The sequence below is a fragment of the Hyla sarda genome, chromosome 7, assembly GCF_029499605.1.
Source record: "Hyla sarda isolate aHylSar1 chromosome 7, aHylSar1.hap1, whole genome shotgun sequence".
NCBI lineage: Eukaryota > Metazoa > Chordata > Amphibia > Anura > Hylidae > Hyla > Hyla sarda.
In genome coordinates, this window is record NC_079195.1 from 1,424,457 (window position 1) to 1,496,545 (window position 72,089).

A 72,089-nucleotide genomic window follows, 5' to 3' on the forward strand; every position below is an offset into this window, starting at 1 on the left:
CACAAGGGGGCATGGCCGTGATCTCACGACCCCTGCCGCCCACTCCAAGTGTTCGGAATAAAATGTTCCGAATGCTGGGGAAGCGGAGTACCCTCTTAAGGCTTTTTTAGAGTTTTTTTTTTTTTTTTTTTTTACTTTAATGTCAAATTGAGTTTAATTTGTGAGGCCACAGGAGCCCAACGTCCCCCACCAGGACCGGCCCATCACACACCAGATCAATGTATCAATGGCCAATGGTACTTAACCTGTTGCGTATGCCGGGAGTACATGTACGCCCTGGTCCCCTTACCGGCTTTTAAAAGACACTCTTGGGCTGAGCGTGCATTAAACCTGGAGGGTCCCGACTGCTATCAGCCGTCCAATCAGTGCTCTAATGCTCCAGCCAGGCTCTGCTGCTCATGGAGTGCTGATAACACTGATCAATGCTATGCTATAGCACAGCATTGATCAGTATATGCAATCAAAAGATCACATGGTATAGCTCCCTATGGGGGCTAAAAAAAAAGTATAAATATAATAAATGTGAATAAGCCCCTCCCCTAATAAAAGTTTGAATCACCTACCATTTTTTAAATAAAATAATGTAATAAAAAAAAAAATAATGTGGTACCGCCCTGTGCGTAAATGTCCGAACTATTAAATTAGAATTATGGCGTACACGTTAAAAAATATCAAAATTGTGCATATCCAATAAAAAAAATTAATAAAAAGCGATTAAAAAGTCCCATTAAAATAAGAATGGTACCGATAAAAACTACAGACTATGGCGCATTGAGACTTGCATTGAGGGGCGGGGCATGACATAAGGAGGGGGCGGGACTATGATGTCAGGAGCTCCAGCGTTCTGAACTCTTTGTTCGATATGCTGAGCAGCGGAGTACCACTTTAAGGTGTAAAAAATTTGAAATCATCAACAACCAAAAATCCTCCGTGTTCCTCTGTTCTAGTTTTCGGCTTTTCTGACCTCTGACCTCTCGTGGACTCAGATGTCACCAATAAAATAAATATTCTCCTTGGTGAAGTCTGGATCAGTGTTGCGTGTTGCGGGGGGGGGGGGGGGGGGGGATCTGGAAGACATTTTCTTTTTATAAATCATCTGGTGTCAGAAAGTTCTACAGATTAGTAAATTACTTCTATATAAAATTCTTAATCCTTCCAGTACTTATCAGCTGCTGTACACTCCACAGGAAGTTGTGTAGTTCTTTCCAGTCTGACCGCAGTGCTCTCTGCTGACACCTCTGTCCATGCCAGGAACTGTCCAGAGGAGGAGCAAATCCCCATAGCAAACCTCTCCTGCTCTGGACAGTTCCTGACATGGATAGCGGTGTCAGCAGAGAGCACTGTGGTCAGACTGGAAAGAACTACACAACTTCCTGTGGAACATACAGCAGCTGATAAGTACTGGAAGGGTTAAGATTTTACGCTTGGAGCGGGCGGCAGGGTCGTGATTTCACGCCCACGCCCCCTTGTGATGTCTGCCACACCCCCTCCCATAGACCTGCATTGAGGGGGTGTGGTGTGACATCACAAGGGGCGTGGCCATAATGTCACGACCCCTGCCGCCCACACCCAGCATTGTAAGTGAACGGTGGGTGCTACACAGAGATTGCGGGGGCCCCAGTGGCAGGACCCCCAGGATCAGACGTCTTATCCTTTGTATAGTGGTGATCAGCTGCTTCTATTGTCGTCCCTCATCTCCTAATACTGAAAAGTGTTTCTCGCGAATATTCGTTTTTTGTTTTATTTTTTTGTTTTCACAGTGATCATCGCTTATGTGGTGTAAAGAAATCTCTGATACTACTGTGTGAGACTGGCTTGCGAATATTCTCATATGCGAAAATTAACATATGCTAATTTTCGCATGTATGTAATTATGTCATTTTTTATATATGCAAATTTGCGCATAAGTTAATTTTCGCATACGCGAATTTTCGCATATGCGAAAATAAAACGAGAATATTACGAATATGGCCTATGCCGCTCAACACTAATACAGTAGTACTGTGAGAGTGTCTGTCCTGGTGAATATAGTGAGTGGTGATGTATAGAGTATGCTGTGAGAGTGCCTGTCCTGGAGAATATAGTGAGTGGTGATGTATACAGTAGTGCTGTGAGAGTGCCTGTCCTGGTGAATATAGTGAGTGGTGATATATACAGTAGTGCTGTGAGAGTGCCTGTCCTGGTGAATATAGTGAGTGATGATGTATACAGTAGTGCTGTGAGAGTGCCTGTCCTGGAGAATATAGTGAGTGGTGATGTATACAGTAGTGCTGTGAGAGTGCCTGTCCTGGAGAATATAGTGAGTGGTGATGTATACAGTAGTGCTGTGAGAGTGCCTGTCCTGGTGAATATAGTGAGTGGTGATGTATACAGTAGTGCTGTGAGAGTGCCTGTCCTGGAGAATATAGTGAGTGGTGATGTATACAGTAGTGCTGTGAGAGTGCCTGTCCTGGTGAATATAGTGAGTGGTGATGTATACAGTAGTGCTGTGAGAGTGTCTGTCCTGGTGAATATAGTGAGTGGTGATGTATACAGTAGTGCTGTGAGAGTGCCTGTCCTGGAGAATATAGTGAGTGGTGATGTATACAGTAGTGCTGTGAGAGTGCCTGTCCTGGAGAATATAGTGAGTGGTGATATATACAGTAGTGCTGTGAGAGTGCCTGTCCTGGTGAATATAGTGAGTGGTGATGTATACAGTAGTGCTGTGAGAGTGCCTGTTCTGGTGAATATAGTGAGTGGTGATGTATACAGTAGTGCTGTGAGAGTGCCTGTCCTGGTGAATATAGTGAGTGGTGATGTATACAGTAGTGCTGTGAGAGTGCCTGTCCTGGTGAATATAGTGAGTGGGGATGTATACAGTAGTGCTGTGAGAGTGCCTGTCCTGGTGAATATAGTGAGTGGTGATGTATACAGTAGTGCTGTGAGAGTGCCTGTCCTGGTGAATATAGTGAGTGGTGATGTATACAGTAGTGCTGTGAGAGTGTCTGTCCTCGTGAATATAGTGAGTGGGGATGTATACAGTAGTGCTGTGAGAGTGCCTGTCCTGGTGAATATAGTAAGTGGTGATGTATACAGTAGTGCTGTGAGAGTGCCTGTCCTGGTGAATATAGTGAGTGGTGATGTATAGAGTATGCTGTGAGAGTGCCTGTCCTGGAGAATATAGTGAGTGGTGATGTATACAGTAGTGCTGTGAGAGTGCCTGTCCTGGTGAATATAGTGAGTGGTGATGTATACAGTAGTGCTGTGAGAGTGTCTGTCCTGGTGAATATAGTGAGTGGTGATGTATACAGTAGTGCTGTGAGAGTGCCTGTCCTGGAGAATATAGTGAGTGGTGATGTATACAGTAGTGCTGTGAGAGTGCCTGTCCTGGTGAATATAGTGAGTGGTGAAGTATACAGTAGTGCTGTGAGAGTGCCTGTTCTGGTGAATATAGTGAGTGGTGATGTATACAGTAGTGCTGTGAGAGTGCCTGTCCTGGTGAATATAGTGAGTGGTGATGTATACAGTAGTGCTGTGAGAGTGCCTGTCCTGGTGAATATAGTGAGTGGGGATGTATACAGTAGTGCTGTGAGAGTGCCTGTCCTGGTGAATATAGTGAGTGGTGATGTATACAGTAGTGCTGTGAGAGTGCCTGTCCTGGTGAATATAGTGAGTGGTGATGTATACAGTAGTGCTGTGAGAGTGTCTGTCCTCGTGAATATAGTGAGTGGGGATGTATACAGTAGTGCTGTGAGAGTGCCTGTCCTGGTGAATTTAGTGAGTGGTGATGTATACAGTAGTGCTGTGAGAGTGCCTGTCCTGGTGAATATAGTGAGTGGTGATGTATACAGTAGTGCAGTGAGAGTGCCTGTCCTGGTGAATATAGTGAGTGGGGATGTATACAGTAGTGCTGTGAGAGTGCCTGTCCTGGTGAATATAGTGAGTGGTGATGTATACAGTAGTGCTGTGAGAGTGCCTGTCCTGGTGAATACAGTGAGTGGTGATGTATACAGTAGTGCTGTGAGAGTGCCTGTCCTGGTGAATATTATGAGTGGTGATGTATACAGTAGTGCAGTGAGAGTGCCTGTCCTGGTGAATATAGTGAGTGGTGATGTATACAGTAGTGCTGTGAGAGTGCCTGTCCTGGTGAATACAGTGAGTGGTGATGTATACAGTAGTGCTGTGAGAGTGCCTGTCCTGGTGAATATTATGAGTGGTGATGTATACAGTAGTGCAGTGAGAGTGCCTGTCCTGGTGAATATAGTGAGTGGTGATGTATACAGTAGTGCTGTGAGAGTGCCTGTCCTGGTGAATATTATGAGTGGTGATGTATACAGTAGTGCAGTGAGAGTGCCTGTCCTGGTGAATATAGTGAGTGGGGATGTATACAGTAGTGCTGTGAGAGTGTCTGTCCTGGTGAATATAGTGAGTGGTGATGTATACAGTAGTGCTGTGAGAGTGCCTGTCTTGGTGAATATAGTGAGTGGTGATGTATACAGTAGTGCTGTGAGAGTGTCTGTCCTGGTGAATATAGTGAGTGGTGATGTATACAGTAGTGCTGTGAGAGTGCCTGTCTTGGTGAATATAGTGAGTGGTGATGTATACAGTAGTGCTGTGAGAGTGTCTGTCCTGGTGAATATAGTGAGTGATGATGTATACAGTAGTGCTGTGAGAGTGCCTGTCTTGGTGAATATAGTGAGTGGTGATGTATACAGTAGTGCTGTGAGAGTGTCTGTCCTGGTGAATATAGTGAGTGGTGATGTATACAGTAGTGCTGTGAGAGTGCCTGTCTTGGTGAATATAGTGAGTGGTGATGTATACAGTAGTGCTGTGAGAGTGCCTGTCCTGGTGAATATAGTGAGTGGGGATGTATACAGTAGTGCTGTGAGAGTGTCTGTCCTGGTGAATATAGTGAGTGGTGATGTATACAGTAGTGCTGTGAGAGTGTCTGTCCTGGTGAATATAGTGAGTGGTGATGTATACAGTAGTGCTGTGAGAGTGCCTGTCCTGGTGAATATAGTGAGTGGTGATATATACAGTAGTGCTGTGAGAGTGCCTGTCCTGGTGAATATAGTGAGTGGTGATGTATACAGTAGTACTGTGAGAGTGCCTGTCCTGGTGAATATAGTGAGTGGTGATATATACAGTAGGGCTGTGAGAGTGCCTGTCCTGGTGAATGTAGTGAGTGGTGATGTATACAGTAGTGCTGTGAGAGTGCCTGTCTTGGTGAATATAGTGAGTGGTGATGTATACAGTAGTACTGTGAGAGTGCCTGTCCTGGTGAATATAGTGAGTGGTGATATATACAGTAGTACTGTGAGAGTGCCTGTCCTGGTGAATATAGTGAGTGGTGATGTATACAGTAATGCTGTGAGAGTGTCTGTCCTGGAGAATATAGTGAGTGGTGATGTATACAGTAGTGCTGTGAGAGTGCCTGTCCTGGTGAATATAGTGAGTGGTGATGTATACAGTAGTGCTGTGAGAGTGCCTGTCCTGGTGAATGTAGTGAGTGGTGATGTATACAGTAGTGCTGTGAGAGTGTCTGTCCTGGTGAATATAGTGAGTGGTGATGTATACAGTAATGCTGTGAGAGTGTCTGTCCTGGAGAATATAGTGAGTGGTGATGTATACAGTAGTGCTGTGAGAGTGCCTGTCCTGGTGAATATAGTGAGTGGGGATGTATACAGTAGTGCTGTGAGAGTGTCTGTCCTGGTGAATATAGTGAGTGGTGATGTATACAGTAGTGCTGTGAGAGTGCCTGTCTTGGTGAATATAGTGAGTGGTGATGTATACAGTAGTACTGTGAGAGTGCCTGTCCTGGTGAATATAGTGAGTGGTGATATATACAGTAGTACTGTGAGAGTGCCTGTCCTGGTGAATATAGTGAGTGGTTGTCACGATTCGGCTTCCAGGTAGTGGATCCTCTGTGCCAGAGAGGGATTGGCGTGGACCGTGCTAGTGGACCGGTTCTAAGCCACTACTGGTTTTCACCAGAGCCCGCCGCAAAGCGGGATGGTCTTGCTGCGGCGGTAGTGACCAGGTCGTATCCACTAGCAACGGCTCACCTCTCTGGCTGCTGAAGATGGGCGCGGTACAAGGGAGTAGGCAGAAGCAAGGTCAGACGTAGCAGAAGGTCGGGGGCAGGCGGCAAGGTTCGTAGTCAGGATGGATAGCAGAAGTTCAGGTACACAGGCTTTGGACACACTAAACGCTTTCACTGGCACAAGGCAACAAGATCCGGCAAGGGAGTGCATGGGAGGAGGTCAGATAAAGGCAGGGAGCAGATGGGAGCCAATTAAGCTAATTGGGCCAGGCACCAATCATTGGTGCGCTGGCCCTTTAAGTCGCAGAGAGCTGGCGCGCGCGCGCCCTAGAGAGCGGAGCCGCGCGCGCCAGCAGATGACAGCAGGGGACCGGGACGGGTAAGTGACCTGGGATGCGATTCGCGAGCGGGCGCGTCCCGCTGTGCGAACCGCATCCCCGACGGCCATGACAGTGCAGCGCTCCCGGTCAGCGGGACTGACCGGGGCGCTGCGGGGAGAGAGACGCCGTGAGCGCTCCGGGGAGGAGCGGGGACCCGGAGCGCTAGGCGTAACAGTACCCCCCCCCTTAGGTCTCCCCTTTTCTTTGACCGGCAACTGCCTCCCCTGGGATGAGGACACCGGGAAAAAATGGAGGGTTTCCTCAACGGCAGGCAGTACAGCAGGAGTGGGAATGGGGAGGGAGGGCAGAGGGCGAAGCCTGGCACGGGGCAGTGTGACACCAGGACGGGGGCCATGAGGAGGCACAGAGGTTTGCCTGACGGGACTGGGAGGGGGGGAGAGGCACTTCCTATGGCAGGCAGAGTCCCAGTTCTTTATCTCCCCGGTGGTCCAATCAAGGGTGGGGGAATGAAGCCGGAGCCATGGCAGACCGAGGAGGACCTCAGAGGTACAACTGGGGAGGATGAAGAACTCAATCCTTTCGTGGTGGGGTCCGATAGACATCAGGAGGGGTTCTGTGCGGTAACGCACGGTGCAGTCCAATCTGGCTCCGTTGACCGCGGAAATGTAGAGCGGTTTGGCGAGACGGGTCACCGGGATGCTGAATTTATTAACAAAGGACTCCAACATAAAATTCCCGGAGGCACCAGAGTCCAAGCAGGCCACGGCTGAGATGGAGGAGTTGGCTGTAGGGGAAATCCGCACGGGCACCGTGAGACGTGGAGAAGAAGACTTAGAAGCAAAAGATGCCACACCCACGTGAGCTGGGTGCGTGCGTGCGTTTCCCAGGCGTGGAGGACGGATAGGGCAATCCACCAAGAAATGCTCAGTACTGGCACAGTACAGACAGAGATTTTCTTCTCTACGGCGATTCCTCTCTTCCTGGGTCAGGCGAGACCGATCCACTTGCATGGCCTCCTCGGCGGGAGGCCCAGGCGAAGACTGCAAAGGATGCTGTGGGAGAGGTGCCCAGAGATCTAAGTCTTTTTCCTGGCGGAGCTCTTGGTGTCGCTCAGAAAAACGCATGTCAATGCGGGTAGCCAAATGGATGAGTTCTTGGAGGTTGGCAGGAATCTCTCGTGCGGCCAGCACATCCTTGATGCGACTGGATAGGCCTTTTTTAAAGGTCGCGCAGAGAGCCTCATTATTCCAGGATAGTTCAGAAGCAAAAGTACGGAATTGTATGGCGTACTCGCCAACGGAAGAATTACCCTGGACCAGGTTCAGCAAGGCAGTCTCAGCAGAAGAGGCTCGGGCAGGTTCCTCAAAGACACTTCGGACTTCAGCAAAGAAGGACTGGACTGTGGCTGTGGCAGGATCATTGCGGTCCCAGAGCGGTGTGGCCCAAGACAAGGCCTTTCCTGAAAGAAGACTTACTACGAACGCCACCTTAGACCGTTCTGTAGGAAACAAGTCTGACAACATCTCCATATGCAGGGAACACTGAGACAAAAATCCACGGCAGAGTCTGGAGTCCCCATCAAATTTGTCCGGCAGGGACAAGCGGAGGTTAGGAGCGGCCACTCGCTGCGGAGGAGGTGCAGGAGCTGGCGGAGGAGATGGTTGCTGCTGTAGCAGAGGCAGAATTTGCTGTAACATGGCGGTCAACTGCGACAGCTGCTGTCCTTGTTGGGCAATCTGCTGCGATTGCTGAGCGACCACCGTGGGAAGATCAGCGAGACTTGGCAGCGGCACCTCAGCGGGATCCATGGCCGGATCTACTGTCACGATTCGGCTTCCAGGTAGTGGATCCTCTGTGCCAGAGAGGGATTGGCGTGGACCGTGCTAGTGGACCGGTTCTAAGCCACTACTGGTTTTCACCAGAGCCCGCCGCAAAGCGGGATGGTCTTGCTGCGGCGGTAGTGACCAGGTCGTATCCACTAGCAACGGCTCACCTCTCTGGCTGCTGAAGATGGGCGCGGTACAAGGGAGTAGGCAGAAGCAAGGTCAGACGTAGCAGAAGGTCGGGGGCAGGCGGCAAGGTTCGTAGTCAGGATGGGTAGCAGAAGTTCAGGTACACAGGCTTTGGACACACTAAACGCTTTCACTGGCACAAGGCAACAAGATCCGGCAAGGGAGTGCATGGGAGGAGGTCAGATAAAGGCAGGGAGCAGATGGGAGCCAATTAAGCTAATTGGGCCAGGCACCAATCATTGGTGCGCTGGCCCTTTAAGTCGCAGAGAGCTGGCGCGCGCGCGCCCTAGAGAGCGGAGCCGCGCGCGCCAGCAGATGACAGCAGGGGACCGGGACGGGTAAGTGACCTGGGATGCGATTCGCGAGCGGGCGCGTCCCGCTGTGCGAACCGCATCCCCGACGGCCATGACAGTGCAGCGCTCCCGGTCAGCGGGACTGACCGGGGCGCTGCGGGGAGAGAGACGCCGTGAGCGCTCCGGGGAGGAGCGGGGACCCGGAGCGCTAGGCGTAACAGTGGTGATATATACAGTAGTGCTGTGAGAGTGCCTGTCCTGGTGAATATAGTGAGTGGTGATGTATACAGTAGTGCTGTGAGAGTGTCTGTCCTGGAGAATATAGTGAGTGGTGATGTATACAGTAGTGCTGTGAGAGTGCCTGTCCTGGTGAATATAGTGAGTAGGGATGTATACAGTAGTGCTGTGAGAGTGCCTGTCCTGGTGAATATAGTGAGTGGTGATATATACAGTAGTGCTGTGAGAGTGCCTGTCCTGGTGAATATAGTGAGTGGTGATGTATACAGTAGTGCTGTGAGAGTGCCTGTCCTGGTGAATGTAGTGAGTGGTGATGTATACAGTAGTGCTGTGAGAGTGTCTGTCCTGGTGAATATAGTGAGTGGTGATATATACAGTAGTGCTGTGAGAGTGCCTGTCCTGGTGAATATAGTGAGTGGTGATGTATACAGTAGTGCTGTGAGAGTGTCTGTCCTGGTGAATATAGTGAGTGGTGATGTATACAGTAGTGCTGTGAGAGTGCCTGTCCTGGTGAATATAGTGAGTGGTGATGTATACAGTAGGGCTGTGAGAGTGCCTGTCCTGGTGAATGTAGTGAGTGGTGATGTATACAGTAGTGCTGTGAGAGTGTCTGTCCGGGTGAATATAGTGAGTGGTGATGTATACAGTAGTGCTGTGAGAGTGCCTGTCCTGGTGAATATAGTGAGTGGTGATGTATACAGTAGTGCTGTGAGAGTGTCTGTCCTGGTGAATATAGTGAGTGGTGATGTATACAGTAGTGCTGTGAGAGTGCCTGTCCTGGTGAATGTAGTGAGTGGTGATGTATACAGTAGTGCTGTGAGAGTGCCTGTCCTGGTGAATATAGTGAGTGGTGATGTATACAGTAGTGCTGTGAGAGTGCCTGTCCTGGTGAATATAGTGAGTGGTGATGTATACAGTAGTGCTGTGAGAGTGTCTGTCCTGGTGAATATAGTGAGTGGTGATGTATACAGTAGTGCTGTGAGAGTGCCTGTCCTGGTGAATATAGTGAGTGGTGATGTATACAGTAGTGCTGTGAGAGTGCCTGTCCTGGTGAATGTAGTGAGTGGTGATGTATACAGTAGTGCTGTGAGAGTGCCTGTCCTGGTGAATACAGTGAGTGGTGATGTATACAGTAGTGCTGTGAGAGTGCCTGTCCTGGTGAATATAGTGAGTGGTGATGTATACAGTAGTGCTGTGAGAGTGTCTGTCCTGGTGAATATAGTGAGTGGTGATGTATACAGTAGTGCTGTGAGAGTGCCTGTCCTGGTGAATGTAGTGAGTGGTGATGTATACAGTAGTGCTGTGAGAGTGCCTGTCCTGGTGAATATAGTGAGTGGTGATATATACAGTAGTGCTGTGAGAGTGCCTGTCCTGGTGAATATAGCGAGTGGTGATGTATACAGTAGGGCTGTGAGAGTGCCTGTCCTGGTGAATATAGTGAGTGGTGATGTATACAGTAGTGCTGTGAGAGTGCCTGTCCTGGTGAATATAGTGAGTGGTGATATATACAGTAGTGCTGTGAGAGTGCCTGTCCTGGTGAATATAGTGAGTGGTGATGTATACAGTAGTGCTGTGAGAGTGCCTGTCCTGGTGAATATAGTGAGTGGTGATGTATACAGTATGCTGTGAGAGTGCCTGTCCTGGTGAATATAGTGAGTGGTGATGTATACAGTAGTGCTGTGAGAGTGCCTGTCCTGGTGAATATAGTGAGTGGTGATGTATACAGTAGTACTGTGAGAGTGCCTGTCCTGGTGAATATAGTGAGTGGTGATATATACAGTAGTGCTGTGAGAGTGTCTGTCCTGGTGAATATAGTGAGTGGTGATGTATACAGTAGTGCAGTGAGAGTGTCTGTCCTGGTGAATATAGTGAGTGGTGATGTATACAGTAGTGCTGTGAGAGTGTCTGTCCTGGTGAATATAGTGAGTGGTGATGTATACAGTAGTGCTGTGAGAGTGTCTGTCCTGGTGAATACAGTGAGTGGTGATGTATACAGTAGTGCTGTGAGAGTGCCTGTCCTGGTGAATATAGTGAGTGGTGATGTATACAGTAGTGCTGTGAGAGTGTCTGTCCTGGTGAATATAGTGAGTGGTGATGTATACAGTAGTGCTGTGAGAGTGTCTGTCCTGGTGAATATAGTGAGTGGTGATGTATACAGTAGTGCTGTGAGAGTGCCTGTCCTGGAGAATATAGTGAGTGGTGATGTATACAGTAGTGCTGTGAGAGTGCCTGTCCTGGTGAATATAGTGAGTGGTGATGTATACAATAGTGCTGTGAGAGTGCCTGTCCTGGTGAATATAGTGAGTGGTGATGTATACAGTAGTGCTGTGAGAGTGCCTGTCCTGGTGAATATAGTGAGTGGTGATGTATACAGTAGTGCTGTGAGAGTGTCTGTCCTGGTGAATATAGTGAGTGGTGATGTATACAGTAGTGCTGTGAGAGTGTCTGTCCTGGTGAATATAGTGAGTGGTGATGTATACAGTAGTGCTGTGAGAGTGTCTGTCCTGGTGAATATAGTGAGTGGTGATGTATACAGTAGTGCTGTGAGAGTGCCTGTCCTGGTGAATATAGTGAGTGGTGATGTATACAATAGTGCTGTGAGAGTGCCTGTCCTGGTGAATATAGTGAGTGGTGATGTATACAGTAGTGCTGTGAGAGTGCCTGTCCTGGTGAATATAGTGAGTGGTGATGTATACAGTAGTGCTGTGAGAGTGTCTGTCCTGGTGAATATAGTGAGTGGTGATGTATACAGTAGTGCTGTGAGAGTGCCTGTCCTGGTGAATATAGTGAGTGGTGATGTATACAGTAGTGCTGTGAGAGTGCCTGTCCTGGAGAATATAGTGAGTGGTGATGTATACAGTAGTGCTGTGAGAGTGCCTGTCCTGGTGAATATAGTGAGTGGTGATGTATACAATAGTGCTGTGAGAGTGCCTGTCCTGGTGAATATAGTGAGTGATGATGTATACAGTAGTACTGTGAGAGTGCCTGTCCTGGTGAATATAGTGAGTGGTGATATATACAGTAGTGCTGTGAGAGTGCCTGTCCTGGTGAATATAGTGAGTGATGATGTATACAGCAGTGCTGTGAGAGTGCCTGTCCTGGTGAATATAGTGAGTGGTGATGTATACAGTAGTGCTGTGAGAGTGCCTGTCCTGGTGAATATAGTGAGTGATGATGTATACAGTAGTACTGTGAGAGTGCCTGTCCTGGTGAATATAGTGAGTGGTGATATATACAGTAGTGCTGTGAGAGTGCTTGTCCTGGTGAATGTAGTGAGTGGTGATGTATACAGTAGTGCTGTGAGAGTGCCTGTCCTGGTGAATATAGTGAGTGGTGATGTATACAGTAGTGCTGTGAGAGTGTCTGTCCTGGTGAATATAGTGAGTGGTGATGTATACAGTAGTGCTGTGAGAGTGCCTGTCCTGGTGAATATAGTGAGTGGTGATGTATACAGTAGTGCTGTGAGAGTGCCTGTCCTGGTGAATATAGTGAGTGGTGATATATACAGTCGTACTGTGAGAGTGTCTGTCCTGGTGAATATAGTGAGTGGTGATGTATACAGTAGTGCTGTGAGAGTGCCTGTCCTGGTGAATATAGTGAGTGATGATGTATACAGTAGTACTGTGAGAGTGCCTGTCCTGGTGAATATAGTGAGTGGTGATATATACAGTAGTGCTGTGAGAGTGCCTGTCCTGGTGAATATAGTGAGTGATGATGTATACAGTAGTGCTGTGAGAGTGCCTGTCCTGGTGAATATAGTGAGTGGTGATATATACAGTAGTGCTGTGAGAGTGCCTGTCCTGGTGAATATAGTGAGTGGTGATATATACAGTAGTGCTGTGAGAGTGTCTGTCCTGGTGAATATAGTGAGTGGTGATGTATACAGTAGTGCTGTGAGAGTGCCTGTCCTGGTGAATATAGTGAGTGGTGATGTATACAGTAGTGCTGTGAGAGTGCCTGTCCTGGTGAATATAGTGAGTGATGATGTATACAGTAGTACTGTGAGAGTGCCTGTCCTGGTGAATATAGTGAGTGGTGATATATACAGTAGTGCTGTGAGAGTGCCTGTCCTGGTGAATGTAGTGAGTGGTGATGTATACAGTAGTGCTGTGAGAGTGTCTGTCCTGGTGAATATAGAGAGTGGTGATGTATACAGTAGTGCTGTGAGAGTGTCTGTCCTGGTGAATATAGTGAGTGGTGATGTATACAGTAGTGCTGTGAGAGTGCCTGTCCTGGTGAATATAGTGAGTGGTGATATATACAGTAGTGCAGTGAGAGTGCCTGTCCTGGTGAATATAGTGAGTGGTGATGTATACAGTAGTGCTGTGAGAGTGCCTGTCCTGGTGAATATAGTGAGTGGTGATATATACAGTAGTGCTGTGAGAGTGCCTGTCCTGGTGAATGTAGTGAGTGGTGATGTATACAGTAGTGCTGTGAGAGTGTCTGTCCTGGTGAATATAGTGAGTGGTGATATATACAGTAGTGCTGTGAGAGTGCCTGTCCTGGTGAATACAGTGAGTGGTGATGTATACAGTAGTGCTGTGAGAGTGCCTGTCCTGGTGAATATAGTGAGTGGTGATGTATAGAGTAGTACTGGGAGAGTGTCTGTCCTGGTGAATATATTGAGTGGTGATGTATACAGTAGTGCTGTGAGAGTGCCTGTCCTGGTGAATATAGTGAGTGGAGATATATACAGTAGTGCTGTGAGAGTGCCTGTCCTGGTGAATATAGTGTGTGGTGATGTATAGAGTAGTACTGTGAGAGTGCCTGTCCTGGTGAATATAGTGAGTGGTGATATATACAGTAGTGCTGTGAGGGTGCCTGTCCTGGTGAATATAGTGAGTGGTGATGTATACAGTAGTACTGTGAGAGTGCCTGTCCTGGTGAATATAGTGAGTGGTGATATATACAGTAGTGCTGTGAGAGTGCCTGTCCTGGTGAATGTAGTGAGTGGTGATGTATACAGTAGTGCTGTGAGAGTGTCTGTCCTGGTGAATATAGTGAGTGGTGATGTATACAGTAGTGCTGTGAGAGTGTCTGTCCTGGTGAATATAGTGAGTGGTGATGTATACAGTAGTGCTGTGAGAGTGCCTGTCCTGGTGAATATAGTGAGTGGTGATATATACAGTAGTGCAGTGAGAGTGCCTGTCCTGGTGAATATAGTGAGTGGTGATGTATACAGTAGTGCTGTGAGAGTGCCTGTCCTGGTGAATATAGTGAGTGGTGATATATACAGTAGTGCTGTGAGAGTGCCTGTCCTGGTGAATATAGTGAGTGGTGATGTATACAGTAGTACTGTGAGAGTGCCTGTCCTGGTGAATATAGTGAGTGGTGATATATACAGTAGTGCTGTGAGGGTGCCTGTCCTGGTGAATATAGTGAGTGGTGATGTATACAGTAGTGCTGTGAGAGTGCCTGTCCTGGTGAATACAGTGAGTGGTGATGTATACAGTAGTGCTGTGAGAGTGCCTGTCCTGGTGAATACAGTGAGTGGTGATGTATACAGTAGTGCAGTGAGAGTGCCTGTCCTCGTGAATATAGTGAGTGGTGATGTATACAGTTGTACTGGGAGAGTGTCTGTCCTGGTGAATATAGTGAGTGGTGATGTATACAGTAGTGCTGTGAGAGTGCCTGTCCTGGTGAATATAGTGAGTGGTGATGTATACAGTAGTGCTGTGAGAGTGCCTGTCCTGGTGAATATAGTGAGTGGTGATGTATACAGTAGTGCTGTGAGAGTGCCTGTCCTGGTGAATATAGTGAGTGGTGATATATACAGTAGTGCTGTGAGGGTGCCTGTCCTGGTGAATATAGTGAGTGGTGATGTATACAGTAGTGCTGTGAGAGTGCCTGTCCTGGTGAATACAGTGAGTGGTGATGTATACAGAAGTGCTGTGAGAGTGCCTGTCCTGGTGAATGTAGTGAGTGGTGATGTATACAGTAGTGCTGTGATAGTGTCTGTCCTGGTGAATATAGTGAGTGGTGATGTATACAGTAGTGCTGTGAGAGTGTCTGTCCTGGTGAATATAGTGAGTGGTGATGTATACAGTAGTGCTGTGAGAGTGCCTGTCCTGGTGAATATAGTGAGTGGTGATATATACAGTAGTGCAGTGAGAGTGCCTGTCCTGGTGAATATAGTGAGTGGTGATGTATACAGTAGTACTGTGAGAGTGCCTGTCCTGGTGAATATAGTGAGTGGTGATGTATACAGTAGTGCTGTGAGAGTGCCTGTCCTGGTGAATACAGTGAGTGGTGATGTATACAGTAGTGCTGTGAGAGTGCCTGTCCTGGTGAATACAGTGAGTGGTGATGTATACAGTAGTGCTGTGAGAGTGCCTGTCCTGGTGAATATAGTGAGTGTTGATGTATACAGTAGTGCTGTGAGAGTGCCTGTCCTGGTGAATATAGTGAGTGGTGATGTATACAGTAGTACTGTGAGAGTGCCTGTCCTGGTGAATGTAGTAAGTGGTGATGTATACAGTAGTGCAGTGAGAGTGCCTGTCCTGGTGAATATAGTGAGTGGTGATGTATACCGTAGTGCTGTGAGAGTGCCTGTCCTGGTGAATATAGTGAGTGGTGATGTATACCGTAGTGCTGTGAGAGTGCCTGTCCTGGTGAATATAGTGAGTGGTGATGTATACAGTAGTGCTGTGAGAGTGTCTGTCCTGGTGAATATAGTGAGTGGTGATGTATACAGTAGTGCTGTGAGAGTGCCTGTCCTGGTGAATATAGTGAGTGGTGATGTATACAGTAGTGCTGTGAGAGTGCCTGTCCTGGTGAATATAGTGAGTGGTGATATATACAGTAGTGCAGTGAGAGTGTCTGTCCTGGTGAATATAGTGAGTGGTGATGTATACAGTAGTGCTGTGAGAGTGCCTGTCCTGGTGAATATAGTGAGTGGTGATGTATACAGTAGTGCTGTGAGAGTGCCTGTCCTGGTGAATATAGTGAGAGGTGATGTATACAGTAGTGCTGTGAGAGTGTCTGTCCTGGTGAATATAGTAAGTGGTGATGTATACAGTAGTGCTGTGAGAGTGCCTGTCCTGGTGAATACAGTGAGTGGTGATGTATACAGTAGGGCTGTGAGAGTGCCTGTCCTGGTGAATATAGTGAGTGGTGATGTATACAGTAGTACTGTGAGAGTGTCTGTCCTGGTGAATATAGTGAGTGGTGATGTATACAGTAGTGCTGTGAGAGTGCCTGTCCTGGTGAATATAGTGAGTGGTGATGTATACAGTAGTGCTGTGAGAGTGCCTGTCCTGGTGAATATAGTGAGTGGTGATGTATACAGTAGTGCTGTGAGAGTGTCTGTCCTGGTGAATATAGCGAGTGGTGATGTATACAGTAGTGCTGTGAGAGTGCCTGTCCTGGTGAATACAGTGAGTGGTGATATATACAGTAGTGCTGTGAGAGTGCCTGTCCTGGTGAATACAGTGAGTGGTGATATATACAGTAGTGCTGTGAGAGTGCCTATCCTGGTGAATATAGTGAGTGGTGATGTATACAGTAGTGCAGTGAGAGTGCCTGTCCTGGTGAATGTAGTGAGTGGTGATGTATACAGTAGTGCTGTGAGAGTGCCTGTCCTGGCGAATATAGTGAGTGGTGATGTATACAGTAGTGCTGTGAGAGTGCCTGTCCTGGAGAATATAGTGAGTGGTGATGTATACAGTAGTGCTGTGAGAGTGCCTGTCCTGGTGAATATAGTGAGTGGTGATGTATACAGTAGTGCTGTGAGAGTGCCTGTCCTGGTGAATATAGTGAGTGGTGATGTATACAGTAGTGCTGTGAGAGTGTCTGTCCTGGTGAATGTAGTGAGTGGTGATATATACAGTAGTGCTGTGAGAGTGCCTGTCCTGGAGAATATAGTGAGTGGTGATGTATACAGTAGTGCTGTGAGAGTGCCTGTCCTGGTGAATATAGTGAGTGGTGATGTATACAGTAGTGCTGTGAGAGTGCCTGTCCTGGTGAATATAGTGAGTGGTGATGTATACAGTAGTGCTGTGAGAGTGTCTGTCCTGGTGAATATAGTGAGTGGTGATGTATACAGTAGTGCTGTGAGAGTGTCTGTCCTGGTGAATATAGTGAGTGGTGATGTATATAGTAGTGCTGTGAGAGTGCCTGTCCTGGTGAATGTAGTGAGTGGTGATGTATACAGTTGTACTGTGAGAGTGCCTGTCCTGGTGAATATAGTGAGTGGTGATGTATACAGTAGTGCTGTGAGAGTGCCTGTCCTGGTGAATATAGTGAGTGGTGATGTATACAGTATGCTGTGAGAGTGCCTGTCCTGGTGAATATAGTGAGTGGTGATGTATACAGTAGTGCTGTGAGAGTGCCTGTCCTAGTGAATGTAGTGAGTGGTGATGTATACAGTAGTGCTGTGAGAGTGTCTGTCCTGGTGAATATATTGAGTGGTGATGTATACAGTAGTGCTGTGAGAGTGCCTGTCCTGGTGAATACAGTGAGTGGTGATGTATACAGTAGTACTGTGAGAGTGTCTGTCCTGGTGAATATAGTGAGTGGTTATGTATACAGTAGTGCTGTGAGAGTGCCTGTCCTAGTGAATGTAGTGAGTGGTGATGTATACAGTAGTACTGTGAGAGTGTCTGTCCTGGTGAATATAGTGAGTGGTGATGTATACAGTAGTGCTGTGAGAGTGCCTGTCCTGGTGAATATAGTGAGTGGTGATGTATACAGTAGTGCTGTGAGAGTGTCTGTCCTGGTGAATATATTGAGTGGTGATGTATACAGTAGTGCTGTGAGAGTGCCTGTCCTGGTGAATGTAGTGAGTGGTGATATATACAGTAGGGCTGTGAGAGTGCCTGTCCTGGTGAATATAGTGAGTGGTGATGTCTACAGTAGGGCTGTGAGAGTGCCTGTCCTGGTGAATATAGTGAGTGGTGATGTATACAGTAGTACTGTGAGAGTGTCTGTCCTGGTGAATATAGTGAGGGGTGATGTATACAGTAGTGCTGTGAGAGTGCCTGTCCTGGTGAATACAGTGAGTGGTGATATATACAGTAGTACTGTGAGAGTGCCTGTCCTGGTGAATATAGTGAGTGGTGATGTATACAGTAGTACTGTGAGAGTGCCTGTCCTGGTGAATATAGTGAGTGGTGATGTATACCGTAGTGCTGTGAGAGTGCCTGTCCTGGTGAATAAAGTGAGTGGGGATGTATACATTAGTGCTGTGAGAGTGCCTGTCCTGGTGAATATAGTGAGTGGTAATGTATACAGTAGGGCTATGAGAGTGCCTGTCCTAGTGAATGTAGTGAGTGGTGATGTATACAGTAGTGCTGTGAGAGTGCCTGTCCTGGTGAATATAGTAAGTGGTGATGTATACAGTAGTGCTGTGAGAGTGCCTGTCCTGGTGAATATAGTGAGTGGTGATGTATACAGTAGTGCTGTGAGAGTGTCTGTCCTGGTGAATATAGTGAGTGGTGATGTATACCGTAGTGCTGTGAGAGTGCCTGTCCTGGTGAATATAGTGAGTGGTGATGTGTACCGTAGTGCTGTGAGAGTGCCTGTCCTGGTGAATGTAGTGAGTGGTGATGTATACAGTAGTGCTGTGAGAGTGCCTGTCCTGGTGAATACAGTGAGTGGTGATGTATACAGTAGTGCTGTGAGAGTGTCTGTCCTGGTGAATATAGTGAGTGGTGATGTATACAGTAGTGCTGTGAGAGTGCCTGTCCTGGTGAATATAGTGAGTGGTGATGTATACAGTAGTGCTGTGAGAGTGCCTGTCCTGGTGAATATAGTGAGAGGTGATGTATACAGTAGTGCTGTGAGAGTGTCTGTCCTGGTGAATATAGTGAGTGGTGATATATACAGTAGTGCTGTGAGAGTGCCTGTCCTGGTGAATATAGTGAGTGGTGATGTATACAGTAGTGCTGTGAGAGTGCCTGTCCTGGTGAATACAGTGAGTGGTGATGTATACAGTAGTGCTGTGAGAGTGTCTGTCCTGGTGAATATAGTTAGTGGGGATGTATACAGTAGTGCTGTGAGAGTGCCTGTCCTGGTGAATATAGTGAGTGGTGATGTATACAGTCGTACTGTGAGAGTGTCTGTCCTGGTGAATATAGTGAGTGGTGATGTATACAGTAGTGCTGTGAGAGTGTCTGTCCTGGTGAATATAGTTAGTGGGGATGTATACAGTAGTGCTGTGAGAGTGCCTGTCCTGGTGAATATAGTGAGTGGTGATGTATACAGTAGTGCTGTGAGAGTGCCTGTCCTGGTGAATATAGTGAGTGGTGATGTATACAGTAGTGCTGTGAGAGTGTCTGTCCTGGTGAATATAGTGAGTGGTGATGTATACAGTAGTGCTGTGAGAGTGCCTGTCCTGGTGAATATAGTGAGTGGTGATGTATACAGTATGCTGTGAGAGTGCCTGTCCTGGTGAATATAGTGAGTGGTGATATATACAGTAGTGCTGTGAGAGTGCCTGTCCTGGTGAATATAGTGAGTGGTGATGTATAGAGTATGCTGTGAGAGTGCCTGTCCTGGTGAATATAGTGAGTGTTGATGTATACAGTAGTGCTGTGAGAGTGCCTGTCCTGGTGAATATAGTGAGTGGTGATATATACAGTAGTGCTGTGAGAGTGCCTGTCCTGGTGAATATAGTGAGTGGTGATGTATAGAGTATGCTGTGAGAGTGCCTGTCCTGGTGAATATAGTGAGTGGTGATGTATACAGTAGTGCTGTGAGAGTGTCTGTCCTGGTGAATATAGTGAGTGGTGATGTATACAGTAGTGCTGTGAGAGTGTCTGTCCTGGTGAATATAGTAAGTGGTGATGTATACAGTAGTGCTGTCAGAGTGCCTGTCCTGGTGAATATAGTAAGTGGTGATGTATACAGTAGTGCTGTGAGAGTGTCTGTCCTGGTGAATATAGTGAGTGGTGATGTATACAGTATGCTGTGAGAGTGCCTGTCCTGGTGAATATAGTGAGTGGTGATGTATACAGTAGTGCTGTGAGAGTGTCTGTCCTGGTGAATATAGTGAGTGATGATGTATACAGTAGTGCTGTGAGAGTGTCTGTCCTGGTGAATATAGTGAGTGGTGATGTATAGAGTATGCTGTGAGAGTGCCTGTCCTGGTGAATATAGTGAGTGGTGATGTATACAGTAGGGCTGTGAGAGTGCCTGTCCTGGTGAATATAGTGAGTGGTGATGTATAGAGTATGCTGTGAGAGTGCCTGTCCTGGTGAATATAGTGAGTGGTGATGTATACAGTAGGGCTGTGAGAGTGCCTGTCCTGGTGAATATAGTGAGTGGTGATGTATACAGTAGTGCAGTGAGAGTGCCTGTCCTGGTGAATATAGTGAGTGGTGATGTATACAGTAGGGCTGTGAGAGTGCCTGTCCTGGTGAATACAGTGAGTGGTGATGTATACAGTAGTGCTGTGAGAGTGCCTGTCCTGGTGAATATAGTGAGTGGTGATGTATACAGTAGTGCAGTGAGAGTGCCTGTCCTGGTGAATATAGTGAGTGGTGATATATACAGTAGTGCTGTGAGAGTGCCTGTCCTGGTGAATATAGTGAGTGGTGATGTATACAGTAGTGCTGTGAGAGTGCCTGTCCTGGTGAATATAGTGAGTGGTGATGTATACAGTAGTACTGTGAGAGTGCCTGTCCTGGTGAATATAGTGAGTGGTGATGTATACAGTAGTGCTGTGAGAGTGCCTGTCCTAGTGAATATAGTGAGTGGTGATGTATACAGTAGTGCTGTGAGAGTGCCTGTCCTGGTGAATATAGTGAGTGATGATGTATACAGTAGTACTGTGAGAGTGCCTGTCCTGGTGAATATAGTGAGTGGTGATATATACAGTAGTGCTGTGAGAGTGCCTGTCCTGGTGAATATAGCTAGTGGTGATGTATACAGTAGTGCTGTGAGAGTGCCTGTCCTGGTGAATATAGTGAGTGGTGATGTATACAGTAGTGCTGTGAGAGTGCCTGTCCTGGTGAATATAGTGAGTGGTGATGTATACAGTAGTACTGTGAGAGTGCCTGTCCTGGTGAATATAGTGAGTGGTGATGTATACCGTAGTGCTGTGAGAGTGCCTGTCCTGGTGAATGTAGTGAGTGGTGATGTATACAGTAGTGCTGTGAGAGTGCCTGTCCTGGTGAATATAGTGAGTGGTGATATATACAGTAGGGCTGTGAGAGTGTCTGTCCTGGTGAATATAGTGAGTGGTGATGTATACAGTAGTGCTGTGAGAGTGTCTGTCCTGGTGAATATAGTGAGTGGTGATGTATACAGTAGTGCTGTGAGAGTGCCTGTCCTGGTGAATATAGTGAGTGGTGATGTATACAGTAGTGCTGTGAGAGTGCCTGTCCTGGTGAATATAGTGAGTGGTGATGTATACAGTAGTGCTGTGAGAGTGTCTGTCCTGGTGAATATAGTGAGTGGTGATGTATACAGTAGTGCTGTGAGAGTGTCTGTCCTGGTGAATATAGTGAGTGGTGATGTATACAGTAGTGCTGTGAGAGTGTCTGTCCTGGTGAATATAGTGAGTGGTGATGTATACAGTAGTGCTGTGAGAGTGCCTGTCCTGGTGAATATAGTGAGTGGTGATGTATACAGTAGTGCTGTGAGAGTGCCTGTCCTGGTGAATATAGTGAGTGGTGATGTATACAGTAGTGCTGTGAGAGTGCCTGTCCTGGTGAATATAGTGAGTGGTGATGTATACAGTAGGGCTGTGAGAGTGCCTGTCCTGGTGAATATAGTGAGTGGTGATGTATACAGTAGTGCTGTGAGAGTGCCTGTCCTGGTGAATATAGTGAGTGGTGATGTATACGGTAGTGCTGTGAGAGTGTCTGTCCTGGTGAATATAGTGAGTGGTGATGTATACAGTAGTGCTGTGAGAGTGCCTGTCCTGGTGAATATAGTGAGTGGTGATGTATACAGTAGTGCTGTGAGAGTGCCTGTCCTGGTGAATATAGTGAGTGGTGATGTATACAGTAGTGCTGTGAGAGTGTCTGTCCTGGTGAATATAGTGATTGGTGATGTATACAGTAGTGCTGTGAGAGTGCCATTCCTGGTGAATATAGTGAGTGGTGATGTATACAGTAGTGCTGTGAGAGTGCCTGTCCTGGTGAATATAGTGAGTGGTGATATATACAGTAGTGCTGTGAGAGTGCCTGTCCTAGTGAATATAGTGAGTGGTGATGTATAGAGTAGTGCTGTGAGAGTGCCTGTCCTGGTGAATATAGTGAGTGGTGATGTATACAGTAGTGCTGTGAGAGTGCCTGTCCTGGTGAATATAGTGAGTGGTGATGTATACAGTAGTGCTGTGAGAGTGCCTGTCCTGGTGAATATAGTGAGTGGTGATGTATACAGTAGTGCTGTGAGAGTGCCTGTCCTGGTGAATATAGTGAGTGGTGATGTATACAGTAGTACTGTGAGAGTGCCTGTCCTGGTGAATATAGTGAGTGGTGATGTATACAGTAGTGCTGTGAGAGTGCCTGTCCTAGTGAATATAGTGAGTGGTGATGTATACAGTAGTGCTGTGAGAGTGCCTGTCCTGGTGAATATAGTGAGTGATGATGTATACAGTAGTACTGTGAGAGTGCCTGTCCTGGTGAATATAGTGAGTGGTGATATATACAGTAGTGCTGTGAGAGTGCCTGTCCTGGTGAATATAGCTAGTGGTGATGTATACAGTAGTGCTGTGAGAGTGCCTGTCCTGGTGAATATAGTGAGTGGTGATGTATACAGTAGTGCTGTGAGAGTGCCTGTCCTGGTGAATATAGTGAGTGGTGATGTATACAGTAGTACTGTGAGAGTGCCTGTCCTGGTGAATATAGTGAGTGGTGATGTATACCGTAGTGCTGTGAGAGTGCCTGTCCTGGTGAATGTAGTGAGTGGTGATGTATACAGTAGTGCTGTGAGAGTGCCTGTCCTGGTGAATATAGTGAGTGGTGATATATACAGTAGGGCTGTGAGAGTGTCTGTCCTGGTGAATATAGTGAGTGGTGATGTATACAGTAGTGCTGTGAGAGTGTCTGTCCTGGTGAATATAGTGAGTGGTGATGTATACAGTAGTGCTGTGAGAGTGCCTGTCCTGGTGAATATAGTGAGTGGTGATGTATACAGTAGTGCTGTGAGAGTGCCTGTCCTGGTGAATATAGTGAGTGGTGATGTATACAGTAGTGCTGTGAGAGTGTCTGTCCTGGTGAATATAGTGAGTGGTGATGTATACAGTAGTGCTGTGAGAGTGTCTGTCCTGGTGAATATAGTGAGTGGTGATGTATACAGTAGTGCTGTGAGAGTGTCTGTCCTGGTGAATATAGTGAGTGGTGATGTATACAGTAGTGCTGTGAGAGTGCCTGTCCTGGTGAATATAGTGAGTGGTGATGTATACAGTAGTGCTGTGAGAGTGCCTGTCCTGGTGAATATAGTGAGTGGTGATGTATACAGTAGTGCTGTGAGAGTGCCTGTCCTGGTGAATATAGTGAGTGGTGATGTATACAGTAGGGCTGTGAGAGTGCCTGTCCTGGTGAATATAGTGAGTGGTGATGTATACAGTAGTGCTGTGAGAGTGCCTGTCCTGGTGAATATAGTGAGTGGTGATGTATACAGTAGTGCTGTGAGAGTGTCTGTCCTGGTGAATATAGTGAGTGGTGATGTATACAGTAGTGCTGTGAGAGTGCCTGTCCTGGTGAATATAGTGAGTGGTGATGTATACAGTAGTGCTGTGAGAGTGCCTGTCCTGGTGAATATAGTGAGTGGTGATGTATACAGTAGTGCTGTGAGAGTGTCTGTCCTGGTGAATATAGTGATTGGTGATGTATACAGTAGTGCTGTGAGAGTGCCATTCCTGGTGAATATAGTGAGTGGTGATGTATACAGTAGTGCTGTGAGAGTGCCTGTCCTGGTGAATATAGTGAGTGGTGATATATACAGTAGTGCTGTGAGAGTGCCTGTCCTAGTGAATATAGTGAGTGGTGATGTATAGAGTAGTGCTGTGAGAGTGCCTGTCCTGGTGAATATAGTGAGTGGTGATGTATACAGTAGTGCTGTGAGAGTGCCTGTCCTGGTGAATATAGTGAGTGGTGATGTATACAGTAGTGCTGTGAGAGTGTCTGTCCTGGTGAATATAGTGAGTGGTGATGTATACAGTAGTGCTGTGAGAGTGCCTGTCCTGGTGAATATAGTGAGTGATGATGTATACAGTATGCTGTGAGAGTGCCTGTCCTCGTGAATATAGTGAGTGGTGATGTATACAGTAGTGCTGTGAGAGTGCCTGTCCTGGTGAATATAGTGAGTGGTGATATATACAGTAGTGCTGTGAGAGTGCCTGTCCTGGTGAATATAGTGAGTGGTGATGTATACCGTAGTGCTGTGAGAGTGCCTGTCCTGGTGAATGTAGTGAGTGGTGATGTATACAGTAGTGCTGTGAGAGTGCCTGTCCTGGTGAATATAGTGAGTGGTGATGTATACAGTAGTGCTGTGAGAGTGTCTGTCCTGGTGAATATAGTGAGTGGTGATGTATACAGTAGTGCTGTGAGAGTGCCTGTCCTGGTGAATATAGTGAGTGGTGATGTATACAGTAGTGCTGTGAGAGTGTCTGTCCTGGTGAATATAGTGAGTGGTGATGTATACAGTAGTGCTGTGAGAGTGTCTGTCCTGGTAAATATAGTGAGTGGTGATGTATACAGTAGTGCTGTGAGAGTGCCTGTCCTGGTGAATATAGTGAGTGGTGATGTATACAGTATGCTGTGAGAGTGCCTGTCCTGGTGAATATAGTGAGTGGTGATGTATAGAGTATGCTGTGAGAGTGCCTGTCCTGGTGAATATAGTGAGTGGTGATGTATACAGTAGTGCTGTGAGAGTGCCTGTCCTGGTGAATATAGTGAGTGGTGATGTATACAGTAATGCTGTGAGAGTGCCTGTCCTGGTGAATATAGTGAGTGGTGATGTATACAGTAGTGCTGTGAGAGTGCCTGTCCTGGTGAATATAGTGAGGGGTGATATATACAGTAGTGCTGTGAGAGTGCCTGTCCTGGTGAATATAGTGAGGGGTGATATATACAGTAGTACTGTGAGAGTGTCTGTCCTGGTGAATATATTGAGTGGTGATGTATACAGTAGTGCTGTGAGAGTGTCTGTCCTGGTGAATATATTGAGTGGTGATGTATACAGTAGTGCTGTGAGAGTGCCTGTCCTGGTGAATACAGTGAGTGGTGATGTGTACAGTAGTACTGTGAGAGTGTCTGTCCTGGTGAATATAGTGAGTGGTTATGTATACAGTAGTGCTGTGAGAGTGCCTGTCCTAGTGAATGTAGTGAGTGGTGATGTATACAGTAGTACTGTGAGAGTGTCTGTCCTGGTGAATATAGTGAGTGGTTATGTATACAGTAGTGCTGTGAGAGTGCCTGTCCTAGTGAATGTAGTGAGTGGTGATGTATACAGTAGTGCTGTGAGAGTGTCTGTCCTGGTGAATATATTGAGTGGTGATGTATACAGTAGTGCTGTGAGAGTGCCTGTCCTGGTGAATGTAGGGAGTGGTGATATATACAGTAGGGCTGTGAGAGTGCCTGTCCTGGTGAATATAGTGAGTGGTGATGTATACAGTAGGGCTGTGAGAGTGCCTGTCCTGGTGAATATAGTGAGTGGTGATGTATACAGTAGTACTGTGAGAGTGTCTGTCCTGGTGAATATAGTGAGTGGTGATGTATACAGTAGTGCTGTGAAAGTGCCTGTCCTGGTGAATAAAGTGAGTGGGGATGTATACATTAGTGCTGTGAGAGTGCCTGTCCTGGTGAATATAGTGAGTGGTAATGTATACAGTAGGGCTATGAGAGTGCCTGTCCTAGTGAATGTAGTGAGTGGGGATGTATACAGTAGTGCTGTGAGAGTGCCTGTCCTGGTGAATATAGTGAGTGGTGATGTATACAGTAGTGCTGTGAGAGTGCCTGTCCTGGTGAATACAGTGAGTGGTGATGTATACAGTATGCTGTGAGAGTGCCTGTCCTGGTGAATATAGTGAGTGGTGATGTATACAGTAGTGCTGTGAGAGTGCCTGTCCTGGTGAATATAGTGAGTGGTGATGTATACAGTAGTGCAGTGAGAGTGCCTGTCCTGGTGAATAAAGTGAGTGGGGATGTATACATTAGTGCTGTGAGAGTGCCTGTCCTGGTGAATATAGTGAGTGGTAATGTATACAGTAGGGCTATGAGAGTGCCTGTCCTAGTGAATGTAGTGAGTGGTGATGTATACAGTAGTGCTGTGAGAGTGCCTGTCCTGGTGAATATAGTGAGTGGTGATGTATACAGTAGTGCTGTGAGAGTGCCTGTCCTGGTGAATACAGTGAGTGGTGATGTATACAGTATGCTGTGAGAGTGCCTGTCCTGGTGAATATAGTGAGTGTTGATGTATACAGTAGTGCTGTGAGAGTGCCTGTCCTGGTGAATATAGTGAGTGGTGATGTATACAGTAGTGCAGTGAGAGTGCCTGTCCTGGTGAATATAGTAAGTGGTGATGTATACAGTAGTGCTGTGAGAGTGCCTGTCCTGGTGAATATAGTGAGTGGTGATGTATACAGTAGTGCTGTGAGAGTGTCTGTCCTGGTGAATATAGTGAGTGGTGATGTATACCGTAGTGCTGTGAGAGTGCCTGTCCTGGTGAATATAGTGAGTGGTGATGTATACCGTAGTGCTGTGAGAGTGCCTGTCCTGGTGAATGTAGTGAGTGGTGATGTATACAGTAGTGCTGTGAGAGTGTCTGTCCTGGTGAATATAGTGAGTGGTGATATATACAGTAGTGCAGTGAGAGTGCCTGTCCTGGTGAACATAGTGAGTGGTGATGTATACAGTAGTGCTGTGAGAGTGCCTGTCCTGGTGAATACAGTGAGTGGTGATGTATACAGTAGTGCTGTGAGAGTGTCTGTCCTGGTGAATATAGTGAGTGGTGATGTATACAGTAGTGCTGTGAGAGTGCCTGTCCTGGTGAATATAGTGAGTGGTGATGTATACAGTAGTGCTGTGAGAGTGTCTGTCCTGGTGAATATAGTGAGTGGTGATATATACAGTAGTGCTGTGAGAGTGCCTGTCCTGGTGAATTTAGTGAGTGGTGATGTATACAGTAGTGCTGTGAGAGTGTCTGTCCTGGTGAATATAGTGAGTGGTGATGTATACAGTAGTGCTGTGAGAGTGCCTGTCCTGGTGAATATAGTGAGTGGTGATATATACAGTCGTACTGTGAGAGTGCCTGTCCTGGTGAATATAGTGAGTGGTGATGTATACAGTCGTACTGTGAGAGTGCCTGTCCTGGTGAATATAGTGAGTGGTGATGTATACAGTCGTACTGTGAGAGTGCCTGTCCTCGTGAATATAATGAGTGGTGATGTATACAGTAGTGCTGTGAGAGTGCCTGTCCTCGTGAATATAGTGAGTGGTGATATATACAGTAGTGCTGTGAGAGTGCCTGTCCTGGTGAATATAGTGAGTGGTGATGTATACAGTAGTGCTGTGAGAGTGTCTGTCCTGGTGAATATAGTGAGTGGTGATGTATACAGTAGTACTGTGAGAGTGCCTGTCCTGGTGAATATAGTGAGTGGTGATGTATACAGTAGTGCTGTGAGAATGCCTGTCCTGGTGAATATAGTGAGTGGTGATGTATACAGTAGTGCTGTAAGAGTGTCTGTCCTGGTGAATATAGTGAGTGGTGATGTATACAGTAGTACTGTGAGAGTGCCTGTCCTGGTGAATATAGTGAGTGGTGATGTATACAGTAGTGCTGTGAGAGTGCCTGTCCTGGTGAATATAGTGAGTGGTGATGTATACAGTAGTGCTGTGAGAGTGCCTGTCCTGGTGAATATAGTGAGTGGTGATGTATACAGTAGTGCTGTGAGAGTGCCTGTCCTGGTGAATATAGTGAGTGGTGATATATACAGTAGTGCAGTGAGAGTGCCTGTCCTGGTGAATATAGTGAGTGGTGATGTATACAGTAGTGCTGTGAGAGTGCCTGTCCTGGTGAATATAGTGAGTGGTGATGTATAGAGTAGTGCTGTGAGAGTGCCTGTCCTGGTGAATATAGTGAGTGGTGATATATACAGTAGTGCTGTGAGAGTGCCTGTCCTGGTGAATATAGTGAGTGGTGATGTATACAGTAGTACTGTGAGAGTGCCTGTCCTGGTGAATATAGTGAGTGGTGATATATACAGTAGTACTGTGAGAGTGCCTGTCCTGGTGAATATAGTGAGTGGTGATATATACAGTAGTGCTGTGAGAGTGCCTGTCCTGGTGAATATAGTGAGCGGTGATATATACAGTAGTGCTGTGAGAGTGCCTGTCCTGGTGAATATAGTGAGTGGTGATGTATACAGTAGGGCTGTGAGAGTGCCTGTCCTGGTGAATATAGTGAGTGGTGATGTATACAGTCGTACTGTGAGAGTGCCTGTCCTGGTGAATATAGTGAGTGGGTATATATACAGTAGTGCTGTGAGAGTGCCTGTCCTGGTGAATATAGTGAGTGGTGATGTATACAGTAGTGCTGTGAGAGTGTCTGTCCTGGTGAATATAGTGAGTGGTGATGTATACAGTAGTACTGTGAGAGTGCCTGTCCTGGTGAATATAGTGAGTGGTGATGTATACAGTAGTGCTGTGAGAATGCCTGTCCTGGTGAATATAGTGAGTGGTGATGTATACAGTAGTGCTGTAAGAGTGTCTGTCCTGGTGAATATAGTGAGTGGTGATGTATACAGTAGTACTGTGAGAGTGCCTGTCCTGGTGAATATAGTGAGTGGTGATGTATACAGTAGTGCTGTGAGAGTGCCTGTCCTGGTGAATATAGTGAGTGGTGATGTATACAGTAGTGCTGTGAGAGTGCCTGTCCTGGTGAATATAGTGAGTGGTGATGTATACAGTAGTGCTGTGAGAGTGCCTGTCCTGGTGAATATAGTGAGTGGTGATATATACAGTAGTGCAGTGAGAGTGCCTGTCCTGGTGAATATAGTGAGTGGTGATGTATACAGTAGTGCTGTGAGAGTGCCTGTCCTGGTGAATATAGTGAGTGGTGATGTATAGAGTAGTGCTGTGAGAGTGCCTGTCCTGGTGAATATAGTGAGTGGTGATATATACAGTAGTGCTGTGAGAGTGCCTGTCCTGGTGAATATAGTGAGTGGTGATGTATACAGTAGTACTGTGAGAGTGCCTGTCCTGGTGAATATAGTGAGTGGTGATATATACAGTAGTACTGTGAGAGTGCCTGTCCTGGTGAATATAGTGAGTGGTGATATATACAGTAGTGCTGTGAGAGTGCCTGTCCTGGTGAATATAGTGAGTGGTGATATATACAGTAGTGCTGTGAGAGTGCCTGTCCTGGTGAATATAGTGAGTGGTGATGTATACAGTAGGGCTGTGAGAGTGCCTGTCCTGGTGAATATAGTGAGTGGTGATGTATACAGTCGTACTGTGAGAGTGCCTGTCCTGGTGAATATAGTGAGTGGTGATATATACAGTAGTGCTGTGAGAGTGCCTGTCCTGGTGAATATAGTGAGTGGTGATGTATACAGTAGTGCTGTGAGAGTGTCTGTCCTGGTGAATATAGTGAGTGGTGATGTATACAGTAGTACTGTGAGAGTGCCTGTCCTGGTGAATATAGTGAGTGGTGATGTATACAGTAGTGCTGTGAGAATGCCTGTCCTGGTGAATATAGTGAGTGGTGATGTATACAGTAGGGCTGTGAGAGTGTCTGTCCTGGTGAATATAGTGAGTGGTGATGTATACAGTAGTGCTGTAAGAGTGTCTGTCCTGGTGAATATAGTGAGTGGTGATGTATACAGTAGTACTGTGAGAGTGCCTGTCCTGGTGAATATAGTGAGTGGTGATGTATACAGTAGTGCTGTGAGAGTGCCTGTCCTGGTGAATATAGTGAGTGGTGATGTATACAGTAGTGCTGTGAGAGTGCCTGTCCTGGTGAATATAGTGAGTGGTGATGTATACAGTAGTGCTGTGAGAGTGCCTGTCCTGGTGAATATAGTGAGTGGTGATATATACAGTAGTGCAGTGAGAGTGCCTGTCCTGGTGAATATAGTGAGTGGTGATGTATACAGTAGTGCTGTGAGAGTGCCTGTCCTGGTGAATATAGTGAGTGGTGATGTATAGAGTAGTGCTGTGAGAGTGCCTGTCCTGGTGAATATAGTGAGTGGTGATGTATACAGTCGTACTGTGAGAGTGCCTGTCCTGGTGAATATAGTGAGTGGTGATGTATAGAGTAGTACTGTGAGAGTGCCTGTCCTGGTGAATATAGTGAGTGGTGATATATACAGTAGTGCTGTGAGAGTGCCTGTCCTGGTGAATATAGTGAGTGGTGATGTATACAGTAGTACTGTGAGAGTGCCTGTCCTGGTGAATATAGTGAGTGGTGATATATACAGTAGTACTGTGAGAGTGCCTGTCCTGGTGAATATAGTGAGTGGTGATATATACAGTAGTGCTGTGAGAGTGCCTGTCCTGGTGAATATAGTGAGTGGTGATATATACAGTAGTGCTGTGAGAGTGCCTGTCCTGGTGAATATAGTGAGTGGTGATGTATACAGTAGGGCTGTGAGAGTGCCTGTCCTGGTGAATATAGTGAGTGGTGATGTATACAGTCGTACTGTGAGAGTGCCTGTCCTGGTGAATATAGTGAGTGGTGATATATACAGTAGTGCAGTGAGAGTGTCTGTCCTAGTGAATATAGTGAGTGGTGATGTATACAGTTGTACTGTGAGAGTGCCTGTCCTAGTGAATGTAGTGAGTGGTGATGTATACAGTAGTGCTGTGAGAGTGCCTGTCCTGGTGAATATAGTGAGTGGGGATGTATACATTAGTACTGTGAGAGTGCCTGTCCTGGTGAATATAGTGAGTGGTGATGTATACAGTAGTGCTGTGAGAGTGTCTGTCCTGGTGAATATAGTGAGTGGTGATGTATACAGTAGTGCTGTGAGAGTGTCTGTCCTGGTGAATATAGTGAGTGGTGATGTATACAGTAGTACTGTGAGAGTGTCTGTCCTGGTGAATATAGTGAGTGGTGATGTATACAGTAATGCTGTGAGAGTGCCTGTCCTGGTGAATATAGTGAGTGGTGATGTATACAGTAGTGCTGTGAGAGTGCCTGTCCTGGTGAATATAGTGAGGGGTGATGTATACAGTAGTGCTGTGAGAGTGCCTGTCCTGGTGAATATAGTGAGTGGTGATATAAACAGTAGTGCTGTGAGAGTGCCTGTCCTGGTGAATATAGTGAGTGGTGATGTATACAGTAGTACTGTGAGAGTGCCTGTCCTGGTGAATATAGTGAGTGGTGATATATACAGTAGTGCTGTGAGAGTGTCTGTCCTGGTGAATATAGTGAGTGGTGATGTATACAGTAGTGCTGTGAGAGTGTCTGTCCTGGTGAATACAGTGAGTGGTGATGTATACAGTAGTACTGTGAGAGTGCCTGTCCTGGTGAATATAGTGAGTGGTGATATATACAGTAGTGCAGTGAGAGTGCCTGTCCTGGTGAATATAGTGAGTGGTGATGTATACAATAGTGCTGTGAGAGTGCCTGTCCTGGTGAATATAGTGAGTGGTGATGTATACAGTAGTGCTGTGAGAGTGCCTGTCCTGGTGAATATAGTGAGTGGTGATGTATACAGTAGTGCTGTGAGAGTGCCTGTCCTGGTGAATATAGTGAGTGGTGATGTATACAGTAGTGCTGTGAGAGTGCCTGTCCTGGTGAATATAGTGAGTGGTGATATATACAGTAGTGCAGTGAGAGTGCCTGTCCTGGTGAATATAGTGAGTGGTGATGTATACAGTAGTGCTGTGAGAGTGCCTGTCCTGGTGAATATAGTGAGTGGTGATGTATAGAGTAGTGCTGTGAGAGTGCCTGTCCTGGTGAATATAGTGAGTGGTGATATATACAGTAGTGCTGTGAGAGTGCCTGTCCTGGTGAATATAGTGAGTGGTGATGTATACAGTAGTACTGTGAGAGTGCCTGTCCTGGTGAATATAGTGAGTGGTGATATATACAGTAGTACTGTGAGAGTGCCTGTCCTGGTGAATATAGTGAGTGGTGATATATACAGTAGTGCTGTGAGAGTGCCTGTCCTGGTGAATATAGTGAGTGGTGATATATACAGTAGTGCTGTGAGAGTGCCTGTCCTGGTGAATATAGTGAGTGGTGATGTATACAGTAGGGCTGTGAGAGTGCCTGTCCTGGTGAATATAGTGAGTGGTGATGTATACAGTCGTACTGTGAGAGTGCCTGTCCTGGTGAATATAGTGAGTGGTGATATATACAGTAGTGCTGTGAGAGTGCCTGTCCTGGTGAATATAGTGAGTGGTGATGTATACAGTAGTGCTGTGAGAGTGTCTGTCCTGGTGAATATAGTGAGTGGTGATGTATACAGTAGTACTGTGAGAGTGCCTGTCCTGGTGAATATAGTGAGTGGTGATGTATACAGTAGTGCTGTGAGAATGCCTGTCCTGGTGAATATAGTGAGTGGTGATGTATACAGTAGTGCTGTAAGAGTGTCTGTCCTGGTGAATATAGTGAGTGGTTATGTATACAGTAGTACTGTGAGAGTGCCTGTCCTGGTGAATATAGTGAGTGGTGATGTATACAGTAGTGCTGTGAGAGTGCCTGTCCTGGTGAATATAGTGAGTGGTGATGTATACAGTAGTGCTGTGAGAGTGCCTGTCCTGGTGAATATAGTGAGTGGTGATGTATACAGTAGTGCTGTGAGAGTGCCTGTCCTGGTGAATATAGTGAGTGGTGATATATACAGTAGTGCAGTGAGAGTGCCTGTCCTGGTGAATATAGTGAGTGGTGATGTATACAGTAGTGCTGTGAGAGTGCCTGTCCTGGTGAATATAGTGAGTGGTGATGTATAGAGTAGTGCTGTGAGAGTGCCTGTCCTGGTGAATATAGTGAGTGGTGATGTATACAGTCGTACTGTGAGAGTGCCTGTCCTGGTGAATATAGTGAGTGGTGATGTATAGAGTAGTACTGTGAGAGTGCCTGTCCTGGTGAATATAGTGAGTGGTGATATATACAGTAGTGCTGTGAGAGTGCCTGTCCTGGTGAATATAGTGAGTGGTGATGTATACAGTAGTACTGTGAGAGTGCCTGTCCTGGTGAATATAGTGAGTGGTGATATATACAGTAGTACTGTGAGAGTGCCTGTCCTGGTGAATATAGTGAGTGGTGATATATACAGTAGTGCTGTGAGAGTGCCTGTCCTGGTGAATATAGTGAGTGGTGATATATACAGTAGTGCTGTGAGAGTGCCTGTCCTGGTGAATATAGTGAGTGGTGATGTATACAGTAGGGCTGTGAGAGTGCCTGTCCTGGTGAATATAGTGAGTGGTGATGTATACAGTCGTACTGTGAGAGTGCCTGTCCTGGTGAATATAGTGAGTGGTGATATATACAGTAGTGCAGTGAGAGTGTCTGTCCTAGTGAATATAGTGAGTGGTGATGTATACAGTTGTACTGTTAGAGTGCCTGTCCTAGTGAATGTAGTGAGTGGTGATGTATACAGTAGTGCTGTGAGAGTGCCTGTCCTGGTGAATATAGTGAGTGGGGATGTATACATTAGTACTGTGAGAGTGCCTGTCCTGGTGAATATAGTGAGTGGTGATGTATACAGTAGTGCTGTGAGAGTGTCTGTCCTGGTGAATATAGTGAGTGGGGATGTATACATTAGTACTGTGAGAGTGCCTGTCCTGGTGAATATAGTGAGTGGTGATGTATACAGTAGTGCTGTGAGAGTGTCTGTCCTGGTGAATATAGTGAGTGGTGATGTATACAGTAGTGCTGTGAGAGTGTCTGTCCTGGTGAATATAGTGAGTGGTGATGTATACAGTAGTACTGTGAGAGTGTCTGTCCTGGTGAATATAGTGAGTGGTGATGTATACAGTAATGCTGTGAGAGTGCCTGTCCTGGTGAATATAGTGAGTGGTGATGTATACAGTAGTGCTGTGAGAGTGCCTGTCCTGGTGAATATAGTGAGGGGTGATGTATACAGTAGTGCTGTGAGAGTGCCTGTCCTGATGAATATAGTGAGTGGTGATGTATACAGTAGTGCTGTGAGAGTGCCTGTCCTGGTGAATATAGTAAGTGGTGATATAAACAGTAGTGCTGTGAGAGTGCCTGTCCTGGTGAATATAGTGAGTGGTGATGTATACAGTAGTACTGTGAGAGTGCCTGTCCTGGTGAATATAGTGAGTGGTGATATATACAGTAGTGCTGTGAGAGTGTCTGTCCTGGTGAATATAGTGAGTGGTGATGTATACAGTAGTGCTGTGAGAGTGTCTGTCCTGGTGAATACAGTGAGTGGTGATGTATACAGTAGTACTGTGAGAGTGCCTGTCCTGGTGAATATAGTGAGTGGTGATATATACAGTAGTGCAGTGAGAGTGCCTGTCCTGGTGAATATAGTGAGTGGTGATGTATACAATAGTGCTGTGAGAGTGCCTGTCCTGGTGAATATAGTGAGTGGTGATATATACAGTAGTGCTGTGAGAGTGCCTGTCCTGGTGAATATAGTGAGTGGTGATGTATACAGTAGTGCTGTGAGAGTGCCTGTCCTAGTGAATATAGTGAGTGGTGATGTATACAGTAGTGCTGTGAGAGTGCCTGTCCTGGTGAATGTAGTGAGTGGTGATGTATACAGTAGTGCTGTGAGAGTGCCTGTCCTGGAGAATATAGTGGGTGGTGATGTATACAGTAGTGCTGTGAGAGTGTCTGTCCTGGTGAATATAGTGAGTGGTGATATATACAGTAGTGCTGTGAGAGTGTCTGTCCTGGTGAATATAGTGAGTGGTGATATATACAATAGTGCTGTGAGAGTGCCTGTCCTGGTGAATATAGTGAGTGGTGATATATACAGTAGTGCTGTGAGAGTGCCTGTCCTGGTGAATATAGTGAGTGGTGATGTATACAGTATGCTGTGAGAGTGCCTGTCCTGGTGAATGTAGTGAGTGGTGATGTATACAGTAGTGCTGTGAGAGTCCCTGTCCTGGTGAATATAGTGAGTGGTGATATATACAGTAGTGCTGTGAGAGTCCCTGTCCTGGTGAATATAGTGAGTGGTGATGTATACAGTAGTGCTGTGAGAGTGCCTGTCCTGGTGAATATAGTGAGGGGTGATGTATACAGTAGTACTGTGAGAGTGCCTGTCCTGGAGAATATAGTGAGTGATGATGTATACAGTAGTGCTGTGAGAGTGCCTGTCCTGGTTAATATAGTAAGTGGTGATGTATACAGTAGTACTGTGAGAGTGCCTGTCCTGGTGAATACAGTGAGTGGTGATGTATACAGTAGTGCTGTGAGAGTGTCTGTCCTGGTGAATATAGTGAGTGGTGATGTATACAGTAGTGCTGTGAGAGTGCCTGTCCTGGTGAATACAGTGAGTGGTGATGTATACAGTAGTGCTGTGAGAGTGCCTGTCCTGGTGAATATAGTGAGTGGTGATGTATACAGTAGTGCTGTGAGAGTGCCTGTCCTGGTGAATATAGTGAGTGGTGATGTATACAGTAGTGCTGTGAGAGTGTCTGTCCTGGTGAATATAGTGAGTGGTGATATATACAGTAGTGATGTGAGAGTGTCTGTCCTGGTGAATACAGTGAGTGGTGATGTATACAGTAGTACTGTGAGAGTGCCTGTCCTGGTGAATATAGTGAGTGGTGATATATACAGTAGTGTTGTGAGAGTGCCTGTCCTGGTGAATATAGTGAGTGGTGATATATACAGTAGTGCAGTGAGAGTGCCTGTCCTGGTGAATATAGTGAGTGGTGATGTATACAGTAGTGCTGTGAGAGTGCCTGTCCTGGTGAATATAGTGAGTGGTGATATATACAGTAGTGCAGTGAGAGTGCCTGTCCTGGTGAATATAGTGAGTGGTGATGTATACAGTAGTGCTGTGAGAGTGCCTGTCCTGGTGAATATAGTGAGTGGTGATATATACAGTAGTGCAGTGAGAGTGCCTGTCCTGGTGAATATAGTGAGTGGTGATGTATACAGTAGTGCTGTGAGAGTGCCTGTCCTGGTGAATATAGTGAGTGGTGATATATACAGTAGTGCTGTGAGAGTGCCTGTCCTGGTGAATATAGTGAGTGGTGATGTATACAGTAGTGCTGTGAGAGTGTCTGTCCTGGTGAATATAGTGAGTGGTGATGTATACAGTAGTGCTGTGAGAGTGTCTGTCCTGGTGAATACAGTGAGTGGTGATGTATACAGTAGGGTTGTGAGAGTGTCTGTCCTGGTGAATATAGTGAGTGGTGATGTATACAGTAGTGCTGTGAGAGTGCCTGTCCTCGTGAATATAGTGAGTGGTGATGTATACAGTAGTGCTGTGAGAGTGTCTGTCCTGGTGAATATAGTGAGTGGTGATGTATACAGTAGTGCTGTGAGAGTGCCTGTCCTGGTGAATATAGTGAGTGGTGATATATACAGTAGTGCAGTGAGAGTGCCTGTCCTGGTGAATATAGTGAGTGGTGATGTATACAGTAGTGCTGTGAGAGTGCCTGTCCTGGTGAATATAGTGAGTAGTGATATATACAGTAGTGCAGTGAGAGTGCCTGTCCTGGTGAATATAGTGAGTGGTGATGTATACAGTAGTGCTGTGAGAGTGCCTGTCCTGGTGAATATAGTGAGTGGTGATATATACAGTAGTGCTGTGAGAGTGTCTGTCCTGGTGAATATAGTGAGTGGTGATGTATACAGTAGTGCAGTGAGAGTGTCTGTCCTGGTGAATATAGTGAGTGGTGATGTATACAGTCGTACTGTGAGAGTGTCTGTCCTGGTGAATATAGTGAGTGGTGATGTATACAGTAGTGCTGTGAGAGTGTCTGTCCTGGTGAATACAGTGAGTGGTGATGTATACAGTAGTGCTGTGAGAGTGTCTGTCCTGGTGAATATAGTGAGTGGTGATGTATACAGTAGGGTTGTGAGAGTGTCTGTCCTGGTGAATATAGTGAGTGGTGATGTATACAGTAGTGCTGTGAGAGTGTCTGTCCTGGTGAATATAGTGAGTGGTGATGTATACAGTAGGGTTGTGAGAGTGTCTGTCCTGGTGAATATAGTGAGTGGTGATATATACAGTAGTGCAGTGAGAGTGCCTGTCCTGGTGAATATAGTGAGTGGTGATGTATACAGTAGTGCTGTGAGAGTGTCTGTCCTGGTGAATATAGTGAGTGATGATGTATACAGTAGTGCTGTGAGAGTGCCTGTCCTCGTGAATATAGTGAGTGGTGATGTATACAGTAGTGCTGTGAGAGTGTCTGTCCTGGTGAATATAGTGAGTGGTGATGTATACAGTAGTGCTGTGAGAGTGCCTGTCCTGGTGAATATAGTGAGTGGTGATGTATACAGTAGTGCTGTGAGAGTGTCTGTCCTGGTGAATATAGTGAGTGGTGATGTATACAGTAGTGCTGTGAGAGTGCCTGTCCTGGTGAATATAGTGAGTGGTGATATATACAGTCGTACTGTGAGAGTGCCTGTCCTGGTGAATATAGTGAGTGGTGATATATACAGTAGTGCTGTGAGAGTGCCTGTCCTGGTGAATATAGTGAGTGGTGATATATACAGTAGTGCTGTGAGAGTGCCTGTCCTGGTGAATATAGTGAGTGGTGATATATACAGTAGTGCTGTGAGAGTGCCTGTCCTGGTGAATATAGTGAGTGGTTATGTATACAGTAGTGCTGTGAGAGTGCCTGTCCTGGTGAATATAGTGAGTGGTGATGTATACAGTAGTGCTGTGAGAGTGCCTGTCCTGGTGAATATAGTGAGTGGTGATGTATACAGTAGTGCTGTGAGAGTGCCTGTCCTGGTGAATATAGTTAGTGGTGATGTATACAGTATGTTGTGAGAGTGCCTGTCCTGGTGAATATAGTGAGTGGTGATGTATACAGTATGCTGTGAGAGTGCCTGTCCTGGTGAATATAGTGAGTGGTGATGTATACAGTAGTGCTGTGAGAGTGTCTGTCCTGGTGAATATAGTGAGTGTTGATGTATACAGTAGTGCTGTGAGAGTGCCTGTCCTGGTGAATATAGTGAGTGGTGATGTATACAGTAGTGCTGTGAGAGTGCCTGTCCTGGTGAATATAGTGAGTGGTGATGTAAACAGTAGTGCTGTGAGAGTGCCTGTCCTGGTGAATATAGTGAGTGGTGATGTATACAGTAGTACTGTGAGAGTGCCTGTCCTGGTGAATATAGTGAGTGGTGATGTACACAGTAGTGCTGTGAGAGTGCCTGTCCTGGTGAATATAGTGAGTGGTGATGTATACAGTAGGGCTGTGAGAGTGCCTGTCCTGGTGAATATAGTGAGTGGTGATGTATACAGTAGGGCTGTGAGAGTGCCTGTCCTGGTGAATATAGTGAGTGGTGATATATACAGTATGCTGTGAGAGTGTCTGTCCTGGTGAATATAGTGAGTGGTGATGTATACAGTAGTGCTGTGAGAGTGCCTGTCCTGGTGAATATAGTGAGTGGTGATATATACAGTAGTGCTGTGAGAGTGCCTGTCCTGGTGAATATAGTGAGTGGTGATGTATACAGTAGTGCTGTGAGAGTGCCTGTCCTGGTGAATGTAGTGAGTGGTGATGTATACAGTCGTACTGTGAGAGTGCCTGTCCTGGTGAATATAGTGAGTGGTGATGTATACAGTAGTGCTGTGAGAGTGCCTGTCCTGGTGAATATAGTGAGTGGTGATGTATACAGTAGGGCTGTGAGAGTGCCTGTCCTGGTGAATATAGTGAGTGGTGATGTATACAGTATGCTGTGAGAGTGCCTGTCCTGGTGAATTATAGTGAGTGGTGATGTATACAGTAGTGCTGTGAGAGTGCCTGTCCTGGTGAATATAGTGAGTGGTGATGTATACAGTAGTGCTGTGAGAGTGTCTGTCCTGGTGAATATAGTGAGTGGTGATGTATACAGTAGTGCTGTGAGAGTGCCTGTCCTGGTGAATATAGTGAGTGGTGATGTATACAGTAGTGCTGTGAGAGTGCCTGTCCTGGTGAATATAGTGAGTGGTGATGTATACAGTAGTGCTGTGAGAGTGTCTGTCCTGGTGAATATAGTGAGTGGTGATGTATACAGTAGTGCTGTGAGAGTGCCTGTCCTGGTGAATATAGTGAGTGGTGATGTATACAGTAGGGCTGTGAGAGTGCCTGTCCTGGTGAATATTGTGAGTGGTGATGTATACAGTATGCTGTGAGAGTGCCTGTCCTGGTGAATATAGTGAGTGGTGATGTATACAGTAGTGCTGTGAGAGTGCCTGTCCTGGTGAATATAGTGAGGGGTGATGTATACAGTAGTGCTGTGAGAGTGCCTGTCCTGGTGAATATAGTGAGTGGTGATGTATACAGTAGTGCTGTGAGAGTGCCTGTCCTGGTGAATATAGTGAGTGGTGATGTATACAGTAGTGCTGTGAGAGTGCCTGTCCTGGTGAATATAGTGAGTGGTGATGTATACAGTAGTACTGTGAGAGTGCCTGTCCTGGTGAATTTAGTGAGGGGTGATATATACAGTAGTACTGTGAGAGTGCCTGTCCTAGTGAATGTAGTGAGTGGTGATGTATACAGTAGTGCTGTGAGAGTGTCTGTCCTGGTGAATATATTGAGTGGTGATGTATACAGTAGTGCTGTGAGAGTGCCTGTCCTGGTGAATACAGTGAGTGGTGATGTGTACAGTAGTACTGTGAGAGTGTCTGTCCTGGTGAATATAGTGAGTGGTTATGTATACAGTAGTGCTGTGAGAGTGCCTGTCCTAGTGAATGTAGTGAGTGGTGATGTATACAGTAGTACTGTGAGAGTGTCTGTCCTGGTGAATATAGTGAGTGGTTATGTATACAGTAGTGCTGTGAGAGTGCCTGTCCTAGTGAATGTAGTGAGTGGTGATGTATACAGTAGTGCTGTGAGAGTGTCTGTCCTGGTGAATATATTGAGTGGTGATGTATACAGTAGTGCTGTGAGAGTGCCTGTCCTGGTGAATGTAGGGAGTGGTGATATATACAGTAGGGCTGTGAGAGTGCCTGTCCTGGTGAATATAGTGAGTGGTGATGTATACAGTAGGGCTGTGAGAGTGCCTGTCCTGGTGAATATAGTGAGTGGTGATGTATACAGTAGTACTGTGAGAGTGTCTGTCCTGGTGAATATAGTGAGTGGTGATGTATACAGTAGTGCTGTGAAAGTGCCTGTCCTGGTGAATAAAGTGAGTGGGGATGTATACATTAGTGCTGTGAGAGTGCCTGTCCTGGTGAATATAGTGAGTGGTAATGTATACAGTAGGGCTATGAGAGTGCCTGTCCTAGTGAATGTAGTGAGTGGGGATGTATACAGTAGTGCTGTGAGAGTGCCTGTCCTGGTGAATATAGTGAGTGGTGATGTATACAGTAGTGCTGTGAGAGTGCCTGTCCTGGTGAATACAGTGAGTGGTGATGTATACAGTATGCTGTGAGAGTGCCTGTCCTGGTGAATATAGTGAGTGGTGATGTATACAGTAGTGCTGTGAGAGTGCCTGTCCTGGTGAATATAGTGAGTGGTGATGTATACAGTAGTGCAGTGAGAGTGCCTGTCCTGGTGAATAAAGTGAGTGGGGATGTATACATTAGTGCTGTGAGAGTGCCTGTCCTGGTGAATATAGTGAGTGGTAATGTATACAGTAGGGCTATGAGAGTGCCTGTCCTAGTGAATGTAGTGAGTGGTGATGTATACAGTAGTGCTGTGAGAGTGCCTGTCCTGGTGAATATAGTGAGTGGTGATGTATACAGTAGTGCTGTGAGAGTGCCTGTCCTGGTGAATACAGTGAGTGGTGATGTATACAGTATGCTGTGAGAGTGCCTGTCCTGGTGAATATAGTGAGTGTTGATGTATACAGTAGTGCTGTGAGAGTGCCTGTCCTGGTGAATATAGTGAGTGGTGATGTATACAGTAGTGCAGTGAGAGTGCCTGTCCTGGTGAATATAGTAAGTGGTGATGTATACAGTAGTGCTGTGAGAGTGCCTGTCCTGGTGAATATAGTGAGTGGTGATGTATACAGTAGTGCTGTGAGAGTGTCTGTCCTGGTGAATATAGTGAGTGGTGATGTATACCGTAGTGCTGTGAGAGTGCCTGTCCTGGTGAATATAGTGAGTGGTGATGTATACCGTAGTGCTGTGAGAGTGCCTGTCCTGGTGAATGTAGTGAGTGGTGATGTATACAGTAGTGCTGTGAGAGTGTCTGTCCTGGTGAATATAGTGAGTGGTGATATATACAGTAGTGCAGTGAGAGTGCCTGTCCTGGTGAATATAGTGAGTGGTGATGTATACAGTAGTGCTGTGAGAGTGCCTGTCCTGGTGAATACAGTGAGTGGTGATGTATACAGTAGTGCTGTGAGAGTGTCTGTCCTGGTGAATATAGTGAGTGGTGATGTATACAGTAGTGCTGTGAGAGTGCCTGTCCTGGTGAATATAGTGAGTGGTGATGTATACAGTAGTGCTGTGAGAGTGTCTGTCCTGGTGAATATAGTGAGTGGTGATATATACAGTAGTGCTGTGAGAGTGCCTGTCCTGGTGAATTTAGTGAGTGGTGATGTATACAGTAGTGCTGTGAGAGTGTCTGTCCTGGTGAATATAGTGAGTGGTGATGTATACAGTAGTGCTGTGAGAGTGCCTGTCCTGGTGAATATAGTGAGTGGTGATATATACAGTCGTACTGTGAGAGTGCCTGTCCTGGTGAATATAGTGAGTGGTGATGTATACAGTCGTACTGTGAGAGTGCCTGTCCTGGTGAATATAGTGAGTGGTGATGTATACAGTCGTACTGTGAGAGTGCCTGTCCTCGTGAATATAATGAGTGGTGATGTATACAGTAGTGCTGTGAGAGTGCCTGTCCTCGTGAATATAGTGAGTGGTGATATATACAGTAGTGCTGTGAGAGTGCCTGTCCTGGTGAATATAGTGAGTGGTGATGTATACAGTAGTGCTGTGAGAGTGTCTGTCCTGGTGAATATAGTGAGTGGTGATGTATACAGTAGTACTGTGAGAGTGCCTGTCCTGGTGAATATAGTGAGTGGTGATGTATACAGTAGTGCTGTGAGAATGCCTGTCCTGGTGAATATAGTGAGTGGTGATGTATACAGTAGTGCTGTAAGAGTGTCTGTCCTGGTGAATATAGTGAGTGGTGATGTATACAGTAGTACTGTGAGAGTGCCTGTCCTGGTGAATATAGTGAGTGGTGATGTATACAGTAGTGCTGTGAGAGTGCCTGTCCTGGTGAATATAGTGAGTGGTGATGTATACAGTAGTGCTGTGAGAGTGCCTGTCCTGGTGAATATAGTGAGTGGTGATGTATACAGTAGTGCTGTGAGAGTGCCTGTCCTGGTGAATATAGTGAGTGGTGATATATACAGTAGTGCAGTGAGAGTGCCTGTCCTGGTGAATATAGTGAGTGGTGATGTATACAGTAGTGCTGTGAGAGTGCCTGTCCTGGTGAATATAGTGAGTGGTGATGTATAGAGTAGTGCTGTGAGAGTGCCTGTCCTGGTGAATATAGTGAGTGGTGATATATACAGTAGTGCTGTGAGAGTGCCTGTCCTGGTGAATATAGTGAGTGGTGATGTATACAGTAGTACTGTGAGAGTGCCTGTCCTGGTGAATATAGTGAGTGGTGATATATACAGTAGTACTGTGAGAGTGCCTGTCCTGGTGAATATAGTGAGTGGTGATATATACAGTAGTGCTGTGAGAGTGCCTGTCCTGGTGAATATAGTGAGTGGTGATATATACAGTAGTGCTGTGAGAGTGCCTGTCCTGGTGAATATAGTGAGTGGTGATGTATACAGTAGGGCTGTGAGAGTGCCTGTCCTGGTGAATATAGTGAGTGGTGATGTATACAGTCGTACTGTGAGAGTGCCTGTCCTGGTGAATATAGTGAGTGGTTATATATACAGTAGTGCTGTGAGAGTGCCTGTCCTGGTGAATATAGTGAGTGGTGATGTATACAGTAGTGCTGTGAGAGTGTCTGTCCTGGTGAATATAGTGAGTGGTGATGTATACAGTAGTACTGTGAGAGTGCCTGTCCTGGTGAATATAGTGAGTGGTGATGTATACAGTAGTGCTGTGAGAATGCCTGTCCTGGTGAATATAGTGAGTGGTGATGTATACAGTAGTGCTGTAAGAGTGTCTGTCCTGGTGAATATAGTGAGTGGTGATGTATACAGTAGTACTGTGAGAGTGCCTGTCCTGGTGAATATAGTGAGTGGTGATGTATACAGTAGTGCTGTGAGAGTGCCTGTCCTGGTGAATATAGTGAGTGGTGATGTATACAGTAGTGCTGTGAGAGTGCCTGTCCTGGTGAATATAGTGAGTGGTGATGTATACAGTAGTGCTGTGAGAGTGCCTGTCCTGGTGAATATAGTGAGTGGTGATATATACAGTAGTGCAGTGAGAGTGCCTGTCCTGGTGAATATAGTGAGTGGTGATGTATACAGTAGTGCTGTGAGAGTGCCTGTCCTGGTGAATATAGTGAGTGGTGATGTATAGAGTAGTGCTGTGAGAGTGCCTGTCCTGGTGAATATAGTGAGTGGTGATATATACAGTAGTGCTGTGAGAGTGCCTGTCCTGGTGAATATAGTGAGTGGTGATGTATACAGTAGTACTGTGAGAGTGCCTGTCCTGGTGAATATAGTGAGTGGTGATATATACAGTAGTACTGTGAGAGTGCCTGTCCTGGTGAATATAGTGAGTGGTGATATATACAGTAGTGCTGTGAGAGTGCCTGTCCTGGTGAATATAGTGAGTGGTGATATATACAGTAGTGCTGTGAGAGTGCCTGTCCTGGTGAATATAGTGAGTGGTGATGTATACAGTAGGGCTGTGAGAGTGCCTGTCCTGGTGAATATAGTGAGTGGTGATGTATACAGTCGTACTGTGAGAGTGCCTGTCCTGGTGAATATAGTGAGTGGTGATATATACAGTAGTGCTGTGAGAGTGCCTGTCCTGGTGAATATAGTGAGTGGTGATGTATACAGTAGTGCTGTGAGAGTGTCTGTCCTGGTGAATATAGTGAGTGGTGATGTATACAGTAGTACTGTGAGAGTGCCTGTCCTGGTGAATATAGTGAGTGGTGATGTATACAGTAGTGCTGTGAGAATGCCTGTCCTGGTGAATATAGTGAGTGGTGATGTATACAGTAGTGCTGTAAGAGTGTCTGTCCTGGTGAATATAGTGAGTGGTGATGTATACAGTAGTACTGTGAGAGTGCCTGTCCTGGTGAATATAGTGAGTGGTGATGTATACAGTAGTGCTGTGAGAGTGCCTGTCCTGGTGAATATAGTGAGTGGTGATGTATACAGTAGTGCTGTGAGAGTGCCTGTCCTGGTGAATATAGTGAGTGGTGATGTATACAGTAGTGCTGTGAGAGTGCCTGTCCTGGTGAATATAGTGAGTGGTGATATATACAGTAGTGCAGTGAGAGTGCCTGTCCTGGTGAATATAGTGAGTGGTGATGTATACAGTAGTGCTGTGAGAGTGCCTGTCCTGGTGAATATAGTGAGTGGTGATGTATAGAGTAGTGCTGTGAGAGTGCCTGTCCTGGTGAATATAGTGAGTGGTGATGTATACAGTCGTACTGTGAGAGTGCCTGTCCTGGTGAATATAGTGAGTGGTGATGTATAGAGTAGTACTGTGAGAGTGCCTGTCCTGGTGAATATAGTGAGTGGTGATATATACAGTAGTGCTGTGAGAGTGCCTGTCCTGGTGAATATAGTGAGTGGTGATGTATACAGTAGTACTGTGAGAGTGCCTGTCCTGGTGAATATAGTGAGTGGTGATATATACAGTAGTACTGTGAGAGTGCCTGTCCTGGTGAATATAGTGAGTGGTGATATATACAGTAGTGCTGTGAGAGTGCCTGTCCTGGTGAATATAGTGAGTGGTGATATATACAGTAGTGCTGTGAGAGTGCCTGTCCTGGTGAATATAGTGAGTGGTGATGTATACAGTAGGGCTGTGAGAGTGCCTGTCCTGGTGAATATAGTGAGTGGTGATGTATACAGTCGTACTGTGAGAGTGCCTGTCCTGGTGAATATAGTGAGTGGTGATATATACAGTAGTGCAGTGAGAGTGTCTGTCCTAGTGAATATAGTGAGTGGTGATGTATACAGTTGTACTGTGAGAGTGCCTGTCCTAGTGAATGTAGTGAGTGGTGATGTATACAGTAGTGCTGTGAGAGTGCCTGTCCTGGTGAATATAGTGAGTGGTGATGTATACAGTAGTGCTGTGAGAGTGTCTGTCCTGGTGAATATAGTGAGTGGTGATGTATACAGTAGTGCTGTGAGAGTGTCTGTCCTGGTGAATATAGTGAGTGGTGATGTATACAGTAGTACTGTGAGAGTGTCTGTCCTGGTGAATATAGTGAGTGGTGATGTATACAGTAATGCTGTGAGAGTGCCTGTCCTGGTGAATATAGTGAGTGGTGATGTATACAGTAGTGCTGTGAGAGTGCCTGTCCTGGTGAATATAGTGAGGGGTGATGTATACAGTAGTGCTGTGAGAGTGCCTGTCCTGGTGAATATAGTGAGTGGTGATATAAACAGTAGTGCTGTGAGAGTGCCTGTCCTGGTGAATATAGTGAGTGGTGATGTATACAGTAGTACTGTGAGAGTGCCTGTCCTGGTGAATATAGTGAGTGGTGATATATACAGTAGTGCTGTGAGAGTGTCTGTCCTGGTGAATATAGTGAGTGGTGATGTATACAGTAGTGCTGTGAGAGTGTCTGTCCTGGTGAATACAGTGAGTGGTGATGTATACAGTAGTACTGTGAGAGTGCCTGTCCTGGTGAATATAGTGAGTGGTGATATATACAGTAGTGCAGTGAGAGTGCCTGTCCTGGTGAATATAGTGAGTGGTGATGTATACAATAGTGCTGTGAGAGTGCCTGTCCTGGTGAATATAGTGAGTGGTGATGTATACAGTAGTGCTGTGAGAGTGCCTGTCCTGGTGAATATAGTGAGTGGTGATGTATACAGTAGTGCTGTGAGAGTGCCTGTCCTGGTGAATATAGTGAGTGGTGATGTATACAGTAGTGCTGTGAGAGTGCCTGTCCTGGTGAATATAGTGAGTGGTGATATATACAGTAGTGCAGTGAGAGTGCCTGTCCTGGTGAATATAGTGAGTGGTGATGTATACAGTAGTGCTGTGAGAGTGCCTGTCCTGGTGAATATAGTGAGTGGTGATGTATAGAGTAGTGCTGTGAGAGTGCCTGTCCTGGTGAATATAGTGAGTGGTGATATATACAGTAGTGCTGTGAGAGTGCCTGTCCTGGTGAATATAGTGAGTGGTGATGTATACAGTAGTACTGTGAGAGTGCCTGTCCTGGTGAATATAGTGAGTGGTGATATATACAGTAGTACTGTGAGAGTGCCTGTCCTGGTGAATATAGTGAGTGGTGATATATACAGTAGTGCTGTGAGAGTGCCTGTCCTGGTGAATATAGTGAGTGGTGATATATACAGTAGTGCTGTGAGAGTGCCTGTCCTGGTGAATATAGTGAGTGGTGATGTATACAGTAGGGCTGTGAGAGTGCCTGTCCTGGTGAATATAGTGAGTGGTGATGTATACAGTCGTACTGTGAGAGTGCCTGTCCTGGTGAATATAGTGAGTGGTGATATATACAGTAGTGCTGTGAGAGTGCCTGTCCTGGTGAATATAGTGAGTGGTGATGTATACAGTAGTGCTGTGAGAGTGTCTGTCCTGGTGAATATAGTGAGTGGTGATGTATACAGTAGTACTGTGAGAGTGCCTGTCCTGGTGAATATAGTGAGTGGTGATGTATACAGTAGTGCTGTGAGAATGCCTGTCCTGGTGAATATAGTGAGTGGTGATGTATACAGTAGTGCTGTAAGAGTGTCTGTCCTGGTGAATATAGTGAGTGGTTATGTATACAGTAGTACTGTGAGAGTGCCTGTCCTGGTGAATATAGTGAGTGGTGATGTATACAGTAGTGCTGTGAGAGTGCCTGTCCTGGTGAATATAGTGAGTGGTGATGTATACAGTAGTGCTGTGAGAGTGCCTGTCCTGGTGAATATAGTGAGTGGTGATGTATACAGTAGTGCTGTGAGAGTGCCTGTCCTGGTGAATATAGTGAGTGGTGATATATACAGTAGTGCAGTGAGAGTGCCTGTCCTGGTGAATATAGTGAGTGGTGATGTATACAGTAGTGCTGTGAGAGTGCCTGTCCTGGTGAATATAGTGAGTGGTGATGTATAGAGTAGTGCTGTGAGAGTGCCTGTCCTGGTGAATATAGTGAGTGGTGATGTATACAGTCGTACTGTGAGAGTGCCTGTCCTGGTGAATATAGTGAGTGGTGATGTATAGAGTAGTACTGTGAGAGTGCCTGTCCTGGTGAATATAGTGAGTGGTGATATATACAGTAGTGCTGTGAGAGTGCCTGTCCTGGTGAATATAGTGAGTGGTGATGTATACAGTAGTACTGTGAGAGTGCCTGTCCTGGTGAATATAGTGAGTGGTGATATATACAGTAGTACTGTGAGAGTGCCTGTCCTGGTGAATATAGTGAGTGGTGATATATACAGTAGTGCTGTGAGAGTGCCTGTCCTGGTGAATATAGTGAGTGGTGATATATACAGTAGTGCTGTGAGAGTGCCTGTCCTGGTGAATATAGTGAGTGGTGATGTATACAGTAGGGCTGTGAGAGTGCCTGTCCTGGTGAATATAGTGAGTGGTGATGTATACAGTCGTACTGTGAGAGTGCCTGTCCTGGTGAATATAGTGAGTGGTGATATATACAGTAGTGCAGTGAGAGTGTCTGTCCTAGTGAATATAGTGAGTGGTGATGTATACAGTTGTACTGTGAGAGTGCCTGTCCTAGTGAATGTAGTGAGTGGTGATGTATACAGTAGTGCTGTGAGAGTGCCTGTCCTGGTGAATATAGTGAGTGGGGATGTATACATTAGTACTGTGAGAGTGCCTGTCCTGGTGAATATAGTGAGTGGTGATGTATACAGTAGTGCTGTGAGAGTGTCTGTCCTGGTGAATATAGTGAGTGGTGATGTATACAGTAGTGCTGTGAGAGTGTCTGTCCTGGTGAATATAGTGAGTGGTGATGTATACAGTAGTACTGTGAGAGTGTCTGTCCTGGTGAATATAGTGAGTGGTGATGTATACAGTAATGCTGTGAGAGTGCCTGTCCTGGTGAATATAGTGAGTGGTGATGTATACAGTAGTGCTGTGAGAGTGCCTGTCCTGGTGAATATAGTGAGGGGTGATGTATACAGTAGTGCTGTGAGAGTGCCTGTCCTGATGAATATAGTGAGTGGTGATGTATACAGTAGTGCTGTGAGAGTGCCTGTCCTGGTGAATATAGTGAGTGGTGATATAAACAGTAGTGCTGTGAGAGTGCCTGTCCTGGTGAATATAGTGAGTGGTGATGTATACAGTAGTACTGTGAGAGTGCCTGTCCTGGTGAATATAGTGAGTGGTGATATATACAGTAGTGCTGTGAGAGTGTCTGTCCTGGTGAATATAGTGAGTGGTGATGTATACAGTAGTGCTGTGAGAGTGTCTGTCCTGGTGAATACAGTGAGTGGTGATGTATACAGTAGTACTGTGAGAGTGCCTGTCCTGGTGAATATAGTGAGTGGTGATATATACAGTAGTGCAGTGAGAGTGCCTGTCCTGGTGAATATAGTGAGTGGTGATGTATACAATAGTGCTCTGAGAGTGCCTGTCCTGGTGAATATAGTGAGTGGTGATATATACAGTAGTGCTGTGAGAGTGCCTGTCCTGGTGAATATAGTGAGTGGTGATGTATACAGTAGTGCTGTGAGAGTGCCTGTCCTAGTGAATATAGTGAGTGGTGATGTATACAGTAGTGCTGTGAGAGTGCCTGTCCTGGTGAATGTAGTGAGTGGTGATGTATACAGTAGTGCTGTGAGAGTGCCTGTCCTGGAGAATATAGTGGGTGGTGATGTATACAGTAGTGCTGTGAGAGTGTCTGTCCTGGTGAATATAGTGAGTGGTGATATATACAGTAGTGCTGTGAGAGTGTCTGTCCTGGTGAATATAGTGAGTGGTGATATATACAATAGTGCTGTGAGAGTGCCTGTCCTGGTGAATATAGTGAGTGGTGATATATACAGTAGTGCTGTGAGAGTGCCTGTCCTGGTGAATATAGTGAGTGGTGATGTATACAGTATGCTGTGAGAGTGCCTGTCCTGGTGAATGTAGTGAGTGGTGATGTATACAGTAGTGCTGTGAGAGTGTCTGTCCTGGTGAATATAGTGAGTGGTGATATATACAGTAGTGCTGTGAGAGTCCCTGTCCTGGTGAATATAGTGAGTGGTGATGTATACAGTAGTGCTGTGAGAGTGCCTGTCCTGGTGAATATAGTGAGGGGTGATGTATACAGTAGTACTGTGAGAGTGCCTGTCCTGGAGAATATAGTGAGTGATGATGTATACAGTAGTGCTGTGAGAGTGCCTGTCCTGGTTAATATAGTGAGTGGTGATGTATACAGTAGTACTGTGAGAGTGCCTGTCCTGGTGAATACAGTGAGTGGTGATGTATACAGTAGTGCTGTGAGAGTGTCTGTCCTGGTGAATATAGTGAGTGGTGATGTATACAGTAGTGCTGTGAGAGTGCCTGTCCTGGTGAATACAGTGAGTGGTGATGTATACAGTAGTGCTGTGAGAGTGCCTGTCCTGGTGAATATAGTGAGTGGTGATGTATAGAGTATGCTGTGAGAGTGCCTGTCCTGGAGAATATAGTGAGTGGTGATATATACAGTAGTGCTGTGAGAGTGCCTGTCCTGGTGAATATAGTGAGTGGTGATGTATACAGTAGTGCTGTGAGAGTGCCTGTCCTGGTGAATATAGTGAGTTGTGATGTATACAGTAGTGCTGTGAGAGTGTCTGTCCTGGTGAATATAGTGAGTGGTGATATATACAGTAGTGATGTGAGAGTGTCTGTCCTGGTGAATACAGTGAGTGGTGATGTATACAGTAGTACTGTGAGAGTGCCTGTCCTGGTGAATATAGTGAGTGGTGATATATACAGTAGTGTTGTGAGAGTGCCTGTCCTGGTGAATATAGTGAGTGGTGATATATACAGTAGTGCAGTGAGAGTGCCTGTCCTGGTGAATATAGTGAGTGGTGATGTATACAGTAGTGCTGTGAGAGTGCCTGTCCTGGTGAATATAGTGAGTGGTGATATATACAGTAGTGCAGTGAGAGTGCCTGTCCTGGTGAATATAGTGAGTGGTGATGTATACAGTAGTGCTGTGAGAGTGCCTGTCCTGGTGAATATAGTGAGTGGTGATATATACAGTAGTGCAGTGAGAGTGCCTGTCCTGGTGAATATAGTGAGTGGTGATGTATACAGTAGTGCTGTGAGAGTGCCTGTCCTGGTGAATATAGTGAGTGGTGATATATACAGTAGTGCTGTGAGAGTGCCTGTCCTGGTGAATATAGTGAGTGGTGATGTATACAGTAGTGCTGTGAGAGTGTCTGTCCTGGTGAATATAGTGAGTGGTGATGTATACAGTAGTGCAGTGAGAGTGTCTGTCCTGGTGAATATAGTGAGTGGTGATGTATACAGTCGTACTGTGAGAGTGTCTGTCCTGGTGAATATAGTGAGTGGTGATGTATACAGTAGTGCTGTGAGAGTGTCTGTCCTGGTGAATACAGTGAGTGGTGATGTATACAGTAGGGTTGTGAGAGTGTCTGTCCTGGTGAATATAGTGAGTGGTGATGTATACAGTAGTGCTGTGAGAGTGCCTGTCCTCGTGAATATAGTGAGTGGTGATGTATACAGTAGTGCTGTGAGAGTGTCTGTCCTGGTGAATATAGTGAGTGGTGATGTATACAGTAGTGCTGTGAGAGTGCCTGTCCTGGTGAATATAGTGAGTGGTGATATATACAGTAGTGCAGTGAGAGTGCCTGTCCTGGTGAATATAGTGAGTGGTGATGTATACAGTAGTGCTGTGAGAGTGCCTGTCCTGGTGAATATAGTGAGTAGTGATATATACAGTAGTGCAGTGAGAGTGCCTGTCCTGGTGAATATAGTGAGTGGTGATGTATACAGTAGTGCTGTGAGAGTGCCTGTCCTGGTGAATATAGTGAGTGGTGATATATACAGTAGTGCTGTGAGAGTGTCTGTCCTGGTGAATATAGTGAGTGGTGATGTATACAGTAGTGCAGTGAGAGTGTCTGTCCTGGTGAATATAGTGAGTGGTGATGTATACAGTCGTACTGTGAGAGTGTCTGTCCTGGTGAATATAGTGAGTGGTGATGTATACAGTAGTGCTGTGAGAGTGTCTGTCCTGGTGAATACAGTGAGTGGTGATGTATACAGTAGTGCTGTGAGAGTGTCTGTCCTGGTGAATATAGTGAGTGGTGATGTATACAGTAGGGTTGTGAGAGTGTCTGTCCTGGTGAATATAGTGAGTGGTGATGTATACAGTAGTGCTGTGAGAGTGTCTGTCCTGGTGAATATAGTGAGTGGTGATGTATACAGTAGGGTTGTGAGAGTGTCTGTCCTGGTGAATATAGTGAGTGGTGATATATACAGTAGTGCAGTGAGAGTGCCTGTCCTGGTGAATATAGTGAGTGGTGATGTATACAGTAGTGCTGTGAGAGTGTCTGTCCTGGTGAATATAGTGAGTGATGATGTATACAGTAGTGCTGTGAGAGTGCCTGTCCTCGTGAATATAGTGAGTGGTGATGTATACAGTAGTGCTGTGAGAGTGTCTGTCCTGGTGAATATAGTGAGTGGTGATGTATACAGTAGTGCTGTGAGAGTGCCTGTCCTGGTGAATATAGTGAGTGGTGATGTATACAGTAGTGCTGTGAGAGTGTCTGTCCTGGTGAATATAGTGAGTGGTGATGTATACAGTAGTGCTGTGAGAGTGCCTGTCCTGGTGAATATAGTGAGTGGTGATATATACAGTCGTACTGTGAGAGTGCCTGTCCTGGTGAATATAGTGAGTGGTGATATATACAGTAGTGCTGTGAGAGTGCCTGTCCTGGTGAATATAGTGAGTGGTGATATATACAGTAGTGCTGTGAGAGTGCCTGTCCTGGTGAATATAGTGAGTGGTGATATATACAGTAGTGCTGTGAGAGTGCCTGTCCTGGTGAATATAGTGAGTGGTTATGTATACAGTAGTGCTGTGAGAGTGCCTGTCCTGGTGAATATAGTGAGTGGTGATGTATACAGTAGTGCTGTGAGAGTGCCTGTCCTGGTGAATATAGTGAGTGGTGATGTATACAGTAGTGCTGTGAGAGTGCCTGTCCTGGTGAATATAGTTAGTGGTGATGTATACAGTATGTTGTGAGAGTGCCTGTCCTGGTGAATATAGTGAGTGGTGATGTATACAGTATGCTGTGAGAGTGCCTGTCCTGGTGAATATAGTGAGTGGTGATGTATACAGTAGTGCTGTGAGAGTGTCTGTCCTGGTGAATATAGTGAGTGTTGATGTATACAGTAGTGCTGTGAGAGTGCCTGTCCTGGTGAATATAGTGAGTGGTGATGTATACAGTAGTGCTGTGAGAGTGCCTGTCCTGGTGAATATAGTGAGTGGTGATGTAAACAGTAGTGCTGTGAGAGTGCCTGTCCTGGTGAATATAGTGAGTGGTGATGTATACAGTAGTACTGTGAGAGTGCCTGTCCTGGTGAATATAGTGAGTGGTGATGTACACAGTAGTGCTGTGAGAGTGCCTGTCCTGGTGAATATAGTGAGTGGTGATGTATACAGTAGGGCTGTGAGAGTGCCTGTCCTGGTGAATATAGTGAGTGGTGATGTATACAGTAGGGCTGTGAGAGTGCCTGTCCTGGTGAATATAGTGAGTGGTGATATATACAGTATGCTGTGAGAGTGTCTGTCCTGGTGAATATAGTGAGTGGTGATGTATACAGTAGTGCTGTGAGAGTGCCTGTCCTGGTGAATATAGTGAGTGGTGATATATACAGTAGTGCTGTGAGAGTGCCTGTCCTGGTGAATATAGTGAGTGGTGATGTATACAGTAGTGCTGTGAGAGTGCCTGTCCTGGTGAATGTAGTGAGTGGTGATGTATACAGTCGTACTGTGAGAGTGCCTGTCCTGGTGAATATAGTGAGTGGTGATGTATACAGTAGTGCTGTGAGAGTGCCTGTCCTGGTGAATATAGTGAGTGGTGATGTATACAGTAGGGCTGTGAGAGTGCCTGTCCTGGTGAATATAGTGAGTGGTGATGTATACAGTATGCTGTGAGAGTGCCTGTCCTGGTGAATATAGTGAGTGGTGATGTATACAGTAGTGCTGTGAGAGTGCCTGTCCTGGTGAATATAGTGAGTGGTGATGTATACAGTAGTGCTGTGAGAGTGTCTGTCCTGGTGAATATAGTGAGTGGTGATGTATACAGTAGTGCTGTGAGAGTGCCTGTCCTGGTGAATATAGTGAGTGGTGATGTATACAGTAGTGCTGTGAGAGTGCCTGTCCTGGTGAATATAGTGAGTGGTGATGTATACAGTAGTGCTGTGAGAGTGTCTGTCCTGGTGAATATAGTGAGTGGTGATGTATACAGTAGTGCTGTGAGAGTGCCTGTCCTGGTGAATATAGTGAGTGGTGATGTATACAGTAGGGCTGTGAGAGTGCCTGTCCTGGTGAATATTGTGAGTGGTGATGTATACAGTATGCTGTGAGAGTGCCTGTCCTGGTGAATATAGTGAGTGGTGATGTATACAGTAGTGCTGTGAGAGTGCCTGTCCTGGTGAATATAGTGAGGGGTGATGTATACAGTAGTGCTGTGAGAGTGCCTGTCCTGGTGAATATAGTGAGTGGTGATGTATACAGTAGTGCTGTGAGAGTGCCTGTCCTGGTGAATATAGTGAGTGGTGATGTATACAGTAGTGCTGTGAGAGTGCCTGTCCTGGTGAATATAGTGAGTGGTGATGTATACAGTAGTACTGTGAGAGTGCCTGTCCTGGTGAATATAGTGAATGGTGATGTATACAGTAGTGCTGTGAGAGTGCCTGTCCTGGTGAATATAGTGAGTGGTGATGTATACAGTAGGGCTGTGAGAGTGCCTGTCCTGGTGAATATAGTGAGTGGTGATGTATACAGTAGGGCTGTGAGAGTGCCTGTCCTGGTGAATATAGTGAGTGGTGATATATACAGTATGCTGTGAGAGTGTCTGTCCTGGTGAATATAGTGAGTGGTGATGTATACAGTAGTGCTGTGAGAGTGCCTGTCCTGGTGAATATAGTGAGTGGTGATATATACAGTAGTGCTGTGAGAGTGCCTGTCCTGGTGAATATAGTGAGTGGTGATGTATACAGTAGTGCTGTGAGAGTGCCTGTCCTGGTGAATGTAGTGAGTGGTGATGTATACAGTCGTACTGTGAGAGTGCCTGTCCTGGTGAATATAGTGAGTGGTGATGTATACAGTAGTGCTGTGAGAGTGCCTGTCCTGGTGAATATAGTGAGTGGTGATGTATACAGTAGTGCTGTGAGAGTGCCTGTCCTGGTGAATATAGTGAGTGGTGATATATACAGTAGTGCTGTGAGAGTGCCTGTCCTGGTGAATATAGTGAGTGGTGATGTATACAGTAGTACTGTGAGAGTGCCTGTCCTGGTGAATATAGTGAGTGGTGATGTATACAGTAGTACTGTGAGAGTGCCTGTCCTGGTGAATATAGTGAGTGGTGATGTATACAGTAGGGCTGTGAGAGTGCCTGTCCTGGTGAATATAGTGAGTGGTGATGTATACAGTATGCTGTGAGAGTGCCTGTCCTGGTGAATATAGTGAGTGGTGATATATACAGTAGGGCTGTGAGAGTGCCTGTCCTGGTGAATATAGTGAGTGGTGATGTATACAGTAGTGCTGTGAGAGTGCCTGTCCTGGTGAATATAGTGAGTGGTGATGTATACAGTAGTGCTGTGAGAGTGCCTGTCCTGGTGAATATAGTGAGTGGTGATGTATACAGTAGTGCTGTGAGAATGCCTGTCCTGGTGAATATAGTGAGTGGTGATATATACAGTAGTGCTGTGAGAGTGCCTGTCCTGGTGAATATAGTGAGTGGTGATGTATACAGTAGTGCTGTGAGAGTGCCTGTCCTGGTGAATATAGTGAGTGGTGATATATACAGTAGTGCTGTGAGAGTGCCTGTCCTGGTGAATATAGTGAGTGGTGATGTATACAGTAGTGCTGTGAGAGTGCCTGTCCTGGTGAATATAGTGAGTGGTGATGTATATAGTAGTGCTGTGAGAGTGCCTGTCCTGGTGAATATAGTGAGTGGTGATGTATACAGTAGTGCTGTGAGAGTGCCTGTCCTGGTGAATATAGTGAGTGGTGATGTATATAGTAGTACTGTGAGAGTGCCTGTCCTGGTGAATATAGTGAGTGGTGATATATACAGTAGTGCTGTGAGAGTGCTTGTCCTGGTGAATATAGTGAGTGGTGATGTATACAGTAGTGCTGTGAGAGTGTCTGTCCTGGTGAATATAGTGAGTGGTGATGTATACAGTAGTGCTGTGAGAGTGCCTGTCCTGGTGAATATAGTGAGTGGTGATGTATACAGTAGTGCTGTGAGAGTGCCTGTCCTGGTGAATATAGTGAGTGGTGATGTATACAGTAGTGCTGTGAGAGTGCCTGTCCTGGTGAATATAGTGAGTGGTGATGTATACAGTAGTGCTGTGAGAGTGCCTGTCCTGGTGAATATAGTGAGTGGTGATATATACAGTAGTGCTGTGAGAGTGCCTGTCCTGGTGAATATAGTGAGTGGTGATATATACAGTAGTGCTGTGAGAGTGCCTGTCCTGGTGAATATAGTGAGTGGTGATGTATACAGTCGTACTGTGAGAGTGCCTTGGCTCGTGAATATTTATGAGTGATGATGGTGATTGCCATGTTCATCCTCGGTCCTCGTCTTCTTCTAGTCGGACACGATCAGGAGGGGGCAGCACGGAGCACATGTCGGAGATGTTTTCTTTTGCATTAAACATATAAAAGTCCACGAGAACCGATCATTTTAACAGTCGCAGCTACAAATCTGAGGTTCCATAATGTTTTACTCTGCGCGGAGCAGAGACCCCAGAATGTGGTTAACAGAGGGTTAACGGAGCGGGTGGTAAACGATTAAAATAAAGCGTAAGTTCTCGCTGACCGATCGGCGCCCACAATAGCGTCTTTGTCTCGCACAGTGTAATATTTGTCTTAGGGTGGGAGCAGCTTGGCCTCGCGACGCCGTATTCACCAGTCGTAACCTACTTCTCTCCTCGTCTACTAGAAAAGTGCGACGGCTCGAACAATAATGGTGGAGACAGAGGGTCCGATCCCCACTGAGCGCAGACCCCCAGGCTCAGCCGTATGCGGGGGCCATGTCATCAGGTTACCCACCACGAGTGTTTGATCTTAGGGGGGACGGGTCCATGAATTCTCCTCTGGTAATGAGCATAGTGGGATCCTGATCGGGGGTGGATAGATATTTATATATTTATGGATATGCAGATTATGCAAATGATGCGCTCAGATAGAAAAGGCATGAATCATTAATCGGATGGAATTTTGATATTTCCCGTGTGTTCTGCGCCCTCGGCCCCCACCGACAATGTCTTTTCCTCCCCCCCCCCCAGCAGTAATAGGGTTAAATGAGCTGTCACAGAGAAGTGTGAGCACTGGGGGTCCGAGGAATGTGCTTGTAATTGTCGGCATCCCCCCCCCATGTCCGCCATGTAAGAGACACTGGGGAGGGAACAGACATTGATTTAGGTGATGAAGCTCCTGGGCACATAGTGGCCCCCGCAGAAATGCTGCAGGATGTCTCATGTTCTCACCTGACAGTAACAGACAGAGGGGCTTCAACTAGTAAGGGGCGCTCCCTGTATATTACCGTCAGATCTAAAGTAGGAATATCCCAATACAAACACTGTACTTGTACCCGGTGCCCATCTCCATACTTGTACCCGGTGCCCATCTCCATACTTGTACCCGGTGCCCATCTCCATACTTGTACCCGGTGCCCATCTCCATACTTGTACCTGGTGCCCATCTCCATACTTGTACCCAGGGCCCATCTCCATACTTGTACCCGGTGCCCATCTCCATACTTGTACCCGGTACCCATCTCCATACTTGTACCCGGTGCCCATCTCCATACTTGTACCCGGTGCCCATCTCCATACTTGTACCCGGTGCCCATCTCCATACTTGTACCCGGTGCCCATCTCCATATTTGTACCCGGTGCCCATCTCCATATTTGTACCTGTTACCCATCTCCATACTTGTACCCGGTGCCCATCTCCATACTTGTACCTGTTACCCATCTCCATACTTGTACCCGGTGCCCATCTCCATACTTGTACCTGTTACCCATCTCCATACTTGTACCCGGTGCCCATCTCCATACTTGTACCCGGTACCCATCTCCATACTTGTACCCGGTGCCCATCTCCATACTTGTACCCGGTGCCCATCTCCATACTTGTACCCGGTGCCCATCTCCATACTTGTACCCGGTACCCATCTCCATACTTGTACCCGGTGCCCATCTCCATACTTGTACCCGGTACCCATCTCCATACTTGTACCCGGTGCCCATCTCCATACTTGTACCCGGTGCCCATTTCCATACTTGTACCCGGTACCCATCTCCATACTTGTACCCAGTGCCCATCTCTATACTTGTGCCCGGTGCCCATCTCCATACTTGTACCCGGTGCCCATCTCCATACTTGTACCCAGTGCCCATCTCCATACTTGTACCCGGTGCCCATCTCCATACTTGTACCCGGTACCCATCTCCATACTTGTACCCAGTGCCCATCTCTATACTTGTGCCCGGTGCCCATCTCCATACTTGTACCCGGTGCCCATCTCCATACTTGTACCCAGTGCCCATCTCCATACTTGTACCCGGTGCCCATCTCCATACTTGTACCCGGTACCCATCTCCATACTTGTACCCAGTGCCCATCTCTATACTTGTACCTGGTGCCCATCTCCATACTTGTACCCGGTGCCCATCTCCATACTTGTACCCGGTGCCCATCTCCATACTTGTACCCGGTACCCATCTCCATACTTGTACCCGGTGCCCATCTCTATACTTGTACCCGGTGCCCATCTCCATACTTGTACCCGCTGCCTATCTCCATACTTGTACCCGGTGCCCATCTCCATACTTGTACCCGGTGCCCATCTCCATACTTGTACCCAGTACCCATCTCCATACTTGTACCCGGTACCCATCTCCATACTTGTACCCGGTGCCCATCTCTATACTTGTGCCCGGTGCCCATCTCCATACTTGTACCCGGTGCCCATCTCCATACTTGTACCCAGTGCCCATCTCCATACTTGTACCCGGTGCCCTTCTCCTTACTTGTACCTGGTGCCCATCCCCATACTTGTACCTGGTACCCATCCCCATACTTGTACCCCGGTGCCCATCCCCATACTTGTACCTGTTACCCATCTCCATACTTGTACCCGGTGCCCATCTCCATACTTGTACCCGGTGCCCATCTCCATACTTGTACCCGGGGCCCATCTCCATACTTGTACCCGGTGCCCATTTCCATACTTGTACCTGTTACCCATCTCCATACTTGTACCCGGTAAACATCTCCATACTTGTACCCGGTGTCCATCTCCATACTTGTACCCGGTTCCCATCTCCATACTTGTACCTGTTACCCATCTCCATACTTGTACCCGGTGCCCATCTCCATACTTGTACCCGGTGCCCATCTCCATACTTGTACCCGGTGCCCATCTCCATACTTGTACCCGGTGCCATCTCCATACTTGTACCCGGTGCCCATCTCCATATTTGTACCCGGTGCCCATCTCCATATTTGTACCCGGTGTCCATCTCCATACTTGTACCCGGTGTCCATCTCCATATTTGTACCTGGTGCCCATCTCCATACTTGTACCCAGGGCCCATCTCCATACTTGTACCCGGTGCCCATCTCCATACTTGTACCTGTTACCCATCTCCATACTTGTACCCAGGGCCCATCTCCATACTTGTACCCAGGGCCGATCTCCATACTTGTACCTGGTGCCCATCTCCATACTTGTACCCAGGGCCCATCTCCATACTTGTGCCCGGTGCCCATCTCCATACTTGTACCCGGTGCTCATCTCCATACTTGTACCCAGTGCCCATCTCCATACTTGTACCCAGGGCCCATCTCCATACTTGTACCCGGTACGCATCTCCATACTTTTACCCCGTGCCCATCTCCATACTTGTACCCGGTGCCCATCTCCATACTTGTACCCCGTGCCCATCTCCATACTTGTACCCACGGCCCATCTCCATATTTGTACCCGGTGCCCATCTCCATACTTGTACCTGGTGCCCATCTCCATACTTGTACCCGGTGCCCATCTCCATACTTGTACCTGGTGCCCATCTCCATACTTGTACCTGGTGCCCATCTCCATACTTGTACCCGATGCCCATCTCCATACTTGTACCCGGTGCCCATCTCCACACTTGTACCTGGTGCCCATCTCCATACTTGTAGACCATAATAATAAATAAAATCCCTCTCATCTTCCCTCCTGGGCAGAGGCCTCTCCATCATTTATTCCGTTATCTGTAGTGCAGGACCTTCTGGGCAATGAAATGACATCATCACAAGGACTGTATGAGAAGGTCCTTCACCATACAGAGCGGAGGATGTAGAGGCATCAGCGTGGGGGCGGAGGGGATATTTATTATTTTCTTTTCGAGAGGACTTATTGGAAGAAACTACTTAATGGGGCTTCTACCTAAGAGAGGAGGATTCCCTACCTACCTACTGGGGGCTTGTACCTAATAGGGGGGATTCCTTACCTACCTGCTGGGGGCTTCTACCTAATAGGGGGGATTCCCTACCTACCTACTGGGGGCTTCTACCTAATAGGGGGGATTCCCTACCTACCTACTGGGGGCTTCTACCTAATAGGGAGGATTCCTTACCTACCTACTGGGGGCTTCTACCTAATAGGGGGGATTCCCTACCTACCTACTGGGGGCTTCTACCTAAGAGAGGATTCCCTACCTACCTACTGGGGGCTTCTACCTAAGAGAGGAGGATTCCCTACCTACGTACGGTGGCTTCCACCTAATAGGGGGGATTCCTTACCTACCTACTGGGGGCTTCTACCTAATAGGGGGGATTCCCTACCTAACTACTGGGGGCTTCTCTCTAATAGGGGGATTCCCTACCTACCTACTGGGGGCTTCTCTCTAATAGGGGGGATTCCCTACCTACCTACTGGAAGCTTCTACCTAATAGGGGGGATTCCCTATCTAAATACTGAGGTATCATTATGAGTGTCAGTGAGGGCCTCATGTCTGAGTTTTGTCTGAGACCTCCTCTACTATCACATGTATCAGTGAGTACTTACAGTCTGTGGGGACATCCCGTGCCTAAGATGAAAATATATAGGGACTACAGACGCCCAATGTAAAAGCACAAACCTTCTAGAGTCATGTTAATCACACAGATCTCTAATAATCCGGGAAAGTGTCGGCACCACGTGGACCACAGTGGTTGGTACCTTGGAGAAATATAGTGACCTCCACAACCATTCCGGTCACCATCTCATTAATGGTTACAGTATAGAGTTCTTTCTTCTGCCCTGTGATAGTGCGTTGGGACCCACCAGAAATACAAAAGAGGGTGATAGAAGAATATAAAAATATTCCCTTGACCCTGGAGCTCAGATGATGAGGATGATGATGATGAGGAGGATGATGATGATGAGGAGGAGGATGATGATGATGAGGATGATGATGAGGATGATGATGAAGATGATGAGGAGGAGGATGATGATGATGATGATGAGGATGATGATGATGATGAGGATCATGATGGTGATGATAAGGAGGAGGATGATGATGAGGATGATGATGAGGATCATGATGGTGATGATGAGGAGGAGGATGATGATGATGGTGATGATGAGGAGGAGGAGGATGATGAGGATGTTGGTGATGAGGATGATGATGAGGATCATGATGGTGATGATGATGGTGATGAGGATGATGATGATGAAGATGAGGATGATGATGATGATGATGAGGATGATGATGATGATGAGGATGATGATGAGGATAATGATGACGGTGATGATGATGATGATGATGGTGATGAGGATGATGATGATCAGGATGATGATGAGGATGATGGTGAGGATGATGATGAGGATGATGATGGTGATAAGGATGATAATTATGAGGAGGAGGATGAGGAGGAGGATGATGATGATGGTGATGAGGATGATGAAGATGAGGATGATGATGGTGATGAGGATGATGATGATGATGGTAATGAGGATGATGATGATGGTGATGATGGTGATGAGGATGATGATGATGATGAGGAGGATGATGATGATGAGGATGATGGTGATGATGGTGATGAGGGTGATGATGAGGAGGATGATGATGATGATGATGATGATGGTGATGAGGATGATGATGATGGTGATGATGAGGATAATGATGATGGTGATGAGGAGGATGATGATGATGAGGATGATGATGATGATGAGGATGATGATGATGATGATGAGGAGGATAATAATGATGAGGATGATGATGAGGATGATGATGATGATGATGAGGAGGATAATAATGATGAGGAGGATGATGATGATGGTGAGGATGATGATGATGGTGATGATGAGGATGATAATGAGGAGGAGGATAATGATGATGATGAGGATGATGAGGAGGATGATGATGAGGAGGATGATGTGGATGATGATGATGATGAGGATGATGATGATGAGGAGGATGATGTGGATGATGATGATGATGATGATTAAGAGGATGATGATGAGGAGGATAATGATGATGAGGATGATGATGAGGAAGATGATGATGATGATGAGGAGGATAATGATGATGATGATGATGATGAGGAGGATAATGATGATGAGGATGATGATGATGATGATGAGGATGATGGTGATGATGATGATGAGGATGATGATAATGGTGATGATGATGAGGATGATGGTGATGATGGTGATGAGGGTGATGATGAGGAGGAGGATGATGATGATGATGATGATGGTGATGAGGATGATGATGATGGTGATGATGAGGATAATGATGATGGTGATGAGGAGGATGATGATGATGAGGATGATGATGATGATGAGGATGATGATGAGGATGATGATGAGGAGGATAATAATGATGAGGAGGATGATGATGATGGTGAGGATGATGATGATGGTGATGATGAGGATGATGATGAGGAGGAGGATAATGATGATGATGAGGATGATGATGAGGATGATGAGGAGGATGATGATGAGGAGGATGATGTGGATGATGATGATGATGAGGATGATGAGGAGGATGATGTGTATGATGATGATGATGATTAAGAGGATGATGATGAGGAGGATAATGATGATGAGGATGATGATGAGGAAGATGATGATGATGATGAGGAGGATAATGATGATGATGATGATGAGGAGGAGGATAATGATGATGAGGAGGATGATGATGATGATGAGGATGATGGTGATGATGATGATGAGGATGATGATAATGGTGATGATGATGATGATGATGATGATGATGATGATGAGGAGGATAATGATGATGATGATGAGGAGGATGATGTGGATGATGATGATGATGATGATGATTAAGAGGATGATGTGGATGATGATGATGATGAGGAGGATGATGATGAGGAGGAGGATGTGGATGATGATGATGATGATTAAGAGGATGATGATGAGGAGGATAATGATGATGAGGAGGAGGATGATGAGGATGATGATGATGATGAGGATGATGATGATGATGAGGATAATGATGATGAGGAGGATGATGATGATGAGGATGATGATGAGGAGGAGGATAATGATGATGAGGATGATGATGAGGAGGATAATGATGATGAGGATGATGATGAGGAGGATAATGATGATGATGAGGAGAATGATGATGAGGAGGATGAGGAGGAGGATGATGATGATGATGAGGATGATGATGAGGAGGATAATGATGATGAGGATGATGATGAGGAGGATAATGATGATGATGAGGAGAATGATGATGAGGAGGATGAGGAGGAGGATGATGATGATGATGAGGATGATGATGTTGATGATGAGGATGATGATGGTGAGGATGATGATGAGGATGATGATGATGATGATGGTGATGATGAGGAGGAGGATGATGATGATGGTGATGAGGATGATGATGATGATGAGGATGATGATGAGGATGATGTGGATGATGATGATGAGGAGGATGATGATGATGAGGAGGATGAGGATGATGATGATGAGGAGGATGATGATGATGAGGAGGAGGATGATGATGAGGAGGATGAGGAGGAGGATGATGATGAGGATGATGATGATGATGATGGTGATGATGAGGAGGAGGATGATGATGATGATGGTGATGAGGATGATGATGATGATGAGGAGGAGGATGATGATGAGGAGGATGATGATGATGAGGAGGATGAGGAGGAGGAGGATGATGATGAGGATGATGATGAGGATGATGATGAGGATGATGATGTTGATGATGAGGATGATGATGAGGATGATGATGGTGAGGATGATGATGAGGATGATGATGATGAGGAGGAGGATGATGAGGAGGAGGATGATGAGGATGATGATGATGATGATGAGGATGATGATGAGGATGATGATGAGGAGGATGATGATGATGAGGAGGAGGATGATGAGGAGGATGATGATGAGGAGGATGAGGAGGAGGATGATGATGATGAGGATGATGATGAGGATGATGATGAGGAGGAGGATGATGATGAGGAGGAGGAGGAGGAGGAGGATGATGATGATGAGGAGGAGGATGATGATGATGAGGATGATGAGGATGATGATGAGGATGATGATGAGGAGGATGATGATGATGAGGAGGAGGATGATGATGATGAGGAGGATGATGATGAGGAGGATGAGGAGGAGGATGATGATGAGGATGATGATAATGGTGATGATGATGATGATGATGATGAGGAGGATAATGATGATGATGATGAGGAGGATGATGTGGATGATGATGATGATGATGATTAAGAGGATGATGTGGATGATGATGATGATGAGGAGGATGATGATGAGGAGGAGGATGTGGATGATGATGATGATGATTAAGAGGATGATGATGAGGAGGATAATGATGATGAGGAGGAGGATGATGAGGATGATGATGATGATGAGGATGATGATGATGATGAGGATAATGATGATGATGAGGATGATGATGATGAGGATGATGATGAGGAGGAGGATAATGATGATGAGGATGATGATGAGGAGGATAATGATGATGAGGATGATGATGAGGAGGATAATGATGATGATGAGGAGAATGATGATGAGGAGGATGAGGAGGAGGATGATGATGATGATGAGGATGATGATGAGGAGGATAATGATGATGAGGAGGATGATGATGAGGATGATGAGGAGGATAATGATGATGAGGATGATGATGAGGATGAGGATGATGATGATCAGGATGATGATGTTGATGATGAGGATGATGATGGTGAGGATGATGATGAGGATGATGATGATGATGATGGTGATGATGAGGAGGAGGATGATGATGATGGTGATGAGGATGATGATGATGATGAGGATGATGATGAGGATGATGTGGATGATGATGATGAGGAGGATGATGATGATGAGGAGGATGAGGATGATGATGATGAGGAGGATGATGATGAGGAGGAGGAGGATGATGATGAGGAGGATGAGGAGGAGGATGATGATGAGGATGATGATGATGATGATGGTGATGATGAGGAGGAGGATGATGATGATGATGGTGATGAGGATGATGATGATGATGAGGAGGATGATGATGATGAGGAGGATGATGATGATGAGGAGGATGAGGAGGAGGAGGATGATGATGAGGATGATGATGAGGATGATGATGAGGATGATGATGTTGATGATGAGGATGATGATGAGGATGATGATGGTGAGGATGATGATGAGGATGATGATGATGAGGAGGAGGATGATGAGGAGGAGGATGATGAGGATGATGATGATGATGAGGATGATGAGGATGATGATGAGGATGATGATGAGGAGGATGATGATGATGAGGAGGAGGATGATGATGATGAGGAGGATGATGATGAGGAGGATGAGGAGGAGGATGATGATGATGAGGATGATGATGAGGATGATGATGAGGAGGAGGATGATGATGAGGAGGAGGATGAGGAGGAGGATGATGATGATGAGGATGAGGAGGAGGATGATGATGATGAGGATGATGAGGATGATGATGAGGATGATGATGAGGAGGATGATGATGATGATGAGGAGGATGATGATGATGAGGAGGATGATGATGAGGAGGATGAGGAGGAGGATGATGATGAGGAGGAGGAGGATGATGATGATGAGGATGATGATGAGGAGGATGATGATGATGAGGAGGATGATGATGAGGAGGAGGATGAGGAGGAGGATGATGATGATGAGGATGATGATGATGAGGATGAGGGACCACATGCTGCTTAAATCTCCATCTTGATCCCAAAAAATGACAGCAGAGGTTCCCCAGACCACCAGGACTCATCTCAGAGTTTCCTGACACATCTCCTTGGGCCTAAGACGCAGCAGCACGTCCATCACTAGCCGGGACCGTGTCCTTTATCTCTTGGTGGATTCCTATCTATCCGATTATCTACTAATACTGATGATTTTCCTTTGTGTATATATATATATATTGGTGCTATCTGAGGGGTGACCAGGATTGGTACAAGACCACTGCTCCATTCGTCTGACTGGTGACCGGGCACATTGTATGTCTGGTCTCGCCGTGAGACACCTGGAGCAGTCTGGTTCATTCCGCACTGCGCCTGATGTTGTAGCAGCGGTGGACCGAGGGAACCCATAGAAGATTTCTTTGCACCTAAATCGAGCCACTTGAATATAAAAACTACAGTATACAATTTTCATTTTGAATTTTATTTTGTATTTTTTTATTTTTATTTTTATTTATTTACACTTTTTCTTTATTTGTTTTTTTTATTTTCCCTCATTTTATTTTCATTTATTTTTATTTGTATTTCTCCTCTTAGTTCATTTCTCTCTATTTTCTCCTTAGGTCATTCTTTGACCATATTCACACCTATTACAGACACATCGTGATCTCTGTATGTATACCGTATGAATTGATGTTTACACTGTATGTATCCTGTATGAATTGATGTTTACACTGTATGTATACTGTATGAATTGATGTTTACACTGTATGTATACTGTATGAATTGATGTTTACACTGTATGTATACTGTATGAATTGATGTTTACACTGTATGTATACTGTATGAATTGATTTTTACACTGTATGTATACTGTATGAATTGATGTTTATACTGTATGTATCCTGTATGAATTGATGTTTACACTGTATGTATACTGTATGAATTGATGTTTACACTGTATGTATACTGTATGAATTGATGTTTACACTGTATGTATACTGTATGAATTGATGTTTACACTGTATGTATACTGTATGAATTGATGTTTACACTGTATGTATACTGTATGAATTGATGTTTACACTGTATGTATACTGTATGAATTGATATTTACACTGTATGTATACTGTATGAATTGATGTTTACACTGTATGTATACTGTATGAATTGATGTTTACACTGTATGTATACTGTATGAATTGATGTTTACACTGTATGTATACTGTATGAATTGATGTTTACACTGTATGTATACTGTATGAATTGATGTTTACACTGTATGTATACTGTATGAATTGATGTTTACATTGTATGTATACTGTATGAATTGATGTTTACACTGTATGTATACTGTATGAATTGATGTTTATACTGTATGTATACTGTATGGCATTGATGTTTACACTGTATGTATACTGTATGAATTGATGTTTACACTGTATGTATACTGTATGAATTGATGTTTATACTGTATGTATACTGTATGGCATTGATGTTTACACTGTATGTATACTGTATGAATTGATGTTTACACTGTATGTATACTGTATGCATTGATGTTTACACTGTATTTATACTGTATGAATTGATGTTTACACTGTATGTATACTGTATGGCATTGATGTTTACACTGTATGTATACTGTGTGAATTGATGTTTACACTGTATGTATAATGTATGAATTGATGTTTACACTGTATGTATACTGTATGAATTGATGTTTACACTGTATGTATACTGTATGAATTGATGTTTACACTGTATGTATACTGTATGAATTGATTTTTACACTGTATGTATACTGTATGCATTGATGTTTACACTGTATTTATACTGTATGAATTGATGTTTACACTGTATGTATACTGTATGAATTGATGTTTACACTGTATGTATACTGTATGAATTGATGTTTACACTGTATGTATACTGTATTATTTGATGTTTACACTGTATGTATACTGTATTAATTGAGAGTGTGTATTTAAACCGCCAAACTGTGGTCACTTGCCATGCTTGAAAAAGGCTGCACGGGCAGCTGAAACGTTGCACTGTATTTGCTAATGGAATAAAAGTCACTTTATTTTTTCTACTTTTGGAGTGCTCCAACCATCTTGTTTTTGCTGTATCTGGATTGGGGTCACACACCGGACCCAACTGGTTGCTTGCACCCACATATTTTATAAATTTTTTATGCTTTTGTGTGGTGCTGCTTTTCCTATATTTTTATATATATATACACACACACACACACATACGCTGGTGGTTGCCATAGTTAGCTCTATAAGTCATCCCAGACCCTCTACAGCCTCCGTCATCTCCTCAGATTGTTCCTTATGACCATGTGATGACGGAGTCATCTGGTTATTGACTGATTCTATTGAGTGGATGGCCCCAGATCACGCGGACCACCTTTCTCACGCCCACCGATGACTTCTCCCCTGCATGGCTGCTCAATGACTGAATGAAGATGGATGAGGGAGAAGACCCCGCAAGGTCCTCCAGCGCCCACTGCACACGCCGGATGCCAGTTCTATTCTACTAAGGGTCTAGTCACAGGGCAGAATTCCGCCTTAAATGAACGCCCAATACACTTCTATGGGATTCCGCTCTCCCTTTCACACTTCTGAATTTGCGCTGGTGTGAAGGGGAGTGCGGAATCCCATAGAAGTGTATTAGGAGGAATTCTGCGAGCGCAAATTCAGAAGTGTGAACGGATCCTGATGCTGCTTTATGTGAAGGAATGAATAGGGGATAAGATGTCTGATCGCGGGGGTCCCGCCACCGGGGACCCCCGCGATCTCCCTGCTGTACCCGGCGTTTGTTTAGAGCAGCCGAGATTGCAGGGGTCCCCAGCGGTGGGACCCCTGTCATCAGACATCTTGTCCTTTGGATAGGGGATAAGATGTTACTAATATGATCATTTCTATTGTAGAGACAAAGCTCTGGGCCCTACGTCAATGTGGACGCCATATTGAGAAGAATTCTTTCAGTGACTGGCTGAGGAGGGTCATCATTGCGATCAGTGATTGGCTGAGGAGGTCATCATTGTGATCAATGATTGGCTGAGGAAGGTCATCATTGCGGTCAGTGATTGGCTGAGGAAGGTCATCATTGCGGTCAGTGACTGGCTGAGGAGGGTCATCATTGCGGTCAGTGATTGGCTGAGGGGGGTCATCATTGTGATCAATGATTGGCTGAGGAAGGTCATCATTGCGGTCAGTGATTGGCTGAGGAAGGTCATCATTGCGGTCAGTGACTGGCTGAGGAGGGTCATCATTGCGGTCAGTGATTGGCTGAGGGGGGTCATCATTGTGGTTAGTGACTGGCTGAGGAGGGTCATCTCTGCGGTCAGTGACTGGCTGAGATGGGTCATTACTGCGGTCCGTGATTGGCTGAGGAGGGTCATCATTGCGGTCAGTGACTGGCTGAGGAGGGTCATCATTGCGGTCAGTGATTGGCTGAGGAGGGTCATCATTGTTGTCACGATGCCGGCTGGCAGGTAGTGGATCCTCTGTGCCAGAGAGGGATTGGCGTGGACCGTGCTAGTGGACCGGTTCTAAGCCACTACTGGTTTTCACCAGAGCCCGCCACAAAGCGGGATGGTCTTGCTGCGGCGGTAGTGACCAGGTCGTATCCACTAGCAACGGCTCACCTCTCTGGCTGCTGAAGATAGGCGCGGTACAAGGGAGTAGGCAAAAGCAAGGTCGGACGTAGCAGAAGGTCGGGGCAGGCAGCAAGGATCGTAGTCAGGGGCAACGGCAGAAGGTCTGGAAACACAGGCAAGGAACACACAAGGAACGCTTTCACTGGCACTAAGGCAACAAGATCCGGCAAGGGAGTGCAGGGGAAGTGAGGTGATATAGGGAAGTGCACAGGTGAACACACTAATTGGAACCACTGCGCCAATCAGCGGCGCAGTGGCCCTTTAAATCGCAGAGACCCGGCGCGCGCGCGCCCTAGGGAGCGGGGCCGCGCGCGCCGGGACAGAACAGACGGAGAGCGAGTCAGGTAGGGGAGCCGGGGTGCGCATCGCGAGCGGGCGCTACCCGCATCGCGAATCGCATCCCGGCTGGCAGCGGAATCGCAGCGCCCCGGGTCAGAGGACGTGACCGGAGCGCTGCCGCGGAGAGAGTGAAGCGAGCGCTCCGGGGAGGAGCGGGGACCCGGAGCGCTCGGCGTAACAGTACCCCCCCCCTTGGGTCTCCCCCTCTTCTTAGAGCCTGAGAACCTGAGGAGCAGACTTTTGTCTAGGATGTTGTCCTCAGGTTCCCAGGATCTCTCTTCAGGACCACAACCCTCCCAGTCCACTAAAAAAAATTTTTTCCCTCTGACCTTTTTGGCAGCTAAAATTTCTTTGACCGAGAAGATGTCCGAGGAGCCGGAAACAGGAGTGAGAGGAACAGATTTGGGAGAAAAACGGTTGAGGATGAGTGGTTTGAGAAGAGAGACGTGAAAGGCATTAGGGATACGAAGAGAGGGAGGAAGAAGAAGTTTATAAGAGACAGGATTAATTTGACACAAAATTTTGAAAGGACCAAGATAGCGTGGTCCCAACTTGTAGCTAGGGACACGGAAGCGGACATATTTAGCGGAGAGCCATACCTTGTCTCCAGGGGAAAAAACGGGGGGGGCTCTTCTTTTCTTATCCGCGAACTTCTTCATGCGTGATGAAGCCTGTAAGAGAGATTTTTGGGTCTCTCTCCATATGATGGAAAGATCACGAGAAATTTCATCCACAGCGGGCAGACCAGAGGGCAAGGGAGTAGGGAGGGGGGGAAGAGGGTGACGGCCGTACACCACGAAAAATGGGGATTTGGAGGAAGACTCAGAGACCCTGAAGTTATACGAGAATTCGGCCCATGGGAGGAGATCTGCCCAGTCATCCTGGCGGGAGGAAACAAAATGTCGCAAATAATCACCCAAGATCTGGTTAATCCTTTCTACTTGTCCATTGGACTGGGGATGATATGCAGAAGAAAAATTTAATTTAATCTTGAGTTGTTTACAGAGAGCCCTCCAGAATTTAGACACGAATTGGACGCCTCTATCCGAGACAATCTGCGTAGGCAACCCGTGAAGACGAAAAATGTGTACAAAAAATTGTTTAGCCAACTGAGGCGCAGAAGGAAGACCAGGAAGAGGGATGAAATGTGCCATTTTGGAGAATCGATCAACGACCACCCAAATAACAGTGTTGCCACGGGAAGGGGGTAAATCAGTAATAAAATCCATACCAATCAGAGACCAAGGCTGTTCGGGGACAGGCAGAGGATGAAGAAAACCAGCGGGCTTCTGGCGAGGAGTCTTATCCCGGGCACAGATAGTGCAGGCTCGCACAAAGTCCACAACATCCGTCTCCAGAGTCGGCCACCAATAGAAGCGGGAGATGAGTTGCACAGATTTCTTGATACCCGCATGACCTGCGAGATGGGAGGAGTGACCCCATTTGAGGATTCCGAGGCGTTGGCGAGGAGAAACAAAGGTTTTTCCTGGAGGAGTCTGCCTGATGGAGGCAGGAGAAGTGGAGATCAGGCAGTCAGGTGGAATGATGTGTTGCGGAGAGAGTTCAACTTCTGAGGCATCCGAGGAACGAGAGAGAGCATCGGCCCTAATGTTCTTATCGGCAGGACGAAAGTGAATCTCAAAATTAAATCGGGCAAAGAACAGAGACCACCGGGCCTGGCGAGGATTCAGCCGTTGGGCAGACTGGAGGTAGGAGAGGTTCTTGTGGTCGGTGTAGATAATAACAGGAGAACTTGATCCCTCCAGCAGATGCCTCCATTCCTCAAGTGCTAATTTAATGGCTAGAAGCTCTCGATCCCCGATGGAGTAGTTCCTCTCCGCTGGAGAGAAGGTCCTAGAGAAAAAACCACAAGTGACAGCATGCCCGGAAGAATTTTTTTGTAGAAGAACAGCTCCAGCTCCCACTGAGGAGGCATCAACCTCCAATAGGAAGGGTTTGGAAGGGTCAGGTCTGGAGAGGACGGGAGCCGAAGAAAAGGCAGACTTGAGTCGTTTAAAGGCGTCTTCTGCTTGAGGAGGCCAGGACTTGGGATCAGCATTTTTTTTGGTTAAAGCCACGATAGGAGCCACAATGGTAGAAAAATGTGGAATAAATTGCCTGTAATAATTGGCGAACCCCAAAAAGCGTTGGATAGCACGGAGTCCGGAGGGGCGTGGCCAATCTAAGACGGCAGAGAGTTTGTCTGGATCCATCTGTAGTCCCTGGCCAGAGACCAAATATCCTAGAAAAGGAAGAGATTGGCATTCAAACAGACATTTCTCAATTTTGGCATAGAGTTGGTTGTCACGAAGTCTCTGAAGAACCATACGGACATGCTGGCGGTGTTCTTCTAGATTGGCAGAAAAAATTAGGATATCGTCCAGATATACAACAACACAGGAGTATAACAGATCACGAAAAATTTCATTGACAAAGTCTTGGAAGACGGCAGGGGCGTTGCACAGTCCAAAGGGCATGACCAGATACTCAAAGTGTCCATCTCTGGTGTTAAATGCCGTTTTCCACTCGTCCCCCTCTCTGATGCGGATGAGGTTATAGGCGCCTCTTAAGTCCAATTTAGTGAAGATGTGGGCACCTTGGAGGCGATCAAAGAGTTCAGAGATGAGGGGTAAGGGGTAGCGGTTCTTAACCGTGATTTTATTAAGACCGCGGTAGTCAATGCAAGGACGTAGGGAGCCATCTT